Source organism: Podarcis erhardii (genome assembly GCF_964252035.2).
Source record: "Podarcis erhardii genome assembly, chromosome: 3".
In the NCBI taxonomy this organism is placed as follows: domain Eukaryota; kingdom Metazoa; phylum Chordata; class Lepidosauria; order Squamata; family Lacertidae; genus Podarcis; species Podarcis erhardii.
In genome coordinates, this window is record NC_138507.1 from 124,572,170 (window position 1) to 124,622,941 (window position 50,772).

Consider the following 50,772-nt stretch of genomic DNA (forward strand, 5'->3'; position numbering starts at 1 on the left):
GGGGTCAGCAACCTTTTTCAGCCATGGGCCGGTCCACCGTCCCTCAAACCATGTGGGGGGCCAGACTATATTTTGGAAACAAGAAAAAAGACCAAATTCCTGTGCCCCACAAATAACTCAGAGATGCATTTTAAATAAAAGGACACATTCTACGCTGATTCCCAGACGGTCTGCAGACTGGATTGAGAAGGCGATTGGGCTGCATCCGCCCCCCAGGCAGGCCTTAGGTTGCCTACCCCTGGCCTATAAGGTCAAATTTGCCATCCTGTCTCAAGAGCTCTGCTTTCCCATTCTCTGAGACAGGCATGTGGACATGCAAATCAGGCAGACTTTCATCTTGGTATTGGCAGCATCAGATTCTCCCAGACTCTCTTGGATCATTCCCTATTGAATTTTACATGGAAATTCAGGACAATCCTGTATTCTACAAAGCAGGAGTCCCAAGCAGGCGGCGTCTTCCGGGATGAGAGCCACCCTCGCCCTGCTTCCTGCCCTTGTTAACGGAGAAATCTGAGGGCTCCCTTGGACAAAAAAACAAGGACACCATCCAGGAATACCAGAGCAAAAGAGCAGCAAGTGGGCTTGGTCTTGATTGAAGACTGTTGTGACAGGACTCCCACCTGCCACCAGGTGGAACAAGATGGAAGCCCAGAACAAAAGAGCCCCCAAACTTTTATTAGCTGCTAATCCCCATCTTACACCCCCCCAAACTACACCACTCCTACATCACGGTTACATCATGAAAGGGAAGGTCTGGTGGCAGGAATCTGAGCATCCTGGACCCTGCCCCATGGTTCCCCTTGCCCTCCACCAAACACCCATCAAGTGGAACAAAAGAGATATTTACATTTCCCTGTTTCCCAGCCAAGTTCATCCCACCCTTTTGGGTTTGTTATTTCTGGAATGGCTACCTGTCCGGCACTCAGGTATCAGGATGCTAGGGATTATCCCTCAGGCAGAGGGGCTGCTGAGTAGCTGAGCTCACAGGTCTAGATGAAAACAAAATAAAAAAATTCCTTCCAGTAGCACCTTAAAGACCAACTGAGTTAGTTATAGGTATGAGCCTATAACTAACTCAGTTGGTCTTTAAGGTGCTACTGGAAGGAATTTTTTTATTTTGTTTTGACCATGGCAGACCAACACGGCTACCTATCTGTAACCAGGTCTAGATGAGTATCTGAAGTTTTCCCAGTGAGCCAGTACATGGATACATCTATCAGTGAATTCTTACATTTGGTATCCTGCAGCAGAGGCCCTTTGAAGAGACAGGAAGAAACTGTGATGAAGTGTTTTGTGGGGACAAGTCACAAAAGTGATTGTGCTGGTTTTGGTAGTGGGCTGCATGTGCATGAGATCTGCTGAAGGGGCACCCCCCCCCGCAACCTACACATAAATTCTTGCTCCACCCTGCCCATCCCGGGGCGGGCAGGGGGCTCTTCTGGCCCTTCTCGGCTCCCTGCTTCGGGCCCAGCCTTTTCCTCCCCCCAAAGGAGACCGAGGGACCAGCTGGGCGCGCCAAGGGTTAAGAGCAGCTGAGCCGCATTCCTAGAGAGGACAGGAAAGGAAGGAAGGGGGCGGGTCTTCCGGAGCCCCTCCCTGACTCCCTCTTGTCTCCTCCGGTGAGTCTCCTCTCCCCTCGGGGCGCCTCGGGGTCCCCGGGATGCCGGGCGGGGCTTGCTCAAAGAGGGACCCCCCTTCAGGGGGGCAGGAGGCGGCGAGGGGAGGCTTCCCTGCTTGGCCCTCCGGAGGGCTCAGGGGCCGGGTTATCTTGCACGACTCATCATCAGCATCATCATCATCATCATAATGAAATAATAATAACAATACATTTTATTTATATCCCGCCCTCCCCAGCCAAAGCCGGGCTCAGAGCGGCTAAAAACAACAACAACAATGCAGTGGTACCTCGGGTTACAGACGCTGCAGGTTACAGACTCCGCCAAGCCAGAAAGAGTACCTCGGGTTAAGAACTTTGCTTCAGGATGAGAACAGAAATCACGGCCCCATTAGGTAAAGTGGTACTTCAGGTTAAGAACAGTTTCAGGTTAAGAATGGACCTCCAGAATGAAATAAGTTCTTAACCCGAGGTACCACTGTAATTATTATTATTATTTATTATTATTATTATTATTATTATTATTTATTCATCCCCCGCATCTGGCTGGGTTTCCCCAGCCACTCTGGGCGGCTTCCATAAAATATTTTAAAAGCAATAAAACACCAGAGATTAAAAACTTCCCTCGCCTCTCAGGCAGAGCTCCTCCAGATGCAAGCGAAGCCTCAGCTGCCTTTCAGGGGGAAGTAACCCCCCCTCCATTCAGACATGTTTTGCACAAAATGGGCCGAGATCTGGGCAGCCCGGGTCAGTACAGGATGCGGGTTCTTGGTTCGTGAAGGGGTCTAAACCAAACCAGGAACAGAGGGGAAAGAGGACCGAACAGGAGACCAGTCCCCGTGGCCCCCCAAGCGCCAAGTCAGGAGCGCCTCTGGCTGGGCTGAGATTCAGCCTCCTCGAGAGTCATTTTCCTCCTCTGCCATCTGAAGTCTCTGGGTGAAGGCGGGAGGAGCCGGTGATTGACAGCGGAGCCAGGCCGGAGTGGGGGTGCAGTTCCCCTGAAAGGCCACAAGGGGGCCGGAGTCTCTCTCTCTCTCTCTCTCTCTCTCTCTCTCTCTCTCTCTCTCTCTCTCTCTCTGATTGGCTGCCCAGCAAGCAGTCAAAGGGGCGGAGCCAGCACTTTGGGCGGGAAAAGAAAAGGAGCCGTTTCTGAGGGAGTTTTCAGTCAGGGACAGAGAAGGGAAAAGAGCAAATTATTGATGAGGATGTTGATGATTATAATTGTTATTACATCATTTGTACGCCTTCCATCCGGCTGGGTTCCCCAGCTACTCTTGGTGGCTTCCAGCACATAAAAACCATAGTAAAACATCAGCCATGAAAAGCGAAGCTTCCCCAAACAAGGTTGTTATCACCAATGGAGGCAAAGGCCATGAAAAGACTTAATATGGAGACCAATTGGCCAAAGTAGGGGGAAATTTTGGAGCAGGAGGGTGATAAATAGAAACTGCAGAGTTATGAGAAACTTAAAGATAAGGTGCGAGATTGGCTGCATTACTTTCAAGTGAGGCCTATAACTTAGATAAAAAGCTTGGCTTCCAGGTGGAAAAATCAAAATTAGAAACTGAATTGTTAGAACCCAAGGCTAAGAATTTGTCAAGAATGTATAACTTGCTGTTGAAATGGAATACTGTGGATGAAACGGTAAAATCTGCTATGATCAAATGGGCACAAGATGTTGGACATAATATTATGTTTGCTGACTGGGAACAGTTGTGGACCACAGGTATGAAATTCACGGCATGTAATGCCTTAAGAGAGAATATTATGAAAATGATGTATAGGTGGTACATGACCCCAGTCAAGCTTGCTAAAATTTACCATTTGCCCGACAAGAAATGCTGGAAATGTAAAGAAACTGAAGGTACATTCTTTCACCTTTGGTGGACGTGCCCAAGGATTAAGTCTTTCTGGGAGATGATCTATAATGAAATGAAAAAGGTATTTAAATATACTTTTCTGAAGAAACCAGAGGCCTTTCCCCTGGGCCTGGTCGGCCAATTGGTGCCAAAGAAGGACAGAACTTTCTTTTTGTACGCTACAGCAGCAGCAAGAATACTCATCGCAAAGCATTGGAAGACACAAGACCTACCCACCTTGGAAGAATGGCAGATGCAAGTAATGGACTACATGGAAATGGCAGAAATGACTGGCAGAATCCGAGACCAGGGAGAAGAGTCGGTGGAAGAGAATTGGAAGAAGTTTAAAAATTACCTACAAAAACATTGTAAAATTTTTGAATGTTGAGGACATTGAAATGAAACAAAGGGGTACTAGTGAATAAGATAAATAAGAGTATGAAAAAAGGGATAGATATTGGACGAAAATTTGAACAATACAATATGTTAAGGAATTCTTTAAAGGATAAAACTAATAAGAATGAACTTGCTAAATTAATTTTAAAGTGAAATACAAGAAAGGAAGGCGGGTGGAAGTCAGGAAAATAAGGTTATGAAGGATATGAATTTGAAAAGAGCTCTTTTTTCTTTTTTTAGGTTAAATTTTTCTTAAGTTTTCTTAGGTTTGTAATATTTTTTTTTCTTCCTGATTTTTGGCTGTGTTTTGATTTCCTGTTTTTACTTGTTTGTATGTTGGTGTTTGTTGGTGTTTTGATGTTTGTGGTTTTATAGTAATTTTCTTTTTGTAAAATTTAAAATATTATTTAAAAAGAAAAAAAAGAAAAGAAAAGAAAAGCGAAGTTTCCCCAAAGAGGCCTTCAAGTGAGCCAGGGCTCCTTTGGAGAGATAGAAGCAGAAAGAGGGATCTGGAGAGGCCTGGGCTGAGGGAGGAGAAGGGGCTCTGGATGGAGCCTCTCTGAGGAGAATCTGGTCCCTCACCATGTGGCCTTATGAGGCTTTGCCCTCGGGTGGGAAAAATATTGCGCCCGGGAAAGGGAGATGGGAGTCAACAGACACTCAAGGAATAGTTTTGGAGAAAAAGCTTTAGTTCTACCATCCATGAACTGGTAGAAGGAGCAAGTGTGATCATTCACAAACAAGCACCGGTTCACAGTCATTTGCACAGAGCATATATTCCCCTTCCAGTTCCCTCCCCTTTCTCCTCCCTCAGGAGTCCTCTGAGCATGAACAGAAAGCTCCTGTCTTGGGACTCTTGTGGACTCTGGGCACCCTTCCCAAGAAAGGGTCGAGGAGCCTTGTGGTTCAGCATGTCCAAGAGTGAGATAAGATTCGGTTCCCAGGCCTGCTCTGAACAGAGCCTAGTCATTAGCTTTTTGAAGCCTTCTCGTACTGATAAAATGTAACAGTTTTGCCTAAGCGCAGAGAAAAACAGAGGAAAACTTTAGCTGTGGGTTTTTAGAAGACAAAAGGAATTTGGGACAGTTTTGAGGCCTGGTTGGGGGGACGGGACTTTGGGCCTAGGTGGGGTCACCTGTCCTCACCTTCCTTCAACCAGAGGAAGGAGTGCTGCTCCTCACATCATTTTTTATTTTATTACCTTGTTGGGCATCCACACTGTTTTCCATAGATGCCTCACACTTTCCTGTTGCAATTGTTTGCATTTGGCCTTCAATATTTCACCTTTAAGAAAGTCCCAAACATCTTGGACCCATTCAGTAATTCTTACCCTGGGACCTCACCCAGTAGCTCCTTAAGCTTTCTGAAATTGGCCTTTTTAAAGCCCAGAGTGCGAGTCTGACTACTCAGCTTCCCCATGCCTGTGAATCATGAAACTCAGAGGGACATGATTATGGTGATGATTATGATAATAATAATATTTTTTTATTTACACACTGCCCATCTGGCTGGGTTTCCCAGTACAGTGGTACCTCGGGTTACAGACACTTCAGATTACAGATGCTTCAGGTTACAGATTCCAATAACCCAGAAAGTACCTCGAGTTAAGAACTTTGCTTCAGGATGAGAACAGAAATCGCGCGTCGGGAGGCCCCATTAGCTAAAGTGGTACCTCAGGTTAAGAACAGTTTCATGCTAAGAACGGACCTCCAGAACGAATTAAGTTCTCAACCCAAGGTACCACTGTACTTCCACTATGTTGATCACTTTGTCCCTGTCTCAGGTCCAAGAGAGATGATCCCCTTCTTGTTTCTTCCACCTTCTGGGTCATGAAATTGTCAGTGAGGCAATTCTGCATGGTCACTTTCCTTAGACCAGGGCTAGAGGCTTCCCATCTCTTTCTTCTTCCTTTCTTCCTGTTAATGAAGGTTCAGAGTTGGGGCTGTGGTGCAGTCCAGCCCTGGCTCCTGGCAAGACTCATCCACGCTTGCTCAGGAAACATTTCTCTTCTCCTGACCATGTGTCAGTCTGTTAACAGACCAATATGTTTGCTTTGTAGGATCTAAATTGGACAATCAGAACTTGGCAGAAAACGAAAGGATTCCTTCCGATCTCTTGGAGGCTTCATGAGAGCCCAGATGGATGAGCAAGACTCAGCTGGTCCTGAAGCAGGAAGCTGCCCTACCCTCTAAACTGGGAGCAGTGGGAGATTATGGGAAAACTCAGTGCAGAAGATCCTGGGTGAGGAGGACACCCTCTGCTCAGAGGTGCAGAGCCAGCAGTTGAGGCAGTTCTGCTCCCAGGAGGCCAAAGGACCCCAAGAGGCTTGTGGCCAACTCTACCACCTTGACTGTTGGTGGCTGAAGCCAGAAAGTCATACGAAAGCTCAGATGCTGGACCTGGTGATCTTGGAGCAGTTCCTGGCTGTCCTTCCGCTGGAGATGGAGAGCTGGGTGAGGGAATGTGGAGCAGAGACCACTTCACAGGCAATGGTCCTGGCTGAAGGTTTCCTCCTGAGTCAGGCGGAGGAGAGGAAGCAGGCAGAGCAGCAGGTGAGAGAGACTTTCCTCTGGAAACTCCCAAGGGGCTCCCAACATGAGGAAGAGTATAATCAAATTCTCTACTAATGGCTCAGCATTTTTTGGAAAACATTCAGTGAGTTAGATCTGATACCCCCAAAGATTTTGCCTCTGCCATTTCTTTTCCAACTCTTCTCCCCATTCTCTGTTTGAATCCTATTTCAGGCAAAGGATCTGTTTGCCGAAATGGGCCCTGATTCCTGTGAGGCAGAGAAGACTCCGTTGGACACCAGAGGGAGGCCGCTGGGTAAGGAGGAAATAGTTTTTTCTCATTCTGTGGATTTTGAAACTAATCTGTGGGTTGTGTAAATCTTTTGAGGGGAGGCTGAAAGCCCCAAGGGGGGGGGGGGAATGTATTTTGACACAACTAAAATTTGAAATGGGTACAAATGTCTAAATGCACTCAGCAAGGAAAACTTTTAATAAGGCCTATCTGTAGTTAGAGATGAAGTGCTGAACCTCTGAGAGATGCAGGAACTGATGGCTTCCCACTGTCTTGTGCCTCTTGCAGGTGACAGAAGGATGCCCCCCAGACCTCCTCATCCATCTTTTCATGGTAGTGGAGGAGAAGCAGCAACTGTGGAGACAGATCAGGTATTGGGAAAGAATCAGGGAGCCTCTGGGCCCATTAAAATGCACAATAAAAGAATTCCATTTAAACATTATAATAAGCATACATAATTAACATATGTAGGAAAATAATTCCATTAAAACAACACACTTAACAGACAGAAAACAACCGAGCAATGTATAGTAGATAATCTTTATGCTGTCTAAGTGGAGGACTTTTTCCTTTTCCTTTTAGGGTCCTCTGTGCTTTAAAGATGTAGCAGTGTATTTCACAGAGGAGGAGTGGGCGTTGCTGGATCCTGACCAGAGAGCTCTGCATAAGGAAGTCATGGAGGAGAATCGTAGGATTGTGGACTCTCTCAGTAAGGCTTCCTGCTGGATCATAGTATCTGTTTTGAAATCCAATACATTTCTATATGTGAGGAATTTTCAATATTTTGATGGAGCACAACAGCACCACCACCAACATTTGGGATTCTAATTCCCCCACAGCTCACCTTAAATGGAGAGCTATCTACCATTTGGTCTAACAATATTCTTCCTCCACATATGGCTTCTTAAACCATGTTCATGCTGGTCTTCACAGTGGTGAGGGAAGTTAAAATAGCTTCTGTCAGGTTTTTTGTCTCTGCTTCTGTTGGCCTTTGGTTGACCAAAGTGACAACTGACTTTGCAAATGGCAGAGATTCCATGATTGGGCCAAACATAATCTATCCTGGAAGGTGCCAGGCTCTGGTCCCCATCAGTGTGTATGTTAATGAGCATCAACAAAGGCAGAAAAGCTTGTAGTAAGGGTATTGTTCAATAATTTGGGGCTCCATTTCTTCCTGAAGTTCTAATCCATTTCTCTCTTTGATGCAGGTGGTGGACTGGAAATCATGAGCAATGGAGACCATTACAAAATTGACACAGGAGAGACCTCCTATTCCACATCCCATCAAATAAATCCCATTGGGAAGAATCACTATCAGTGCTTGGAATGTAGAAAGACTTTTAGTCGGAAGGATAGTCTCACAGCCCATCAAAGAACACACAATGGGGAAAAGCCCCATCAATGCTTGGAATGTGGAAATAGCTTCAGTCAGAGGTGCAATCTGGTGTCGCATCAGAAAATTCATACAAGGGAGAGACCATATCAGTGCTTGGAATGTGGAAAGAGCTTCAGTCACAGCTTCAATCTCACTTCCCATCGAAGAACTCACAGTGGGGAGAAACCATATCAGTGCTTGGAATGTGGGAAGAGATTCCGTTTCAGCGGCTCGCTCACTCTCCATCAAAGAATACATACAGGAGAAAAACCATATCAGTGCTTGGAATGTGGAAAGAGCTTCAGGCAAAGTTCTAACCTCACGGCCCATCAAAGAATTCATACAAGGGAGAAACCGTATGAGTGCTTGGAATGTGGAGTGAGCTTCTGTCAAAAGGCTAAACTCACATCTCATCAAATAATTCATAAAGGGGAGAAACCATATCAGTGCTTGGAATGTGAAAAGAGCTTCAGTCGGAGGTCCCATCTCACTTCCCATCAGAAAATTCATACAAGTAAGAAACCCTATCAGTGCTTGGAATGTGAAAAGAGCTTTTGTCAAAGGGCTAAGCTCACTTCTCATCAAAGAATTCATACAGGGGAGAAACCATATGAATGCTTGGAATGTGGAAAGAGATTCACCCATAAGGAAAGTCTTGCATCCCATCAAAGAATTCATACAGGAGAGAAACCATATCAGTGCTTGGAATGTGGAAAGAGATTCACCCATAAGGAAAGTCTCACTTCCCATCTAAGAATTCACACAGGGGAGAAACCATATCAGTGCTTGGAATGTGGGAAGAGATTCACCTATAAGAGCAGTCTCACTTCCCATCAAAGAATTCATACAGGGGAGAAACCTTTTCAGTGTTTTGAATGTGGAAAGAACTTCAGTCAGAAAGCCAAGCTCACAGCTCATCTAAGTGTTCATACAGGGGAGAAACCATATCAGTGCCCCGAATGTGGAAAGGGCTTCAATCGCAGCTCCAATCTCAGTTGCCATCTAAGAACTCACAGCGGGGAGAAACCCCATAAGTGCTTAGAGTGTGGAAAGAGCTTCAGTCACAGCAGCTCTCTCTTTTTCCATCAAAGAATTCATACAGGGGAGAAACCATACCCATGCTTGGAGTGTGGAAAGTGCTTCACTAGGAAGGAACGTCTCACTTCCCATCAAATAACTCACAGTGGGGAGAAACCCCATAAATGCCTTGAATGTGGGAAAGGCTTCATTCAGAAGGCTAAGCTCACAGCCCATCAAAGAATTCATACAGGGGAGAAACCTTATGAATGCTTGGAATGTGGAAAGAGCTTTTGTCAGAGGGCTAAGCTCACAGCCCATCAAATAATTCATACAGGAGAGAAACCCTATAAGTGCTTGGAATGTGGAAAGAGCTTCAATCAGAAAGCTAAGCTCATGGCTCATCAAAGAATACATACAGGAGAGAAACCATATCAGTGCTTAGAATGTGGGAAGAGCTTCAGTCAGAAATCTAAGCTCACAACCCATCAAAGGATTCATACAGGAGAGAAACCACATCAGTGCTTAGAATGTGGAAAGAGCTTTATTTGGAGGGCTACACTCACTTCCCATCAAAGAATACATACAGGGGAGAAACCATATGAGTGCTTGGAATGTAGAAAAAGCTTCAGTAGAAAGGAACATCTTATTTCCCATCAAAGAATTCACAGTGAGGAGAGACCATATCAGTGCTTGGAATGTGGAAAGAGCTTCAAATGGAAAAAAAGTCTCAGTTTCCATCAAGGAGCTCACAGCAGGGAGTCATAGTATTTGAACATGGCTATCACATATCCTTTGACTTTCCAGGCTAAACATATGGAAATCCCTTGAACGGTCCTCATAAGGAACCTCTGGGATTAAAAATAATAATATTTATACCCCACCCATCAGACTGGGTTTCCCCAACTACTCTTGGCAGCTTACAGCATATATAAACCATAGTAAAATATCAAACATTAAAGACTTTCCAATGTCTTTTAAAAGTTATGTAGTTCTTTATCTCCTTGAGATCTGAAGGTAGGGCGTTCCACAGGGTGGGCACCACTACCAAGAAAGCATTCTGCCAGTTCCCTGTAAGTTCACTTCTTGCCGTGAGGGAACCAGCAGAAGACCCTCAGAGGAGGACCTCAGTCAACATGCTCTATGTGCTTAATATCTGGCTGGAGAATTCGGTATTGGCTCCTTCAGGAACAGCCAACAGTTTATTCCATTCTCCACCAGTGTAGTCCGGAATGTTGTCCTCTCCACCAGTAGCATGACACCAGAAGTTGTCATGCTGTTGAACGATCTGTCTTGGATGTGAGAGCCCAGAGTGATGTTAAGTCCCTGGGTCCCTGAGAGCCTTGGGTCCCTGTTGAATGCAAGACAACTTGACAGCGGCCTCAGGTGATCTTGCACCCAAAGGTGGGAGCTGAGGAGATCTTCTTCATTGGATCATAGAACAGTAGAATTGTAAGGGACCCCAAGGAGCCTCCAGTCCAATCCCTTGAAACGCAGGAATAGACAATAGACTCAGCAGGCAGGAAGGTGTTTTATAAAGAAGGTACCAGTCCAGAGGAGCCTGAGACCATCAGAAGGGCCCCGCTGTTTCCACATTGGCTAACCAGGTGTCCATCATGATTTATGAGAGAGGCTGGATCAGTGGCAATATTTGCAGCTGCAACACGTTGTAACATCTTTATTTGGACCAGCAGCTTTTACAGAATCTAAGACACCTGAGATATTAGAACAATTGGCTAAATCCTTTGAGACTAAAAAGCCAGGGATTGTTTTCTACGGATACCTGATTTCACTCAAGCAATTTGACATACAAAACCTGAGAAACGAACAAAATAAAGAAGTGGAGGTTCCTGTCTTACCCCGTCAGTGGGACAAAGTTTTAACTTCGGTAGCTCATGTTTCATTAGATTATGAATCATGTCTTATACAACAAAAAATAATGTTTATAATTTATTGGATGCAATGTCTGACACTTGCACATTTGGGGAGGAAAGTATTATAAGGTATAAATACTACTTTGGGGGCAGGGAATTGAAATTGTCAGGGGATAATATTACCCTAAACCACATACCAACAACTATATGTGGACAACTCATGCCCTTCCTTCTGCTGAAATACTGATATTGATCCTAATGTAATATGTGGATATTTAATTAGACATTAGATATAACTTTTGACTTTGTTCTAACTGTTCCAGTAGTAATTGCATTTAACCTTCCGATAGAATGCATCAGGGAATGATTCCTGTGTGCCTGCATTTTGTACCCCTCGCGCTTTCTTCCTATGCTGTGTGAACATTGCATGGGCTTCTAGGAGGGAAATGGATGTTTTGCCAAAGGGTCGCGTGTGGAGTTAGCATCCGGGGAAGAAGTAGTATTTCTCCTGGAAGCTGTGTGAGGCCCAGAGAGAGGAGAGAAAATTCTGGTCCTCGTCCCTTCTCACTGATGGTCTGGTTGCTAAGAAAACTGTCCGATGAGTTGTAAGTTAAGACCTAACGGACCAGGAGTATGCTAGATAAATAAGGGAAATGATATCAGTATAGAGCCATGCGTGTTTACATCCCATGACCTGCAATCTTTCCAATGTGCGTAGTAGGATGTTTTGATGTTTATGATCCTGTATTTTATGACTCTCTGTGTGCTGTGTTTGAAAGTCTTGTCTGAGCTTTGTTCTGATGTGCCTCGTGGCAGTCCTCTTCTTCACTGGCAGTACAACTAGAACAACCAAGTTCTAGTCTATATTTGCCTATGGCAAATATAATATCTTGAATGCATTTATAAAAATAACCGGTCTACTTATTTACCCCTATATTGTATTGTATCATGTTTCAAACAGTTCATTTTGCTTTGTTTTGACCTTTCTCCACCTTTTTAACTTCATTTCTCTACCAAAACCTTCAATAAAGTATCAGTATTAAAGGGGGGGTGTCATAAAAGAAAAAGTGCCACCCAAAAGTACATCTAAGGAAACCGTTGTGGCTGCATAAGGAGCTTACAGATGAGCTGAGAGTTAAGAAGGGCATGTATAAGAAATGGAAGAAAGGTGGGCAAAAAAGCGGGACCCCTGCCCCCCCTCCCTCAGCAGACCCATGACCAGCTCTCCTCCCTCCAAGAGAATAAACATAAACCAGGCAGCCACTACATGGGCAAAACTCGTCCCTTTTGCCTGGGCACCTGGCTCTTGCAGCCCCAGAGAACAGCATGTACCCTGAAAGAGCCCCCCCCCCCCCCCGTGCTCAGAATAGTTAGGAAACCCTCTTCCACCAGCCCTCTCCACCCATGCTACAATTCACGTACCCAGCAACCCTTTTCACAGGTGTTAATTGCTGGCATCCTGGCCCCAGAGTGCCAGGCAAGAGGCCACCTCAAAGACACAAGTTATGTCACAATCTGGGAGGGTTTTCCAGCAGTTTGCCCCATCCCTCCCCTGACCTACACCTCAAACCCATTAAGTAAAAACAAAAGGGAATATATACATGATCCCGTTTCTCAGCCAAGTTGACCACAGTAGTACCTTGGTCTAAGAACAGCTTAGTTTATGAACAACTTGGCATAAGAACACTGCAAACCTGGAAGTAGGTGTTTTGGTTTATTTACACTCTCTGGATTTTGAGTACCCTATTGATTTTATATGACTTCCTAAAGTTTTCCCATTGAGCTAGCACATAGATACAGTGAGTTGTTACATTTGGTAATGTGCAGCAGAGGCCCTTTTGAATAGCGATAGGAAAAAACTGTTATGAAGTGTTTTGTGGGGACATTTGCAGGAGTGATTGTAGTCAGAGCGTGTATGATGTCCGCTGGAGGGGCAACCCCCCCCCTTTCTATAAATTCCAGTAATGCTACCAATTAAAAAACATGAGTGTTGGTCTATCAATGAATGTGGGGTGGGGGGCGTTTTTCCAAAATAAAGATATTGTCTTTACATTTAAACTTGGATCAACCCAACTGAGCCATATGCTGATGGGGATGAGCATGTTTCCTGGAGGCTTTGCTTTTTCCTCCACATAATGCTCTAGTGTGGGTGCACTTAGTTATGCCAAAATCTCAAGGGGGAGAAAGCCTCTGCAAATTCCAACAGGCTCCGTGTGTATCCCGAGGCTTAATTCCCCCACCCACCCACCCACACCCACACATGCGTTTTACACTTTATGTGACTGTTGTTCTGTTGTTAAGTCTTTTTATTTTTACTATGATTTTGCCAACAAAGGTCCGTATAGTTCAAGCTCTGGTTTTCCCCAGTGATGGATGGAAGTGAGAGCTGGACCATCAAGAAGGCTGATCGCCGAAGAATGGATGCTTTTGAATTCTGGTGCTGGAGGAGACTCTTGAGAGTCCCGTGGACAGCAAGAAGATCCAACCTCTCCATTCTGAAGGAAATGAGCCCTGAGTGCTCCCTGGAAGGACAGATCCTGAAGCTGAGGCTCCAAGACTTTGGCCACCTCATGAGAAGAGAAGACTCCCTGGAAAAGACCCTGATCCTGGGAAAGATGGAGGGCACAAGGAGAAGGGGACGACAGAGGACGAGATGGTGGGACAGTGTTCTCAAAGCTCCCAGCATGAGGGAGGCAGTGGAGGACAGGAGGGCCTGGCGTGCTCTGGTCCAGGGGGGCACGAAGAGTCGGACACGACTAAGCAACAACCGCAGCCCTCCATCTCCCCGCGCAGCTCCGGGCCCCGCCATGTTTTCTTCTTTCTCGGAAGAGCAGGCAGCGCCCTCCCGCGCGCACCTCTACCCGTTGTCTATTCGGCGCCTCCCTCCCTGCCAACCGGCGTGCGCGGTTTCGGAGGCGCCTGCTACGTCATCTCCGGGCGCCGGAAGCCCCTTTGGCGGCACGTGGAGTCGCTTTCGGCTCCGGTTCTCCGCGGGCGCTCGTGTCCCCGTGCCGCGCCGGAGGCGGCATGGCGGCCCTGTGGAGAGGCTACCAGAGACTGATGGCCCGGCACCCGTGGAAGGTGCAGATCGGCACCGCCGGTAAGAGGGAGGCCGCGCCCCCTGCTCCGGATTCACCCCGGCGTGGCGGCGGCGGCGGCGGCGCTGCTTGGCTCTCCCGGGCCGGGGCGGGGCGGGCTCTGGGGCTTGGAGAGGGAGGGCTCCGGGGCAGGAGTCTCATTGCCAGGAAAGGGGAAGCAGGTGCCTTGGGATTTCAAGCGTCCTCTCCTCGTTGCCTTTGTTCCCGCCTCAAAGAAGCCGGTGCATGTCTTCTTGTTGTTGTTTAGTCGTCTATTCGTGTCCGACTCTTCGTGACCCCCTGGACCAGAGCACACCAGGCACTTCTGTCTTCCACTGCCTCCCGCAGTTTGGTCAGACTCATGCTGGTAGCTTCGAGAAGACTGTCCCACCATCTCGTCCTCTGTCGTCCCCTTCTCCTTGCGCCCTCCATCTTTCCCAACATCAGGGTCTTTTCCAGGGAGTCTTCTCTTCTCAGGAGGTGGCCAAAGTCTTGGAGCCTCAGCTTCAGGATCTGTCCTTCCAGGGAGCACTCAGGGCTGATTTCCTTCGGAATGGAGAGTTTGGATCTTCTTGCAGTCCATGGGACTCTCAAGAGTCTCCTCCAGCACCAGAATTCAAAAGCATCCATTCTTTGGCAATCAGCCTTCTTTATAGTCCAGCTCTCACTTCCATACATCACTACTGGGAAAACCAGAGCTTGAACTATACGGACCTTTGTTGGCAAGGTCTCTGCTTTTTAAGATGCTGTCTAGGTTTGCCATCGCCTTTCTCCCAAGGAGCAGGCGTCTTTTAATTTTGTGACTGCTGTCACCATCTGCAGTGATCATTGAGCCCAAGAAAGTAAAATCTCTCACTGCCTCCATTTCTTCCCCTTCTGTTTGCCAGGAGGTGATGGGACCAGTGGCCATGATCTTCGTTTTTTTGATGTTGAGCTTCAGACCATATTTTGCGCTCTCCTCTTTCACCCTCATTAAAAGGTTCTTTAATTCTTCCTCACTTTCTGCCATCAAGGTTGTGTCATCTGCATATCTGAGGTTGTTGATATTTCTTCCGGCGATCTTAATTCCGGTTAGGGATTCATCCAGCCCAGTCTCCATCTTCACCACAACCCTGCGAGGTAGACTAGTCCCCCAGTGGCTGAGTGGGGGTCACAAGCCCACTGTTTGACCTCCGGCTGGACTGCCTCCTGGAGAATGGGTGGTGCCGGGAGCTGTGCTGAATTGTTGGGGGGCCGCAGATGGCTCTGACTAGCCAGCCCCCTGACTGAAGGACATTGGGCTGCCCAGCTCTTCCCAGGTGGGAGGACCCCACCCCCAGTCAGGAGCTAGGGAAGTGGGCTCCTTCAGTCCACCATCACAGGGGTCAGCAGCCAGAGACCAAGCCCAGATGGGAGCAGCCTTAGGTCTTGCCCTGAGGTGCCTCACAGTTGGCTTATATCCTTCAAGTTCATCCACAAGCAAATGCCTTTTGCACGCAGGCTCCAGGAAATAGGAATTCCGTTTCTCTTGAAATCAGACGGTGCCAACATTTGGCTGCCTGATGAAAATGTTTTTGGTTTGCTAAGTGCTTTTAGATAATTCATTTCATAGAATCATAGAGTTGGAAGAGACCACACGGGCCATCGAGTCCAACCCCCTGCCAAGCAGGAAACACCATCAGAGCACTCCTGACATATGGTTGTCAAGCCTCTGCTTAAAGACCTCCAAAGAAGGAGACTCCACCACACTCCTTGGCAGCAAATTCCACTGTCGAACAGCGCTTACTGTCAGGAAGTTCTTCCTCCCTCTTGGTCATTGTTCTGCATTTTTATAGTTTTCAAAAATGATTTTAGTGTAGACTGCTAGATTTTATGAGTTTGCGGCTTATAAGTGCCCTTAAAAATCAAAAAGCACTGTCCAAAAGCCAACGCCACCTGTAGGTCTTCATACCTGCTCCACAGCAAAGGTGGTGGAACGTTGTGTGTGACTGTAAGTGTGACAAGCCTGCTTGGCTGTAGCTGACACCATGCACAGCCTGTATTGGGGGTGGGGGGAGGAACTTTGCCTTTACCAGAGCTGTGAATGGTGAAGGCCTCACCTGCAAACCAAGGAAGACCCGCCTGGCACCTTAGCAGGGCTGAGTCCCCTTGTGCAGCCAGGATAGCACCCTCTGCCTGGACTGGGGACAGACCCTCCCTGCAGCAGCTGCCGCTCTGGATTCTGTGCCCCAAACAAGTTCTGAAGCAGCAGTCCTCCCCACCCCGGACTCCCCAGCTCCTGGTCACCAACCTGGATGGCTTTAAAAGAGGATGAGACAAATTCCTGGGGGGTGGGGCTATGGAAGGATATTAGCCATGATGGCAGCAATGCTTCTGAATATCAATATTCTGAATATCTGAATATTGCTGGGAACCGCAAGAAGGGAGAGTTGCTCTTGTGCTCAGATCCTGCTTGCAGGATTCCCACAGGCATCTCACTCACCTCTGTGAGAACAGGATGCTGGGCTAGAGGGATTATCGGCCTGATCCAGTTGCTTCTTACTGGGTTCTTCTTGTTGTTATTTAGTTGTTTAGTCGTATCTGGCTCTTTGTGTCCCCCTGGACCAGAGCACACCAGGCCCTCCGGTCTTCCACTGCCTCCCCCAGTTTGGTCAGACTCATGCTGGTAGCTTCGAGAACACTGTCCCACCATCTCGTCCTCTGTCGTCCCCTTCTCCTTGCGCCCTCCATCTTTCCCAACATCAGGGTCTTTTCCAGGGAGTCTTCTCTTCTCCTGAGGTGGCCAAAGTCTTGGAGCCTCAGCTTCAGGATCCGTCCTTCCAGTGAGCACTCAGGGCTGATTTCCTCCAGAATGGATCGGTTTGTTCTTCTTGCAGTCCATGGGACTCTCAAGAGTCTCCTCCAGCACCAGAATTCAAAAGCATCCATTCTTTGGTGATCAGCCTTCTTTACGGTCCAGCTCTCACTTCCATACATCACTACTGGGAAAACCAGAGCTTTAACATAGCTTTTAATTGGGTTCTTAAGTTCTAACATTTTTGATATCGGTTGCCAGGCATTGCAAGTGGGGAGAGTTGCTGCTCTCTTGCTTCTGCCCTTTTTGGGGGCTTCCCACTGGGGCACCTGGCTGGCTGCTGCAGGGGGGGGGTGGGGGGGACAGGATGCTGGACCAGGTGGACCCTTGGCCTAGAAGAAGTCCCAGCAAAAGACGAATGGATACAAAAACTTATGGAATACGCAGAAATGGCGAAACTTACTTGAAAAATAAGAAATCAAGGTAGAAAACTTTTTGTAAAAGAATGGAAATGGTTTAGGGAATATTTACAAACTGTAAACAGATAGGAACATTGACAGGTTTATTGTAATAACCTGCAGTTTTATAAGAGTATATATTTAAAATAGATGAATAAATGAGCAAGTTAAGTTAATTTGGATATGTGGAAGATGTTAAAAATAAATTTAAGGAGCCACAAAAAGAGGGGGAAGGAAGTTAAGTTTTGAAATGTTAAAATGATTGTAAAATTATTGAAATGTATAAAAATGAAAGTCTGAAATATAAAATTAAAGGGTGGGCCTTGGCCTAGATCCTGCCGGGCTTCTCTTAGCTCCTCCCCCTGCTTCACTTCTCCTGGGGGGGGGCGTCCATCCTTCCACCAGGTGCCATGGAACTGCCCGCCTGCTGTGTGTGTTGGGGGGGGGGAGTGACCACTGAGTGGCGCTGGCAGCCTCCCAAGGCTCCTTGCGGGTGAAGTCATCGCCCGGGGAGTCGTCAATCTCTGTGGTGCGGCTGGCACAGAGCGACTCTCATCCCATTACACTTGGCCCGGCTGCCAGCTGCGTCATACAGGTGCCACCTCTCCCCCCCTTCCCGCCCCCCCTTCCCGCCAATCTGGGTGAGTGAATGAATGAATGAATGAATGGAGCTGGGAGGAAGCCTTTGGTGACAGAAGCTGTGAGTTTGTCAATGAGCAAGTGGGGAAGCGGAGCCAACACCACACTGTTTCTGACACGGCATCACAGACACGGTGGGGGGGGGGGTTCCTTGTCTCTCGGGGGCTGAATATCCCACCCAGGGAAAGTCTGCACAGGCAAGGGCAGGGGGTGGGGGAGGCATTAGATAGCAGGCATTGGGACTAGTTTGGGAAGGGGCCCTTGCATGAAAGGAGCCAAACGTCCTGTTCTCACAGTGACCAGCCAGGTGCCCCCAAATGAATGACAGCCCCCCCCCTTGCCCAGAGCATGACCTGAGCCCAACTCAGTTCTGTGTGCTGCTTCCTTTCAAACCTCCAGATTCACAGCGACTCTCCTCTTCTTCCTCCTCCTCCGCTGCAGATCTGCAACTCCCCCCCCCCCCAATTTCCTGGGGACTCTGGTGTTCTTCAGGGAGGGGGGATTCTGTGACTCTCCATGGGGGGCATCTTCCAGTCACGTGGCTGGCGCATACTTTTGCAGGGCCCCAATTTCATGCTCAAGGCCAGAGTGAAATCTTGATGTTCATTCCGCTTTGCCATCTCGTTGGATTTCCCTTTCCCAACTCCTTTTCTTTTGCCTTCCTGCCAGGGGCTGTTAAATAGCTGGTGGGCAGAGCAGTCACTGAGACAGGGGTCACATTTGGCATTTCTGGCAGATTCTTAGAATGGTAGAATTGGGATCCCCAAAGCCCATCCAGTCTAACCCCCTTCAGTGCAGGAATTGCAGAGTCTGTGTAAAAACCTCCCAGGAAGGGGAGCCCCACCCTCCTTGGGACCTGGAGGTCAGAGCATGCAGAGGAAACGGGGGCAGCTGTGCTGCTCTGCAGACCCTGGCTTGTAGGCTCTGGCTGAGCCCCCTCCCTCGCTCAGCCATGGCCCCCTTCCGTCCCCCCTCTCTGGGGGAAGAGAAGCGGCTTCTCTTCTTCTGGGCACAGGGCTGAGTCTTCTCCCTTTGCCAGCTCACTGGATCCACTCCAAGGAGGGAGGCTTGACGTCAACAGATAGCTGGCAGGGACTTTTGGGGGGGCAGTGGCTCAGAGGCTCTGCCCCCTTGGCCAGAGACCAGAAAAAGCCAGACCGGGGCTGGAGAAGATGCGGCTTGGCAGAAATGGAGGCAGCCCTGCACCCCTTTCCTCCTCCTTCCAACCCAGCAGTCTATAGTTTGCTTCTATTTTTGTTGTTGTTTAGTCGTGTCCGCCTCTTCGTGACCCCCTGGACCAGAGCACACCAGGCCCTCCTGTCTTCCACTGCCTCCCCCAGTTGGGTCAGACTCATGTTTGTAGCTTCGAGAACACTGTCCCACCATCTCGTCCTCCGTCATCCCCTTCTCCTTGTGCCCTCCATCTTTCCCAACATCAGGGTCTTTTCCAGGGAGTCTTCTCTTCTCGTGAGGTGGCCAAAGTATTGGAGCCTCAGCTTCAGGATCTGTCCTTCCAGGGAGCACTCAGGGCTGATTTCCTTCCGAATGGAGAGGTTGGATCTTCTTGCAGTCCATGGGACTCTCAAGAGTCTCCTCCAGCACCAGAATTCAAAAGCATCCATTCTTTGGCGATCAGCCTTCTTTATGGTCCAGCTCTCACTTCCAGACATCACGACTGGTTGCTTCTATAGGGAGTTGTGGAGTTGGAAGGGACCCTGAGAGTCATCTAGTCCAACCCTCTGCAACACAGGGATCACCACTAAAACATCCCTGACTGATGGTCACCCAAACTCTTATCTTTTTGTAAACCACTTTGAGGGATTCGCCCCTCCCCCATCAAGCGGTGTATGAATTTTAGGAAAGAAATACATTTTTGTGTGTGTACATGAGATTTTCCACGTGAGGAGCATCCGCACAGCTAAGCCTGAAGAGTTTCTGTCTGGCGAGAACTGCAGCCCCTGAACCTAGAGATCCCGTGCGGCTGGCGCAGCCGTAACGCCAAGCATGGTTCGGCTCTGGGGGGTCATGCACGGCCCTCCCTCTTTTTCTGCCTGGAGCAAACGAGCTCAGAGCTGCCTTCAGGCTGGCAAACTGGGGTTTGAGCTTGCCTTGCCAACCAGGATCAAAACACTCAGGGTTAATTCCAGTTTTCAATCCGGATCTTCAAGGCAACAAGGAGCCAACTGTGCTTTGGCTCAAGCCAGGAAGTGAGTCATTTGACTTGTCCTCTGGGGCTGGGCAGACAGACCTTGCCCCCCACCCACGAGATGCTGTTGCTTTTGCACAGGGACCCTGGTGGGCGTGGGAGATGTGATTTCCCAGCAGGCGGTGGAGAGGAGGGGGCTGGCTGGACACAGCAGCCGGCGGACCCTGAGGATGATGGCCATCGGTTTCTGCTTTGTGGTGAGCCAGGGCAAATTGGGTGGCACAGGAGCACCAAGCCAGAAGGGCCTCCGGGCTGGGAGACGTTCCTCTTGGCTCCTGGGGAGACTGCTTCCCCAAGGGGGCTGGGCCAGGGGGGGCCTTGACTTGGCAGGCCTGGGTCTCCCTGGTCCTCTGTGGCTGTAGGGGGAGGCTCTGCCTCCGTTGCTGTGCTGTGACCCCGGACTGCCCCTCTCCCCTGCAGGGTCCGGTCATTGGAGGCTGGTACCACGTCCTTGACCGTCTGGTGCCTGGCACCACCAGGGTGGCTGCGTTCCAGAAGATGCTGCTGGATCAGGTCAGGAGACTCTCTCCGTGGGATCCCCAAGCCAACCAGCTGGCCGGGGCTTTGTGGGCTCCTCTTCCACAGCTAAGGAATCCCTGGCAGGCGGGCATCCGACCTCGACTCAAAAACCTCCCTGGAAGGAAGAGTCCACCGTCTCACAGGGGTTTCTGTTCCGCTGTCAAATGGCAAAGTTTTCCCTAGTGGTTCATCTCTTTTCTTACATTTAAATCCGTTGGTTTGGGTCCTCCCCTCTGGAGGAGCAGCAGAAAACAAACTGGCTCCTTCTTTGGGCATTTGAAGACGGCTGCCATATCACCTGTCCCTGCTCCAGCCCCAGGACGACTTGGTCTGATGCTTGGTTTGGCCCCTCTCTTCGTCAGCTGCACAGGGGCGGGTGGGGAGGGGACTTCCTGGGGGCCAGAGAGCTCTTCCTCCTTCCCAGCTCCTTGCTTGAGGTCTCCCTGGCAGCTGAGATGCCACTGGCGCCACCTTCTCCCCATGGATCCCCTCTCCTTTCTCCCACAGGCTGGCTTTGCCCCCTGCTTCCTGGGCTCTTTCCTGGCTGTGGCAGGAGCACTCAACGGCCTGTCCCTGGAGCAGAACTGGGACAAGATCAAGCGGGTGAGTTGGCCGCAGTGCAGCTGGTAGGGAAGGGGTGTAGCCATCTCTGGAGCGGCAGAGTTGCAAGGGACCCCCCCCCCCGCATTGAAGAATCCCTGATTTCCTCCCTTGATACTGCCAGTATTGGGGCGTCCCTCTGCCTCTGTGCTCGTAGACAATTGCTCTGCCAGAGAGTTACTCCTCGGAGGTTTCCATTCCGCCTTTGGAGAGGCGTTTGGATCCAGGTCTAACAAAAGGAAGGACTTCTTGGCCCAAGAACACTTAGCTAAGCAGCGGAACTCCCTTCCACTAGGGGCAGCAACGGCCACCCATTTGGTTTTTTTTTTTTTTTTTTTAAATAATTTTTATTGGGTTTTTACATTTTATAACAACAGACACACACACAAAGACAAAGACAAACAAACACACAAATACAATTACATACCCTAAATTTCTTTACCCACTTTCATTGACTTCCCCCCACCCCCTCCTCTTACATCCCAATTCCAAAATTAATTCAGCAAGTTCTTACCTAACCTCTTAAAGATATTCACATTGCTTTTAAAGATTAAATTCTTTTGTTTATCTATATTCAACTATCCAATTCTCTTATAATCATTAATTTCTTTTTTTTTTAAGGTCGATCTAACTTCCCCTTCACAAATTTTCCCTTTATTATATTAATTATAGGTCACATTGACCAAGTAAAACAAAACATAACATTTTATAGTTCTATTCTCTCCCCCCCCTGCCCCGGTTTCTGTCCCTTCCTAGACAAATGTCCAGAAAACAAGCAAAAAGTAGTTCTAGCCCGGATTCCTCACGTCCGAGGCGTCTGATTCTCTGTCAGTCCCTCTCTGCCAGCTATATTGGTAGTCCTCTTTGATGGTCCTAAGACCCCGAAGGAGTTCAGTCAGAGTCACATCATATTTTCTTTCATCCAGAATGTTGAAGAGTGTTTGCTGCGAAAGACCATCTAGTTTTCCATACTCAAGAGAAAAGTCCCAATCATGTTGCTTTGTTCTTTCTAGTTTTAATATTCCAAGTACTCCAAGGGCTTCTCTCTTCTTCTTTCTCATCTTTCGCAGGTCTGTAATCCAGAGGTCTTCTTGCTCATACTCTAACACTGCAGATTCCTGGTTGATATTTTCCACTTGTAGTGTCTGAACTCCTTCTTTTTTCTCTGTCAATTCCAAAGGCATCTCTTCCTGCTCAGCTGCAGAAATTTTATCATGCGTCTCCTTTGTGCATTCAGCAGAGTTGTTTGTTTCAGGATTCAAGGTCATAAAAACTTTACTCAGAGCCATACTCTGCTCCTGCAGGATTCCCACGAGAAAAAACATTTTTTCTATCTCCGCCAGTAATTTTCCCTCTGCAGCCATTGTAATGTCACTAATTCCCCCTAGGGGGCTTTCAGTTATTTAGTAGTCCTTTTCCAATAATCTGTTACTTTGTTATTATCAATACTTTGTTTCCAATCGCCTCAGTCCAAATGTATCAGCTTTAATTCCAAGAGTTGTTAAATAGCAAAATTCTTTACTTTGTCCGCCCGTTTGACAGCTTCTTTGACAGCTGTCAAACTCCTTTCACTTCTTCCTCCGGCACCCAAATAGGACACTCCCGGGTTTTTTTTGGGGGGGATACACACAAAGTTCCAAATTCCCTTTCTCTCCAGCACAAAAATCTTGTTCTATCAAATTTGTGAGAAACTTTTAAATCATCAAAACAGTATTCATTCCGCCTTAATTCTCCGTTCCTTGCTTTGAAACGTCTATAAGTAGAGGGGGTGCGGACTTCCCTTTAACACATCCCCCGATCGTACCAAATTCACAGGATAAAAATTTTAAAGTCCAAATTCCACTACTCACGGGTCCTTTGTTATCCAGTCCAAATTTTGGGAAGAAAGTCAGCGCTCTCCGGCCATGGCTTGCGGCTTCGCTCTACTGAGGTAGCGGTCTACTCTCAGCACCACGCCACTCTCCGTACCCTCTCCGCAGCCTTTAAAAAGGCTCTTCGTGGGTCGGGGAGGGCGCTTAAGGTGCCCACCGAGTCACCAAGTCCGCAGGCTTCCGCGCCTGCGGTTTCTGAGGGTCCCCGTGTCGCCGGCACGGCAAGACCCGTCCTCAGTAGAGCCGATTCCCTCCGGAGCTCGGAGGGAATCCGCCATTAGCCGTTCGCGCTAACCCGGAAGTGTAACGGCCACCCATTTGGATGGCTCTTAGATAAGGGAAATTCCTCCAGGCCGAAGGAGAGGCTGGGGAGGGGGTGTCACAGGCAAGCTGACGTCCTGCTGTGCTCTTTCTCTGCTGGATGAGGCCAGTGGTCCTTCTGGGGCAGCCTCCTTTTCTCACAGTGGCCAGCCAGGTGCCCTCAAGGGAAGCCGCCAAGCAGGATCTGAGCGCGAGAGCCCTCGCGTGGTGGTGGGAGAGGGGCCACTGGACGACGTGGCCGTCCCCTTTGCTCTGGCCCTGCTCCCCTCCGATGTCCTGGCGTGCCACAGAGGTCCCCTGCCCATCCCTCCAGCCCCTCTGCCCTTTGAGCTGCAGCATCTGCCCCCCCCCCCGGCTGCCATTCTGCCGCCTCCCATCCTGCGAGGGACCTGCGTGACCCCTGCCAATGTCTCTGGCGTCACCTGGACAGCCTGGTGCAGGGATCCGGCCCGCCTGACACACGCACAGCCCCCTCCCCATCTCTCTCAAGAGCCTTTTCTTCATATCTCATCTTGGTGTGGACTGAAAGAGTCGGCTGCTTTACTCACCAGAGATGAGTCACAGGAGGATAAATGTCACAGTGACCCCCTCCCTCCTGAGGAGCTGGATGTGCCACCAAGTCTCAGAGAGGAGAGGGAGGGGGGTGGAGAGAGCCAAGCAGGATCCTTGGGGGAGGGGGGGTAACACACCAGCGCCCCTCTGCCTTCTGCCTTTGCCTGACCCCCACTTAGGAGTATAGAATTGGGGGCCAGAAGTATAGAGGGGGGTCCCATGGTGAGCTTCCGTGGACCAGAAGGGTTTCTGCTCCCCCAACCCCACCAGGACTCCTCCAGGACTGAGCCACAGCTGGCTTCAGGTGCCCCAAGGACAGGCCTGTACAGTGGGGGGGGGGGAGTGGCTGAGCCTTTGCGAAGGGGGACCCCCCCCCATGTCCCTCAGGGAGGTGAGCCAGTTGGAAGCGCCCTGAAACCTCCGAGTATAGGGCGGTTTGTAAATAATAATAATAATAATAATAATAATAATAATAATAATAATAATGGCCCCTCCAAGGAGTGCTGTAAAGGTGACCTGGGAAGGGGAAGTCTTGGAAGGAATGGGGGTTGTTTTCTAAGAGGAGGGGGTGAGGCGAAGTCTATGAAAGGAAGACCAACAACACTGTTATTGTTATTCTTTGTTAGATTTATATGCCACCCTTGGTCACAAGATCAAACTCCAAGGCACAAGGAGGGCAGCCTGTTTCTGTCTGAGAGAGAGGAGTCTGGGATAAACCTCTGGAGATGCTCCCTGGCTCTGAGCCTCCCCAGAGGCCTCCCCAGAAGTCTCCCGGAGGTGCCTGGCATGGAGAAGTCCCTCTCAGAGCAGGGGTGGGGTTGACTGAGCCGTGGGGGCCGGCTGCCAACCAGCCCTCACCCCCCCCTCCTCTCTCTGTTGCTCTCTTGCAGGACTACACGGATGCCCTGATCACCAACTATTACGTGAGTCCTCTGGCTGCCCCCTGGCTGGACCTGCCTCCCTGTGCCGCCTGCCATCTGTCCCCCGCCCCAGCCCTGCCTGGCAGAGGGGGCTCCTTGGCTGCCCTTCCAGAGGCCCTACAGGATCGCCTGGTCAGTGGGTCGGCAGCATCTCCCTGGCAGCCTCCAAGCTCAGCACATCACAGAATTGTAGAGTTGGAGGGAGCCCCCAGTTGTCACCCAGGAATCACAGCTCCCCTTCCCCTGATGGCACTGAGAGGTTTGGGCCTGGGGGGTTGGGGAGGGGTCTTCCTGGGGCCCTGCGCTTGGCGGCCACACTGCTTCCACAGTGGCGCATCTCTCGCTCCCTCTCCCTTTCAGATCTGGCCAGCTGTGCAAGTGGCCAACTTCTACTTCGTCCCCCTGAACTACAGGTAAGACCTGCCTTTCCTGCCTGCAGGACCCCCCCCCCGGCCCCCCTTGGCAGAGTCGCTGCCCCTCAGCTCTTTCTCTGCCCCCCCAGGCTGGCCGTGGTCCAGTGTGTTGCCATTGTCTGGAACGCCTATCTCTCCTGGAAGGCCAACCAGCTGTGACCGGTGGAGGAGACTCATCCTGACTCCAGCCCCTCTGCATCCGACTCTTGTCATCCACTATGGCCTGCCTGGCAATCTGGGCCCTGTGCACCCGCCTGCCCCACAGCCAAGGGGCCAGACTGCTCCATGCACCTCCTCCCCAATACTGGCCCCCCACTGGCAGAGAGAAGCCCGGAATCCCTGAGATATGGTTGGGCTCCAGGCCCCAGTTGCTCCCAGCGGCTCCGTGGCCCAGTTGTCAGGGTTGGTGGGAGCCACAGGTTCACCCCTGATGGGCCGTATCGCCTGGAGCTCCTTACTGTGTCTGTTTTGGATGGTCTCTGGCAAGGGAACCCCCTCTGCCTCGACACCCGGCTCCCAGACTGGCGAAAGCAGCCCCAGCCCCACATGAGGGTCGAGGGCGTCATTCTGTGTCACTGGGAGGCCCCAGGGGTGCTGTGACCCCTGCGCCCCACTGGAAGCTCCTCAGTTGCCGCCTCTGTTAGAGCACAGTGGGGAGAAACAGGCAGACTCTAGCCCAGGGGTCAGCAAACGTTTTCCGCAGGGGGCCGGTCCACTGTCCCTCAGACCTTGTGGGGGGCCGGACTGTACTTTGGGGGGGAAACGAATTCCTATGCCCCACAAATAACCTAGAGATGCATTTTAAATAAAAGCACACATTCTACTCATGTAAAAACACCAGGCAGGCCCCACAAATCACCCAGAGATGCATTTTAAATAAATGGACACATTCTACTCATGTAAAAACACACTGATTCCCAGACCGTCCGTGGGCCAGATTGAGAAGGCAATTGGGCCGGATCCAGCCCCCGGACCTTAGTTTGCCTGCCCATGATCTAGCCCACCTCTTGGCTCTTTCCCCTGGCAGAATGCATGGCAGCCGCTTGTGTCAAGTGAGGGGAGAGCCTGGGAGAGACCAGGCTTTGATCTGCGCTCATCACTTTACGTGACTTCCGAAAAGTATTCAGCAACTGTACGAAGGAGAAAGTTCTATTGGGGGCCATTTTGGGATGGCTGCATGGAGCTTCCATGTGCAGGGACAGTCTACCTCAATCCTGGTTGCTAGGGAAGGGAAGCAAGGGAGGGCATCTGGCTGACCACTGTGACAGACTGCAAGGGCCCCCTTTGTGCCTTTCTCTGACCTTCCTGTCAAGGAGGCTATTGAGCCGAATAAATCCATTGTGAAAAACAGTGACTTCTGTCTTTGATGTGGGTCTCGGGGTGAAGGTCTCTCAGGCCCAGGAGGTGCGGCTCAGCCTCTGGATGAAAAGGTGGACAACGTGCGGGGCAGGATCTACAGGGAGGGTGTTTGTGTGGCCCCCAGAGGAAGTGAGGAACAGGCAAAGGTGAAAGCTGCAAAGGTGGCTTTGAAAGGGGAATAGGCAAAGGGGCGGAAACGTCTATCGGTGGCTAAATGGAGCCTCCGTGGGCAGGAGGGGTCTACCTTCGGGTGGGAGGGGGTGCTGGACATGATAGGTGCCCCTGCTGCCTTTCGGGGAAGGTGGAATCGGGCATCTGCAAAAGGACGCAAGGAGTCCGGCCCGGCGAAGGTGTCAGGGCGGCTCCGAGGGCCGAGCCTGCCGCCCGCTCCTTCGGCTCGTGCCTGCGATGGCGGGACACGGCCTCCTCCCTGCGGGCCGGTCTTTTTCGCTCGCCTGCTGCCCGGCGCGTGTTTGCCAAGAGGCCAGGCAATTGTCGGCGGCTGTTTGCTTTGTCTCCCGGCGGCCGAGCGAGCCAGCTGAGCCCCGCGCTGCGCCGCGCCGTCTTCCCTCGTGAGCGAGGCAGCCTCAGCTCCAGGCGACGCAGAGGCCGGGCCCCTTCCCCGCCCAGCGGGGCTTCAGGCGCAAGGCCCCTTCTCCACTCGGCTGGGCCATAAGGTGGGCGTGGGGGGCGGGCAGCGCGATGGCCGAAAATAAACCTGTTGGTCAGCCAGAGCCTCCAGGCGCTCTCTGGCCCAGCAAGGCAGACGTAGCTGGGGAGGGACACCCCAAGAAGGGCTGCAGCACCCCCCTTCCAGCTCCAAGTCCCGCTGCGGCCCAAGCCTGCGCTGGCCCCATCCATCCTTGGCCATGAGACCCCCAGACCCAGTTCTCTGAAGCGCAAGTGAGCTCCCCTCGGGCCTTCCCTCCCTGGAGAGCCACGCAGAGTTCCGCTTCCCATCGTGGCTCACGATTTGCAAAGGACCTGTCCTATAGGGACACCCCCGTCTCAAAGTCTGCCTCGCTCCCCTGCCTTCCCCCATTCCAGAAGCGGGAGCCCTAATAATACTCCATTAAAAGGCACTTGGATGAGGTCAGTGCAATGGCCTGCGGAGCGCCGGGGGGCTCCGGCTGCCAGGCGAGGAACAGGCTGCCCATTAAGAGGCTGGGGGAAGAAAGGCGCTCGCAGGCCTCGCGGTGAGGTTAGCCGGGCCGAGCCTTCCGGGGCAGCCTAGCGAGCGCTTCCCGAAACCCCGGACCCTGAAACCCCACGGGGAGGGAAAGGGCATTTCAAAGCATTTCGGAGCGACCCCTCTGTCCCCAGACAGTCCGCTTCCACCGGCAGAGGCTCTCAAGGGTCTCCAAAGTCTTTGCCAGCCTCACCTGAGGACGCAAAGATTGAACCTGGGCCCTTCTGCACTCCGAGCATCTGCTTCTCCCCCCGCCCCCGCCCCCAGCCAAGGCCTTTCCCAGCCACTATGCGCGCTCCTTCCGCTGTGGAGGTCGGGAAGCAGGACCCCTGCCTGACCCCCTCGCTTAACCCAGCCCCTGGCCTCGAGGGAGACCTTAATGGCTATAGGAATGATGGTTGGGGAGCCCGAGCGCACTGGGCGGAAGGGCTCGCGGGCGCCAGTTTGGGCAACATCCCAGGAAAGAGGAGTCGGGATAGCAGAGGACAAGCGCTCGGGGCTGCGCTCTGGGGGAGCGAGGCGCGTCTCCAGACCCGGAGGCTGGACAGAGGCAGGGAGAGCTGTCACGGTCGCGCCTGTTCAGCACCACGGACAGCGGCTGCTCCCGGCCGAATTCGGCTGCTTAGAATTTTCGAATTGTAGAGTTGCAGGGACCTCAAAGGGTCATCTAGCCCAACCCGCTGAAGCCCCCTGTTCCTGAGCATGTGGCCATGTCTCTCCCCGGTGGACACGGAAGGCAGTCTGTGCCCTGTGAGGAGATGTCGCCTGAGTGGGGAGACGGAAGTTCTCCCAAACCACAGCTTCCTCCGCAGCAAACGCTAATCTTGCCCCCCCCCCACCGTGACAGCGGCCGGAAGGCCAGTGTGTTGGGTCAGCTCGGCCTCTGCTTCCTGGCTCTGCCCTGTTGGGATTTGTCCCTCTAGCCTTGACCCCAGTTTTGACAGCCTCTCTTTGGGGTTTCCCGCAGCCCAGGTCTGGATCTCTCTTGGTCTCTGAGTGCTTGAGCCTGAAGCAACAGTTCAGAATCTCACCCTCCTAAGGGCACCTAGTGAGGGAACGCGGAGATGCGACAAAATGGTCCTCCTCTTCAGCTATGTTGTTTTCTTTTTAAATTAATAACTAAAGTAAATTAGATATTGCATCGAGGGCAGAAACCCCTTCAAGTGGCCAACTGGGAATAAGTCCCCCGGAACCCTCCCTTGATGGCGCCGACTGCTAGGTGCTACTCCCCCTCCATCCTCGCGCGTACCCCACCACACTGCCCGAGGTCCAGGTTCCTTAGGGAAACAGCCTACGACCTCTGTGGCGCCTGCAGGTTCAGCAGGGAAGCGCGGTGGACTAGAAACAAACCCCGCGGCCTTGATTCTGCTCCCCAGATGCTTCCAGCCCGAACTCCACCCAGTCATCACCTTCCTGCATTGGACGGGGTTGGGCTAGATGACCCTCGGGGTCCCTTGCAACTATTCAGTTCTACGATTCTCCGAGTCACTTGTCAGTGATTCTTTAACTGTGATTCCTGCATAGCAGGGGGTTGGACTAGATGACCCTCGGGGTCCCTTCCAACTCCAGAACTCATTCATTCTGTGGTTTTATTGGGGCGGGGGGAGTATCGCTGTCCCGCACCCACAGCCCCTCCTCTTCAGTCTATCGCTCTCAGTCGGCGCAGCCCCTCCGACAGAGTCATGCAGCCCGGAGCCGGGAGGGGTAACCCGGGGGCGCGAGAAGGCCAAGCGGGGCGGGGGGGGCGCGAGTGCCGTGGAGTTCAGGACAGACGTCCAGAGGTTCCTGCGCGCAGCCTTGGGGCTCAGCTGCAGAAGCGGCGAGAATCCCGGCGGGGCGAGGGCGCCGCGCAGGGGGAGCCGCGACTCCTTCTCCTCCGCCCGATCCCAGGAGGGTCCTTCGGGGGCCGCCGCCGCCCGCTCCATCGGCAATCAGTCCATGTCCCGAGCTGACGTCAATGGATCTCCCGGCCTGCTCTATATAAAGATTCCTCCCGCGGCTCCGCGCACCCTTCTTCCCGGCTTGGCAAGGACACCGTGGGGAGAGAGTCCCCGGCGTCGCAGGGCGGAAAGAAGGAGAGAGAGAGAGAGAGAGAGAGAGAGAGAGAGGAGGAGAAGAAGAAGAAGAAGAAGAAGAAGAAGAAGAAGAAGAAGAAGAAGAAGAAGAAGAAGAAGACGACGAAGGAGAAGGAGATCTCCTCACGCCGAGGCGGAGAAAAACCTCTTTCCTGCGGAGGGAGCCTGGTCCGGGGCTGCCCCGTGTCGCCCCCTGTTGGCATCGGACACCCGGAGCGGCTGAGAGATGGCTGGTGAGGGACTTGGGTGGGGGCACAGTCTTCTCTGCCCTAGAGTTTGCCCGGGGGACATGAGGGGGGAAGAGCTGGAGGAGGGACGGGGCGGCGGGGGGGGGCTGAGGAGCTGCTCCACAGGTGGGCGTCGGGGCTGCTTCAAACTCTGCCTCCCGCGCTGCGACTGAGCCCTGCTGCTCTCCAGCCAGTCACTGCGAGAAGCGGCTGCGGGCCCCGACGGGCCTCCTTGGGCCTGATCCGGCGGCTCTGGGGCTCTCCTGATGTTCTGTTCCTCTCCCCCTCTAGGCCTGGACCGCCCCAGCATGAGGCGGGCGCCGCTGCCCATCCTCGTGGCCTCGCTCCTGCTGGTGTCACACGCGGCTCTCGGAGTCAGGCCAGCGCCGGCCCTCGACGGCAGCGCCGAGAGCGGCTTGAGCCTGCGGCTGCGGCTGCTGCTCCTGCTCCGGGGGGAGGACCGCGCCGCCGCCTGGCCCCTCCCGCCCCCGCTGCCGGCTCCGGGGCCCGACGGGGTGGCCTTGCTGGTGCGCTCGCTGCCGCGCTCGGGCCCCGACGGGGAGCTGCTGCGCCGCCGCCTGGCCGAGCGCCTGAAGCGCCGCGACCCGCCGCTCTCCATCGACCTGACTTTCCACCTCCTCCGTCAGATGATGGAGATCTCCCGGGCGCAGAGCCAGCAAGCCCAGGCCGAGCAGAACCGCCTCCTCTTCGACTCGGTGGGCAAGTGAGACCCGGACAGGCCGGCCGGCCCCGGACCGTCTTCGGTCTCCTCCGCCCGGCCCGCCCGCAGAAGGAGGCCGCCCCAGACCAGCCGTCCCGGGAGGAGAAGGCGCAGACGGGGCGCTCTTGGTGCGATGAAGAGGGAGACGGAGCGCTTTTTTCGGCGTGCGAGGGGAGGAGGAGGGCCGGGAGAACCGGGAGTGGAGGACGGAGGCTGGAGCGGGGATCCCTCCTCTGTGGAACGGGGGAGGGGACGCTGCCCGGCGGGAGAAGCGCAGAAGTCCAGGAGACGCGCTGGGTGGAAGCGCAACCGCTCGCTCCAAGGATCAGCCACTGAACTGCCCGCGGGATACGCTCCCTTTATGCTTTTGCGGGGGGCGCTGGGAAGAGAGGGAATCTTTTTGCGGGGGGAGAGAATCTCAGTGGGATGCGGGGGGGGGAGAGGCAGTTCTTTCCTCCCTTGAAGTTGCACACACACCCAACCACGCTAAGCCGCTCCAAGAGAGGCTAGCGAACTTGAAGCGCTCTCCTCCTGCTCCTTCTGTGTCTTCGGGAGTCTGTCCCGCCGTCATTCCGCGGGGCTTCCTTCCAAAGAAGCGTGTCACGGGGTGGGCAAGCGCAGCGGGAGATGATGATGGAAGCTGAGGCTCTCCTCTCCTGAAATCCTGCCCCCCCATAGCCCAACTCAAGGGGGTGGGTGGAGGAAGAGACGTTTTCGAACCTCTCAGGGTTCTCCATGCAGACGCGGCTCCCCGATCCTGGTCCTGGGACGGTGCAGGATTATCCCACCCAAATTGCTCCCTCCGCAAACGAAGGTGCAAGAGGCTGCTGCCCAGACAGGCTTTGGCCGCGACCATCAGCACCGTGGACAGCACCCCCCCCCCCCGCAAGAGCTGCCTTGAGAGTCGGCAGGGAGCGTAAACTGAGAGGAGGGAATGGAGACACACCCCTTCTCGCCGCCACTTTGGTTATTACGCGGCAGCCATCACTCTTAAAATATATGTATTTATGATTTTCCACTATTTACTACTACTGTTGTTGTTGACGGTATTAATATTAGTAGCTCCGAAGGGATCTCTCCGAACTGAGTGAACGGGCAATAAAATGGCAAACGCAATTCAATGCTAACAAGTGTCAAGATATGCAAGAATTAGGGGCGGGAAATCTTAATTTCACATACTCTTGTGGGGTCTGAACTGGAGCTGACGGGCCAGGAGCGACATGATCCGGGATCCGAGGAGGAGGGGGAGGCTGAGTGAGAAGAGGGACGCCACGCGCGGCAGGTGCGGGAAAGGCAGATTTCACGCGCGGGATCCTTAGGAAAGATGATGAAAATAAAACTGCCAGTATCGTGATAATAGAAATGCAAATCTATGGTGTGACGACATTTAACTGTGTGCAGTTCCGGCCGCCTCGCCTCGAAAGGGATATTGAGGAGTTCAGAAAAGCGCAACCAAAACGGTCAGGGGTGTGGAGCGGCTGCTCCCCTGAGCAGAAAGCAGCATTTGGGACCTTTTAGTTTAGAGAAAAGGGAATCCATGTTTATGAAACGATGCATGGCGTGGGAAATTTTTCCTCCTCTCAGAGCAAAAATGATTTTGTGGAGCTGGAATAGGTTCGGGATAAGTCCTTCAAGGGGTTGGAGCGATTCGCCTTTTTGGAAACGTTTTCGGATCTTTTCAGCTTGGGGGGAAATGGGGGGCTCTGCCCTTCTTCCAGCCCCCCGCCCTCCGGGTGGTCCACGCTGTGGGCTCCTCCCCGCCTCTCGGCCTCCTCGGCAGCCCGGCTGGGGCGCTGGAGAAACGGGAGCGCCGGTCTCCGGATTCCCCGCTGCCCTCGCCCAGCCTCTTCCATTCGCCCCGTCTCAGTCCTCCTCTTCGGCTCCTCGCGGCCAGAGACCCTAGGGACGGACTCTGCCGCAGGGCACTTTTAAAGGGGTTCTTTAGCGGCGATTCCTGCACCGCAGCGGGGTTGGACTAGATGACCCCTGGGGCTACCTTCCAAGGCTACAGTTCCAGGTGATCCTTGGACTCCCTCGCCCCCCCCCCATGCCACTTCCCCTTTTTTCCGAAGTGGCTTCGCTGCCTCAGGCCGAGAGAGCGCCCCCTCCCAACAAAAGAAAAACGGGACCTGGAATCAGCGGCTTTAGCAAACGTGACACAACTTTATTCTCTCGGCAGATTAAAAACTCGGCAAAGTGCAGGCGAAAGCGAGGAAGTCCTTTGGCGGGGGCGGCGGGGGGGGGGGCGCTGCTGCTTTGACTCCTCAGTGCTGACCTGCTTGAGGGGGAAAGAGCCACACTCAGCATTGGGGGAGGGGGTGCCTGGGCTCATCGGCAGGGAAGAGAGAGGGCAGCCCCACCCCCACCCCGAATTTCTCTTTTACGTCCAGCTCGGAGCAGAAAAGAAGGTGTGGGAGCCCTGAAAACTGCATCTGGGAGTCCCCAGGTTTTCTTTAAAAACCTCAGATTTTTAAATTTCTGGAGGCAGGGGAGAGGGGGATATGTCTTGTGGGTAAGCCGGACTGTGCCCCACTCAGTGCTGAGTCAAATGGGCTGCGGATGCGCAACGGAGCTCATGGCTAGGCTGATCCCCAAGGGGGGGGCGGGAGGAGCTGGAGCCACATCCACATTCCTGACCCCCCCCCAGCCTCATTTGGGCTGAGTCAGGTGTGCTGGGGAAGTTTACTTACCTTCAGTTCACAGTATGTTCCTGAAAGCAGGCTTGAGCTTGTAGTTACAGAAGAGAGTGTGGGAGTTGAGCCCATGTGCTGCTGGCTGAGGGCCAGCAGACAGCAAAAGACACCAGGATGGAATACGGTGGGAAAGGGAAGATGTCTGTGTGACCAGCCCTTTTATGGGGTCTCCCAGGGTCAGATCCAGGACGCACTTACCATGAGAGGCACTGGCTGGCTTTGGCCTCAGCCGGGGCAGGTTCTCTCCATCTAGGCAGAGAAAAGGGAGACTCTCAAGCCCTCAAGCCCATGATGTTGCCGGGGGTAGACTAGATGACTCTTTGGATCCCATTCAACTCTACAACGCCTCTCTGGTTCACATGTCAGGTTCTGCCAGTGGGGAGGGCCCGTGTCTGAGCCCAAGCTCAGAGAAAGAGAGGAAGCAGCTGCCTGGCGCAGAGTGAGGCCCTTGCTTGGTCCATTGAGCTTAGGGGACAGTGGCCCCCAAGGTCTCTGAAGCCCTACCTTGGGAAGCCCCTGGGGGGGATGGGGGAGCATACCTGCAAGCAGAGCAGGTGCTCCACCACCAAGCATAATGGCCCTTCATCTATTATGGGATGTGAAGTCTGGCCTTTGCCGCTGCCTGCCTGGACCCTGCTGGAGTGAGAATGCTTCCGGCCAAAGCCAGCTGAGCAGTCCTGGCCTCCTCTTCTCTGTCTTCTTCACCTGCGATGTGTGCATTTCAGAGGGTTGGCAGTGGTGAATTTGGGGTCTCCGCTTTCAGCAGTGCCCTGTGTGGTGCTAAAATTTGGTGCCCCCCCCCCCGCTCTCTGTTCTACAGCATCGTGGTGGTGCCCCCTGCAGCTTGGCGCCCATTGTGGCCAAACCAGTCAGGCCATCCTAAAGCTGCCTCTGGGATTGGTCTAGATGGCCCTTGGGGTCCCTCCCAGCTCTACTGTTCTATGGTTCTAGACAGTAGCTTCTACAACAGCAACGCCAGTCAGTTCCACAGAGACCCATCACTGGAAGAGGGGCAGGAAGAGCTCTCCCACCACTGCCACCAGATTTGCATTCAGAACGGGAGAGAAACCAACTGGGTCAGGCAGCCATTGTCCCTTCCAGCCCAGCCTCCTCTCACAGGGGCCACCTGGGTGCAGAGGCAGTTTCACAGCCACCTGAGCAGCGCAGTCCTACTGGGTGCTGCACGGCAGGGGGCACCACAGCAATGCTGTAGAATCGAGAACAAGGAGGGGGCCATTTTAGGGTGCTGCTGACATGTGAGAACCCAAAGTCTGCCAGTGCTGGATGCTCCACATATAAACCAGCAAGCAGGATCTGATCCCAAGAGCCCCATCCCCTCCTGTGGCTTCCCTTGACAGCCCTCTCCTCCTCCTCCTCCTCCTCCTCCTCCTCCTCCTCCTCCTCCATGAATTTGATATTCTCCTGAGGAGGGGAGTTTCACAGTTCGACTGCATGAAGAAGTTCTTTCTCTTATCCGCCATGCATCTTCCAACAGATCCATTCCTGGCTTCCTGAGTAAACTGCGGGTGTGAGATTGATGGACTCTTCTGGAGCCCAGGTGTCGTTGACCCACCCAGAACTCACGGTGCCTGATGGCTGTGCCAACCCCCAGCCCCACCACCAAGCAGCCCCAGGCCAGCCCCCCCTTGCCCCCCTCTCCCTTCCAGTCCCAACTCACCTTCTGTCCCCACGGGGGCATCTGTCCCCTCCAGATGTTCTCCCTCTTCTGCCTCCAAGCCCCCCTCTGGGCCAAGACCCTCCTGCTCCGCGTCCTCTCCAGCAGCATCTGAAAGGGAGAGATGGTGAAGAAAGGCCTTCCTTCAGCTGGAAATGTGGTGGATAGTAGGAGAGGATATATGAACTGAATATTATCCTTCCGCGCTCATGCTAGTGAGCTAGCAGCAGAGCACATTCCCCTCTATATTGCAGGAAACTAGTTGGTAGATTTGTCTGGCTTGTCCAGATAGGATTGTTCCTGGCAAATTCCCCTTTGCTCCCTCTTAAAAAGAATAAAGACACTTCTTTATAAGAAGTTTACTTACATTCAGTTCACAGTATGATCCTGAAGGCAGGCTTCAGCTTGTAGTTACAGAAGAGAGTGTGGGTTCATCCCTTATGGGAGTTAAGCCCACATGCTGCTGGCTGAGGGCCAGCAGACAGCAAAAGACACAAGGATGGAATAAGAGGAAAAGGGAAGATGGCTGCGTGACCAGTGCTTTTATAGGGTCTCCCACATCCATCTACCTGGTCAGACGCAGGGGGAGGATGCTCCAGACCAGGTGTGACAGGAAGTCCTCCTGGCTGCTGCAACATCCCCCTGTGGGTCCATTCTGGGCAAACAGGAAATGTTGTATTTGACAGCTTTCTGTGATGTCACATTCCACACTGTTGCCCACCCACCACCTCAGGGAAAGTTGCAGAATCCCATGGAGATGGCGATGGGACATTTTCTCTCTCTGCGTCAATCGTGCATAATTTTTTTGCCAAAGGTTTTCTGGAAGCCCAAGTGTCTGCTGTGCTGGCAGGTGCAAGCAGGGTTCTAGGTGTCTTCTGTGCAGACACAGACACAATCGTACCTGCAACACGGGGGCTGGACTAGATGACCCTTGGAGTCTCTTCCGACTTTACAGTTCTAGGATTCTGTGAACACTCTTCAGACTAAAACTGCCAGCTTTTCATCGCTGTCTGCCAGGATATTGGGGGGGGGGAGCAGACAGGCTCAGTGGGGCTCCCTCTTCCTTGTGTCCCAGGTGATGCCAGTTCCTTCCCTGACTGCGGCTCAGCCCAGCAAGCCAGCGATCCTGAGCTCTGCCCAGGGAAGGAGATGGCCAGCCAGCGGCAGTCTTCCCTTCTTCCCATCCCCTTCTGGTCTAGGTGTGAGTCTCACCTGTCTGGAATTCAATTGTCCTCAGCATTTCCGCCACGTGGTCGATGTTGACCGTGAAGTGGTCCATGCTTTCATAGCCAGGCTCTGGGTGGCTGCTCATGGAGACTTTGGACATGTCTGTGATTCTGCGGGGGGAAGGAGGAGAGAGGTGAGACTGAGCCCATTCACCAGGCAGGCAGGCAGGCCCACTCTTCACCTGTGTTGCAGCAGTGGGAGATTAGCAGCCAAATTCAACAAATGCATATTATTGGGACTAACAACACAGGGCTATACTGCTGGTAGGCAGATACTCAGACCATAGAGGTACGATTGGTAGAGAGCGGGTTCTGTGTGAGGTCATTTCCCCTGCATTCCTGGAGGACACTTCCGGTCCCTGCCCCTCTTCCTTTGAGTGGCTTTGGGTGCAGATGCCTGAAGCACATGCCTGAAGCTGGTTATCCTGGACATGGAAGTATTTTGCCTGCAAAGCTTTTACTGCTGCCATTGCTGTGATCCAACGCATGAATATAAACCAAGTAAATATTATTTTTAAACTTACTTCCCAAGCTGTTGCCAGACTATTTGTGAAGGACAGCCAGCTTATTCCATATCTGGACTTGCATGCACTAAGGATGACTCTGAACCCAGAGAGAGACCCAGCTGCTTGGGGGGTGGAGTCGGGGGGGGGGGGGCTCCCTCAAGGTCAAGAGGATCCAGGAGAGCCAATACGTGGCTGAGTCAGGGGGTGAAACTTTGGTGCCTGGGTGAGGGCTGCCCCCTACTGTTGGCTTGGCCCACCGTTGTGCCCCTGGTCTGTGGGGTGGTGCTGAGCCCCTGGCCCCCCAGGAAAGATGCAAGAGGCTCTGCTCCTTCCTCCCCATCTCATGCTACTCACTTTTTGATCAGCTCCTTTGCCTGCTGTAGGAAAAGAAAGAGAGTGTTTCAGCACCAGCCCTGGCAGGTAGAACCCTTTGAACAACCCCCTTCACAAACCAAAAGGGGACCATTGCTTTCCCCAGGGTTTGCACAGCCCCTCCCACTATTTTCTGTGGGTCCCTGCCCCCCACCCACCCACCTCAAGCATCCTGCCCTGCCCAGTCCCCCCTCCCGCTCCTCCCGCCCCACCTGCATGTACCTGGAGGTAGGCAGCCATTTGGGGCTCCTCCATGGACTGGATGGCCGACTCCACCAGCTTGGAGGAGACCTCAAGGTGGTCCCCATACTGGCGGATCAGGCCCCGCACCCGCTGGAGCTTCTCGTCCTGCTCCCGCCCAATCTCCAGCAGAAGCTCCTTTTTGCGCTCTTCCAGGAGGCTGTACAAGGAGTCAAAGCGCAGGCAGAGGTGCTGCTTTTGCCGCCGGGCGTTGTCCTGCCAGGGGAGGCGTGAAGCAGGTGAGCACGGTGTGACAGGGATTCTGAGGTCTTAGATATCTTAAATGCTCATAAGTGTACCAACCAAGCATGTACATAGATCAGCACAGGAAGACCGACCTGGAACCATTTTGATTCCCAAACTGAGCAAATGTTTTATCTGCGAGTAAAATGGAAAAGCCTCCCCATTATATTTTCCTTCACAAATCCTGTCTTAAGGATATGTCTGTGTATGAATAGGGTGAGCCTGTGACCTGGCTCAGGAACTCAGTATTTGTCATTACAAAAGACTGGCCAGGCTCCCCAGGCAATCCAATCAAGTGACCATTCAACAGGTAACCTGCCAGACAGGAGGTAAACAAACCACTCAGATTTCTGCTGTAAACCGCCTTTTCTGTGATGTAGGTATGATGTATCTGGGGTGGTGGTCTTGGGTTACACCCCTTCTGTGATGTATGTATGATGTATGGAGGGGTGGTCTTGAGCTCCAGGGCAGGGAATTTAAAATGTCTATATAAGGGCAGGCACACTTTTGTTCTGGGTTCCCTCTCCCTCCTGCGTGTGGTGAGTGAGGACCCTGTTGCAACAGATCAATAAAGATCAGGCTTACGAGCTGCTTTGCTTCTCAATATTCTCTGGTTGGCCTATGTTATTTTCACCTACAAATAGGGAACCTATGTAAGGGACTCTATAAGGGCTTTTGGGTACCCCATGAGGAGAAAAGGGCAAATTTTGTTTACAACAACGGTGGGCTCCCAAACCTTTCTGGGCCTCTGCCCCTTTGGCTCCATAAACGCATGAACCCAGAGCCCCCCCCCCCCATAGAAAGGATCGTTCAACAGCAGCACAATAAAATTCAAAACAACGAATTGCACATTTATTCAAAATGCAATTTAAATTATTAAGCTTATTATTAAATTATTATGCCAAATTGGATGAACTTGATTCAGTGACCCTGAAGCCAGAGATTAATCTGAACTTCCAGCACCCCACTGCATCTTAGCCCCCCCCCCGGTAGCCCCACTGCCCCCCAGGCAACACTACCACCCACTTTAGAAACCACCAGCCTGCCAGGTTTTGAAAAGGCCTCTTTTCACCATCTGGGCAGGGCTCAGTTGGCCCCTTGGCAGGACTCACCCGTTTCCTTTATTTGTGAGTCACCTTTTGGCCCCTGAGGGGGGTCCGAAGGCAACTGCAACTTTGAAGGTTTAAGGCTATATAATGGCAGGTTTTTAAATCAGCTCAGAGATCTCCTGGGTGGGGCTTCAGAATTCCCTGCAAATTCTATGGGGGGGGGCTCTTCTCCCCAGATTCCACTTGCGCAGGGGATCCACCAGAAGAGACGAGCCCCAGTCGGGTGCCCAGTGGGAGCACGGAGGCTCCTCCCCACTCACCTCAATGGTTTTGCAGATCTCCTCCATCTGGGTGATGATGGCCTGGATCCGGTCGTTCCCAGCCACCAGCATGGCGATGCCATCGCTCAGCTCCCCCTGCCCAGTCAGAAAGAGGGAGGAAGACTGTGGGATGTAATCCACTGGGAGCAGTCAAATACAACATTCCTTGTTTTCCTAGAGTGGACATGCAAGGGGATGTTTGGTCCAGCCCATGGGTAGGCAAACTAAGGCCCAGGGGCCGGATCCAGCCCAATCGCCTTCTAAATCTGGCCTGCAGACGGTCCAGGAATCAGCGTGTTTTTACATGAGTAGAATGTGTCCTTTTATTTAAAATGCATCTCTGGGTTATTTGTGGGGCATAGGAATTCATTCATTCTTTTTTTTCAAAATATAGTCCGCCCCCCCCCCAAGGTCTGAGGGACAGTGGACCGGCCCCCTGCTGAAAAAGTTTGCTGACCCCTGGTCCAGCCAGTCAAAACTTCCTGTTCCTCCTGGGCTGGAGCATTCTTCCTTTGCATGTGACTAGAAGTGGCCGTGACCTTACCTGTCCAGGTAACAAAAGGACGAATCACACAGGACTCTCTCTCTCTTTCACTTCTTCATTCCAGTGCTTCTGCCATCCAGCAGAAGCACTGGGATTATTCCCCCATATGGGGTAGATCCACATGTACATACAGTGGTGCCCCGCAAGACGAACGCCTCGCAAGATGGAAAACTCGCTAGACGAAAGAGTTTTCCGTTTTGGAGGTGCTTCACAAAACGAATTTCCTATGGGCTTGCTTCGCAAGACGAAAATGTCTTGCGAGTTCCTGCGGGTTTTTCCCCCTCCCCCCCCTTTTCTAAGCCACTAAGCCGCTTATCCGCTAAACCAATAAGCCGCTAAACCGCTAATAGCGCTAATCCGCTAAGCCATCAATGGGCTTGCTTCGCAAGATGAAAAAACCGCTATACGAAGAGACTCGCCGAGCGGATTCTTTTCGTCTTGCGAGGCACCACTGTATTTGTAACTAAGTCTCCCTTCAGTAATCCAGCTGACAATAAAATTGTCATGTCTTTATTCTTTTAAGAGAACTTACCAGGACTTTACAATTCAATCTGAGCCGGGCAGGCTGAATTGTATACTAGTGAGAGGCTCACACGAGCCTGCAGCCAGCTATCTGCTGGGCATGTAAAAAGGGGACTGTAACTCTGCTACATAAAGAAACTTGCTAGCAAAAGTTTGGAAGGATATAAATAAACAATATATTCTCTCCTGCTACCCTGAACATTCCCACAAAGACAACCTCAGCTGACCACTTCAGTGTCCTCGTCATGTTGCAAGATCCGTGAGGGGGCCCTCCAGGCTAATGGGGGGGGGGCCTCTCCTGCACCCCCTCCCTTAGATGCCAGTGTGAAGTGGGTGACCTGAGCAGAGTTGGGAGAAGGCTGGAAGTTGGAGACACAGAGACTCGCTTGTTCTGTGCTGAATCCAAAGCTGCAGCTAATGAGGAAGCAAGACCTGTCAGGGTCTGATGCTGGGAGCCCCTCCATCCTGTGCTCATCCTTTGTAAAGGTAAAGGGACCCCTGACCATTAGACCCAGTTGTGGCCGACTCTGGGGTTGCGGCGCTCATCTCACTTTACTGACCGAGGGAGCCGGCGTACAGCTTCTGGGTCATGTGGCCAGCATGACAAAGCCACTTCTGGCGAACCAGGGCAGCGCAAGGAAAGGCCGTTTACCTTCCCGCTGGAGTGGTACCTATTTATCTACTTGCACTTTGATGTGCTTTCGAACTGCTAGGTTGGCAGGAGCAGGGACCGAGTGACGGGAGCTCACCCCGTCGCAGGGATTTGAATCGCCAACCTTCTGATCAGCAAATCCTAGGCTCTGTGGTTTAACCCACAGCGCCGCCCGCGTCCCATCCTTTGTATATATGGGTAAATGAAACCCTAAAGGCACCACAGTCTCCGCTGACCTTCATTCCAAGTTACAGATAGGTAGCCGTGTTGGTCTGCCATAGTCAAAACAAAACAAATTCCTTCCAGTAGCACCTTAAAGACCAACTAAGTCAGTTCTTGGTATGAGCTTTCGTGTGCATGCACACTTCTTCACGAAAGCTCATACCAAGAACTGACTTAGTTGGTCTTTAAGGTGCTACTGGAAGGAATTTGTTTTGTCTTCATTCCAAGGAAACAGAACCTGCGTCAGCAACTGGAAGCCCTGGAGTCTCTCGGAGGTGGTGTGGGACCGCCGTGTCCAGGGCTCCAAAGCCAAAGGCAGCTCCTGCCCCCTCTACCCCCACCCCTGCCTGCCCAGGCCAGAGAGTGCCAGTGGGGCTGCAGGGAGAGGGCAGGCCCTCCCCCCCCCCCCCGCACTGCCACTGCTGCTTGGTACCTTCTGGCGCTTGTAGATGTTGGTCAGAGGGGCCACTTCGCAGTCCTTGTGGGCCCCAAAGACTTTGCACATGGAGCAGGTGGGGACCTCGCAGGTGAGGCAGTAGATGTTGATCTTCTCATCCTCATGCTCCTCACACATCAGCTGCTGCTCCGCCTTGGCATGGAGGGGTCTGGGGGGGCACAGCGGGGAGAAGGAAAGGCTGGGTGAGCCCCCCAGACATTGCCCCTCCTCCTCAACCCACCCCGAGACGAATGTTCCCGATTTGGCCTGGAAAGGACCTGAACAGGGTGTCTTTTGTCATGGTCACCTCAAACCAGTGCAGAACTGGGGCACTGCCTTCACCCGGGATGCAGCAGGCCAAAGTGCCCGACCCTCAGAGGCAGTGTGGCCCAGTGGTCTGAGTGTCAGACTGGGACCTGGGAGACCACGGTTTAAACATCTCCACTGGACATGGCCTTCAGCCAGTCACTGCCTCTCTCCGCCTAACCTGCCTCGCAGGGGTGTTGTGGGGGTTAAACGAGGAGAGGGAGATCCATGTTGCAGCACCTGGAGCTCCCTTGAAATAAATAATAATAATAATAATAATAATAATAATAATAATAATAATAATTTATTTATATCCCGCCCTCCCCAGCTGAAGCCGGGCTCAGAGCAGCTAACAACAGTAAAATAATACAGCATTCTAAAATCAATTCATTATAAAATCAATTCAGAGTCAAATTAATGTCAGCCATTGGGCTAGAGTTCTGTGAGGATTACCAAAGGAGGGAGTCAGACTGTGCCCTGGCCAAAGGCCTGGTGGAACAGCTCCGTCTTGCAGGCCCTGCAGAAAGATGTCAAGTCCCGCAGGGCCCTGGTCTCTGGTGACAGGGCGTTCCACCAGATCGGGGCCACGGCCGAAAAAGCCCTGGCTCTGGTTGAGGCCAGCCTGACCTCCCTGTGGCCCGGGACCTCCAAGATGTTTTTGTTTGAAGACCGTAGGGTCCTCCGTGGGACATACCAGGAGAGGCGGTCCCATAGGTAAAGGTGAGGTAGAAATGCAGCCAACCAACTAATAAACAGAGGATTACATGGTTCAGTTTCTAGGTCTTGGTGTTGCAAATGTGAAGCCGACCCAGGAAGAGGGAGCAGAAACATAGCAGGGCAGGCAGCCAACCAAAGCAGCTCAGGTTCTGTGGACCCTGCAAGGTCTGGGAATAGCAAAAAAACTCTGGCTTGTGTGTATTTTGATAAGGGCTAATGCAAAAAGTGTCCTGCGGGTTGAAAGCTCATTTGCCCCTTTGCAGCAGGAGGGGAAGATGTGCTGGTTATTGAATCATAGATTGTATAGTATGAAGGGGACCCCAAGGGTCCTCTAGTCTACCCCCTGTGATGCGGGAATCCCAGGGGAGGAGCCAAAATCTGAGAGCTGCTCCCTCATTTGGCCGGAAGGGAAGCTTCAGGGTGGACATGCCTGTGAGCAGAGGTGGGGGCCCCTCAGAGGTCTGAGCGACCCTCCCTGCCCACTGCTTACCGAGAGGATTCCTGCTTGTAGATGTCAATGATGTTTTCCACAAGGAGGTTGCGCTGCAGCCCATAAACGCCATGCCGGTCCAGCACCACTTCATGCCGGCAGGATGGGCACCGGAACCGACCTCCTGAGGACACCGACGTGGAGCCGCGTGACTGCCAGAGAGGGTTGGAGGCCTGTGGGGGAGGCAGGAGGGGGCGGAAAATAGATCTGACCCACATGTGGGTAATGAAAAAAATAGTTGATGGGGTTCCTAGATTCAAAACGTGGGGCTTTGCACCCTCTCCAACAGGAGAGGGCCCCCAGCAAAGTTTAAACAGTCACAGAATTAAGCAGTAGTATAATGAGGGAATGTAAATTGGAAAACCCTTTTGAATATCCTTTTTAATCTGCTTTAAAGCTCATGGCCCCTTCTCTCTACCCCTCCAGCAACAGACCACACACTCTTAAGTAACTTTAAAAGCTTTACTTACTAAATCCCAAGGTTGGAGTCATGCATTATTCCATGCAGCAGCAAGGAGAACACAGGCAGGATAGTCTTGTGTGCAAAATATAGATTATAGTCTTAAACATGGAGCAAGTTCAGACACATCTGTCCTGCCTGGTTAAACAGCTGGAAGAGAAGCAGCTTCACTTCCTCCCTCGGGAGCTAAGGGAGCACAAGCTAGCTGAGTGTGCAAAGCCCCCCATTTTGAATCTAGGGCTGGGAGTGGCAAGGGACCTGCTGCCTTTCTCCATTCATGGTTTTCCCTTTGGCCACTAGGTGGCGCTGCTGAGGCTAGAGAGGGACACCCCCCCCCTTGGGAAAATGGCTCCCCTCCCTCATCCCACCCCCAGGATCAGCCTCCAGAGAACACAGTTGCTCCAGCTTTCCCCCTTGGAAAGGGCAGCCACGCAGCCTCCACCCCCTGGGTCGGCAAACTAAGGCCCAGGGGCCGGATCCAGCCCAATCGCCTTCTCAGTCCAGCCCACGGACGTGTTTTGTGAATGGTTTCAGAACTCCCAGGATTAAAGAGTTCCCTCAATTCCCGTCGGTGACTCAGAAGGAGGGAGGGAGGGAGGAGTTGTTCCTCACTGTTCCGTCTCTGCTTCCGAGGGAGACCCAGGGGAAACCCGAGAAGTGCCCTTTTGTATTTTACTGCTGTAATAAAGACTGCTATGTAAACACACAGACGCCTAGGTGTGTTTGGATCTTATACACCAAGAAGCAACAGCTTTCCGCTGTGTTTAGTGTTTACTCTGCATGTCGCGGCGGAGCGAAGGATCCGCGCAGCTTGAGGGAAACGTGCCGGACCCGGAGATCGCTGTAAGCTGGGCCTAATTGGGGTCGTAAACCAATTAGCCACGCCTTTTTTCGCATGTTTTTTCATGAGTAGAATGTGTGCTTTTATTTAAAATGCATCTCTGGGTTATTTGTGGGGCATAGGAATTTGTTCCCCCCCCCAAAAAAAATATAGTCCAGCCCCCCACAAGGTCTGAGGGACAGTGGACCGGCCCCCTGCTGAAAAGTTTTGCTGACCCACACCAAACCAAAATGAAGCCCTCCTGCAACTGTGGGTTTCGGTGTAGGATTTGCCAGCGTGTTCCAAGATGACCCCTCTGGGTTTTTTGGGGTCGCAGGTGGACAGAGCTGTCTTCCGCTTCAGAGGTCTTCTTCCCCCACAACTTGTGTTATGGGGTCTGTGTGGCACCTCTTGACTGGTCCCCAAATTTGGACCTTGGGTATGCTTGGACTATTTAAGTTTCCTGTAAGGATGAATGTGGTGTGTTTTTTTTGGGGGGGGGTGTTACCTGACTGTAGAACAAGGGTTTTTTTCAGCCAGAACTCGCTGGCAGGGGTGTAGCCAGGATTTATTTTGGGTGGGGCAGGCACTATGTGGGGGGGGGGGGAGAGAACAGAGTTATCTGTGACACAATTGGCCAGTTAGTTACATATTTTCATTTATTTGCTTGATTTAGGGGGGACGGGGGGGGGGACTGAGGAGAGCTGTCCATCTGTCCCTGCTATGCCTATGCTGACCAGCCCCTCTCAGGTGAGTGCCATTGCCATTTGCAGAGAATAAGGGAGGTGTTCATGGTGAGTTTAGGCATCTCGGTTTCCAGAAAAATAGCCCGGCACAGACCCCTCTATCACCTCCATGAACCTGGAGTCTAGGGAAAGGGGCATCTGCAGGTTATGGGTGGGAGGAAGGCAGAGAGAGAGAAAACCAAGGAGGCAAAGGCCCCCAATTTCACATCATTATTTGATTGGTGGCATTGCTCTGCCTCTGCAGCCCAAGGCAGAAAAGGCCTCTGAATTTCCTGGAAGGCCCTGGAGGGGAGAGGGAGGGGAGAGGGAGGGGGGGAGAGGGTTGCTCTTTCGCTCGGACCCTGCTTGTGGGTTCCCCATAATGGGCACCTGGTTGGCCACTGCTGGAACAGGATCCTGGGTGAGATGGCTGGATCCTGCAGGGCTTTTTGAATGTTCTTATGCCACATGAAGGCAAGTCTGGGGTGGAGATGATTTAATTAATTTGCTTGCCACCCTATACCCATATTCTTAACATAAAATCATAATATAAAAAAATGAAATGCATAATAAAAACAAAGACCATCCAATACTCCCACAACACATTTAAAAGGTCAGTCAGCCAATCTCTGGTAAAATCAATTACTGCACGGGATAGATACAATACACACAAACGAGACAACCTTTGGTGCCCTGTGATTTTGGGGGTCAGTAGCATCACAGTTGGGGTGCTTGGTTCTATGGGCTCCCCTTCTCAGACTCTCTGATCCTCGAGGAGCACCACTCACTTTCTGAGAAAACTACAGTTCATTGGCAGCCTCTCAGAAAAGGCCATCCTTCCTGCTGTGGATATTAAGACATCCTTAACACACACTCCTGCCCACCTAGCAGTTCGAAAGCACGTCAAAGTGCAAGTAGGTAGATAAATAGGTACTGCTTTAGCGGGAAGGTAAACGCCGTTTCTGTGTGCTGCTCTGGTTCACCAGAAGCGGCTTGGTCCTGCCGGCCACATGACTGTACGCTGGCTCCCTCGGCCAGTAAAGCGAGATGAGCGCCGCAACCCCAGAGTCGACCGCGACTGGACCTAACGGTCAGGGGTTCCTTTACCTTTAACACACACACCATGTGGAAGGTCATCAGATCATCATTGAGACAATTCCTCTTTGCGCTATGAAACCCAGAATTACTTCAGCTTTGGGGGAGAACATGCATCTTCCGCTGAATGGCAGCGTCTCAGTGGCTTGCTCAGAACAATCTGCTCCTGTCCCCCAAAATCTGACCTGCTCTTGGGATAAACTGACCGTGTCTTTCATCAGCTGGACTCACAGGCAGGAGGTGCTTGAGCCCCTGAACTAGTGGCGTCCAAAGTGGGTAGTACTGCCCCCTCTGAGGGATTAACTAGGAAGGCTCCAAGAGGCAAGGGGGCAGCAGGGGGTCTCTGGAAGTGTCAATATCAGAATTTGGATCACTGGATCAAGTTCATCCATCTTGCAGAATAGTAATAATAATAATAATAATAATAATAATAATAATAATAATGATTTATTTATACCCCACCTATCTGGCTGGTCCTCCCCAGCCACTCTGGGCAGCTACCAACATAATAAGAATAAGAATAAGAATAAGAATAATGTGATAAAGCATCAGACATTAAAAACTTCCCAATACTTCAGATGTTTCCTAAAAGTTGTGTGATTCTTTATCTCCCTGACATTTGATGGGAGGGCATTCCACAGGGTGGGTGCCACCACCGAGAAGGCCCTCTGCCTGGTTCCCTGTAACTTGGCTTCTCGCAGGGAGGGAACTGCCAGAAGGCCCTCGGAGCTGGACCTCAGCGTCTGGGCAGAACAATGGGGGTGGAGACGCTCCTTCAGGTATACTGGATTTTGAATACAATTAATTCTTCCTGTTTTGAATTTTCTCAAGTTATTATCTTCCTTAGTGGCTTGCCTCAGCTGCAACAAAATATGTCTCTCCTACATCGGTCTCTACAGCCATAGTAGGCTCTGCTACCTCCCAACCTTTTTTCTTCACCACAAAGGCGTACTCCTCCAACCAACCAGTCAAGGGTAGGGTGGGGGGTACTGGGGAGGGGTTTATGGAACCAAGGGGGTGCCCCCTCAAAAAAAAAAGAAAAGAAAAGAAAAGAAAAAGGCTTGGGAACTACTTCCCTAGAGTGTTCCACAAAAGAGGTCCACTCTTCTCCGCCTACATAATGGACAAATAAACCTCACCTTAAATAGGAAACCTACTGCCTGCTCTGCATGCTGACCTGCTTTTGGCCCCCACCCAAAGCACATCACAAAATCCATTGTCCACAGCCAAGCCCTCCCAGGGAACGGCATCTGTTCAAACTCGTCAGAAGCTCACAACGATAAAATGTACGCCAGGCATTCCTCAGACTGGAATACCCACCCGACAAAGCGGACGGAACTCCAGAACAGGGGGATCCCAGGAAAGAAGAATCAGCTGCACCACAGGGCAGAGGTTGAAGGAGAATGACAGGTCACCCCTTGCTCCCACTTCAAGAATCATAGAGTAGGAAGGGACCTGAAGGGTCATCCAGCCCAACCCCCTGAGATGCAGGAATCTCAGTTAAAGCATCCATGGCAGATGGCCTCCAACCTCTGCTTAAAAACCACCAAGGAAGGAGAGTCTACCACCTTCCAAGGGAGACCGTTCTACTGTTGGATAGCTCTTTCCATCAAGACGTTCTTCCAAATGTTTAGGTGGAATATCCCTTCTTGTCATTTGAATCTATTGGCCTGGGTCCTCCTCTCTGGAGCAGCAGAAAAGAAGGTTGCTCCATGGGACTTCTTCCAAAGGTCCCATTTAAAACCATCCTGGACGACGACAGACGCTCTCTTCTGACAGGCCTTGGGCTGTAGGACTCCACTTACATACAGACAATTCCTGCTAACAACAGGCCACACAACAGAGACCCAGACCCAGAGACCCCCTTTGTCCTCATCCTGGCAGGATTAGGTCCTGTACTAGTATCTCCAGAGTAGAGACACTGTATGGGGCCTAATCCTGCCACCCACAGCATCTGGGATTCATGCATTGCAATGCCTGCCTTTGCCTGCCAACAAGTCCCCTTCTGCACATTGCAAACCCAAAAGTATAAATGGATACAAATCCGTCATCAGAAATGGGAATATTAAAAGAACAGCGAGGGAACACTTTGACCGCCCAGGAGACTGGAGCTGACCTTACGTGACCAGATCCTGGAACAAAAGAACTTCAGAAGGGAGGCTGCAACAGGAAACCACAGAATGACAATTTATCAGGAGGCTAAAAGCCTCACGCATTGGATCGGGACACTGAAATTTATAAAATGATGCCTGGCCTGGAGAAAGAGGATGAAGAAAAGTTTCTCTTCCTCTCTCATCACACTAGAAGATGTGGACATCAAAGGAAGCTGAATATTGGAAGATTCAGAACAGATGAAAGTGTTTCTTCATGCTGTGTGTAGTTATACTACGGAACTCCCTCCCACAGGAGACAGCCAGGGACACCAACTTGAACTGGGCAAATTCATGGGGGAGGAGAAGCTCTCAATGGCTACTGGCCAGGAAGGCTCTGCTTCCACAGAAGTCCTAGTTGCTGGACACCACAAGCGGGGAGGGGGCTCCTGGGCTCAGATCCTGCCTGGTGGTTTCCCATCTGGGCATCTGTGAAAACTGGAGGCTGAGCTACGTGGGCCTGATCCAGCAGCCAGGCTTTGAATAATGTCTGTGCTATTGATGACTTGTTCTTAGTTAACTTAATCTGCCCTGCATTTCATTTTCTTCTGACCTCATTACTTGCAGGAAGCAACGATGTTGATGTGCGAATGCCTGAACACACACATCAGAGCAGCTGAAGATGGAGGAAGCCTAATGCAGGTCACATATATAGAATCATAGAACTGTAGAGTTGGAAGGGACCCCCAAGGGTCATCTAGTCCAGCCCCCCCCCAACGCAGGAATCACAGCTCAAGAATATCTGCCGGAGAGCCGTCTGCCTTCCACACCTGGCTGCTCCTCCCCATCACCTCCATTTCCCCCTCCCTTCCTCATTAGGGGGCCAGGGATGGACCACGATGGAGACAGGAAGTAGTCACATCGTGCCTGAGGATGACCTGAGAGAAAAGGGAAGGTGGCTTGCTAGGTAATTATTGTCATTTTATCCCACCTTTTTGTCCCAGGACCTCGAGGGGCTGTACATCGTTCTCCTCCCCATTTAATCTGCCCAACACTCTTGCCAGGTAGGTTAGGCCACGACTGACCACCCATTGAGCTTCATGGCCGGGGGGAGATTCAAACCCGGGTCTCTCCCAGGTCTGAGTCTGGCACTCCGTCCACTGCACTGCCCTGCTTCTGTGCAACGTCAGCCAGTTCTGCCCTCCTGATCCCGTCTCCCTTCCCAGAGCTGTGTCCAGTACCTGAGCCCCCCACCCTCCTTAGCCCACTCATCCTCCTGCCCCCCCTCCCCCCGCTCTCTCCCCACACCTCAAAGTCTTCTTTGGGGTAGGTGGCTCCTCTCCACTTTTCTTTGGCTCAAGTTGTTCTGAAATACCTCAGGCAGATTCACAGCAAAGAGCAAAGGAGGAGAGTCTCTGGCCATGACACCCTCCCTGCCCTCCAATCCCACCCACTTCCACCCCAGAGCTGAGACCTGGCCGGGCAGGTGCGGAGACGCCGCTGGCCCTCACCTGGAAGATGTCGTTGGCGCACTTGCGGCAGAGGTTGTGCTGGCAGGGCAGGATGACGACCGGCTTGGTGAACATCTCCAGGCAGATGGGGCAGATGAGCTGCTTCTCCAGGTTGTCCATGCTCTGCGAAGTCCCCAACAGCGGCTTGAAGCCCACGGCAAAGTTCATCCCCGCAGCGGCCCCCTGTGCACTCCAAGGGGCTCGGTGGCAACTGTGGACACCCCGGGCCTCCCTCTGCCCTCGTCCTCTCCCTGCCCCCTATCTGCCCCTCACACGTCTCTCTGCCGGCCTGGCGGCCTTGGACCCTTCCTACTTGGCCCCTGCCTGGCTCCCTCTCGCCTGGCCTGGTCCTTGGGCCTCCGCCTGGCCGCCCTCGCTCCTGGAAGTCCTCTCTGCCTTGTTCTGGAGCTGCTTCTGGCCCCCCCACCCCTGTCCTGGGCCTACCAGGCTATTTTTAGGGGGTCACATGATCCCAATGGCATCCCAGCTGCCATTTTTGTCCCAGCAATTGGGGGGGGGTCAGAGAGGGGAGAAGCAACAGCAGCTGTCAGTGGCATCAGGTGACACTTACTCACTCTTCCTCAACAGCGCAATGACATCTTTGGCCTGGGAAGGGGGGGGGTGGCTAAAGGGGGTCTCCTCTGATAGGGGCCATGTTTTCCATCTTAGGGTTCAGCCCTGGAACCGCCCCTCTTTCCCTTTTTCACATTGTATTGTAGCAATAAAAGCAGGGGTTGCATTCAGGAGACTGAAATAGTGGCATTTAATGGAGTCCATGTTTGTGTATTGGGCAAGATCCAAACTCTGACTCTGCCTGCTTCTCTTAAGTAGAGCCAGAAGATGAGCTTTTGTCATAAACTGCACAGGGTGTACAACACACACACACACACACACACACACACACACACACACCACCCGATTCAATCTGCCACCCCAAAATCCCTTTGTATATCAGCTCAGATTCTTTTGCACAAAACCTCTGAAAGCATCCAAGCCGCAA

At 52.2% G+C, this 50,772-nt stretch overlaps 5 protein-coding genes across 7 annotated transcripts; 4 read left to right on the plus strand and 1 right to left on the minus strand.

The window, feature by feature from the left end:
* The first annotated feature begins 5,934 nt into the window (after positions 1 to 5,934).
* Positions 5,935 to 7,515, plus strand: LOC309337983 (zinc finger protein 202-like). Of its 2 annotated transcripts, none has more exons than XM_081855068.1 (4): positions 5,935 to 6,422; positions 6,621 to 6,696; positions 6,961 to 7,043; positions 7,255 to 7,515. In XM_081855068.1, exons 1-4 carry the CDS (start codon positions 6,261 to 6,263, stop codon positions 7,498 to 7,500), a joined length of 567 nt encoding a protein of 188 aa, XP_081711194.1. In that variant the 5' UTR covers positions 5,935 to 6,260; the 3' UTR covers positions 7,501 to 7,515. The 2 variants fall into 2 exon arrangements, with proteins under 2 accessions (XP_081711194.1, XP_081711193.1); XM_081855067.1 differs by having other exon boundaries at positions 5,936 to 6,422; positions 6,615 to 6,696.
* Positions 7,516 to 7,873: 358 nt separating this feature from the next.
* On the plus strand, positions 7,874 to 11,305 carry LOC309337826 (uncharacterized protein). The gene has a single exon (XM_081854722.1). The coding sequence runs from the start codon at positions 7,898 to 7,900 to the stop codon at positions 9,830 to 9,832; it is 1,935 nt and encodes a 644-aa protein (XP_081710848.1). The 5' UTR covers positions 7,874 to 7,897; the 3' UTR covers positions 9,833 to 11,305.
* A 2,587-nt stretch (positions 11,306 to 13,892) lies between these two features.
* On the plus strand, positions 13,893 to 26,041 carry MPV17 (mitochondrial inner membrane protein MPV17). Its single transcript, XM_081855077.1, has 7 exons — positions 13,893 to 14,038; positions 20,173 to 20,288; positions 20,512 to 20,604; positions 21,118 to 21,213; positions 24,845 to 24,877; positions 25,235 to 25,287; positions 25,377 to 26,041. Exons 1-7 carry the CDS (start codon positions 13,966 to 13,968, stop codon positions 25,444 to 25,446), a joined length of 534 nt encoding a protein of 177 aa, XP_081711203.1. The 5' UTR covers positions 13,893 to 13,965; the 3' UTR covers positions 25,447 to 26,041.
* A 4,404-nt stretch (positions 26,042 to 30,445) lies between these two features.
* Positions 30,446 to 31,043, plus strand: UCN (urocortin; the record flags this gene model as incomplete). The annotated part of the gene is made up of 1 exon (XM_081856302.1): positions 30,446 to 31,043. The coding sequence occupies one exon, from the start codon at positions 30,446 to 30,448 to the stop codon at positions 30,863 to 30,865; it is 420 nt and encodes a 139-aa protein (XP_081712428.1). The 3' UTR covers positions 30,866 to 31,043.
* Positions 31,044 to 33,001: 1,958 nt separating this feature from the next.
* On the minus strand, positions 33,002 to 50,193 carry TRIM54 (tripartite motif containing 54). 2 transcript variants are annotated; one of them, XM_081855971.1, is made up of 10 exons: positions 49,773 to 50,193; positions 43,072 to 43,244; positions 41,556 to 41,727; positions 39,183 to 39,278; positions 37,553 to 37,786; positions 37,313 to 37,335; positions 36,439 to 36,563; positions 35,230 to 35,337; positions 33,750 to 33,800; positions 33,002 to 33,136 (listed from the first exon to the last, which is right to left on the minus strand). In XM_081855971.1, exons 1-10 carry the CDS (start codon positions 49,938 to 49,940, stop codon positions 33,123 to 33,125), a joined length of 1,164 nt encoding a protein of 387 aa, XP_081712097.1. In that variant the 5' UTR covers positions 49,941 to 50,193; the 3' UTR covers positions 33,002 to 33,122. The 2 variants fall into 2 exon arrangements, with proteins under 2 accessions (XP_081712097.1, XP_081712098.1); XM_081855972.1 differs by having other exon boundaries at positions 33,002 to 33,133; positions 49,773 to 50,192.
* Between the last annotated feature and the right edge of the window lie 579 nt (positions 50,194 to 50,772).

What these genes read in the sequence shown, in the direction of transcription:
- LOC309337983 (XM_081855067.1), top strand. Translation starts at nt 6,261, where the DNA reads ATGCTGGACCTGGTGATCTTGGAGCAGTTCCTGGCTGTCCTTCCGCTG. An exon ending in CACCAGAGGGAGGCCGCTGG is followed by an intron (nt 6,697 to 6,960) that starts GTAAGGAGGAAA and finishes TGCCTCTTGCAG; the next exon opens with GTGACAGAAGGATGCCCCCC. An exon ending in CAACTGTGGAGACAGATCAG is followed by an intron (nt 7,044 to 7,254) that starts GTATTGGGAAAG and finishes TTTTCCTTTTAG; the next exon opens with GGTCCTCTGTGCTTTAAAGA.
- LOC309337826 (XM_081854722.1), top strand. Translation starts at nt 7,898, where the DNA reads ATGAGCAATGGAGACCATTACAAAATTGACACAGGAGAGACCTCCTAT.
- MPV17 (XM_081855077.1), top strand. Translation starts at nt 13,966, where the DNA reads ATGGCGGCCCTGTGGAGAGGCTACCAGAGACTGATGGCCCGGCACCCG. An exon ending in ACTGGGACAAGATCAAGCGG is followed by an intron (nt 21,214 to 24,844) that starts GTGAGTTGGCCG and finishes GCTCTCTTGCAG; the next exon opens with GACTACACGGATGCCCTGAT. An exon ending in CCCTGATCACCAACTATTAC is followed by an intron (nt 24,878 to 25,234) that starts GTGAGTCCTCTG and finishes TCTCCCTTTCAG; the next exon opens with ATCTGGCCAGCTGTGCAAGT.
- TRIM54 (XM_081855971.1), bottom strand. Translation starts at nt 49,940, where the DNA reads ATGAACTTTGCCGTGGGCTTCAAGCCGCTGTTGGGGACTTCGCAGAGC. An exon ending in ACATCTACAAGCGCCAGAAG is followed by an intron (nt 39,279 to 41,555) that starts GTACCAAGCAGC and finishes CTGACTGGGCAG; the next exon opens with GGGGAGCTGAGCGATGGCAT. An exon ending in GCAAAGGAGCTGATCAAAAA is followed by an intron (nt 36,564 to 37,312) that starts GTGAGTAGCATG and finishes TTCCCCCCGCAG; the next exon opens with AATCACAGACATGTCCAAAG.